General features: G+C 42.7%; 2 protein-coding genes and 1 long non-coding RNA gene across 6 annotated transcripts; 1 reads left to right on the top strand and 2 right to left on the bottom strand.

Annotated features, from left to right (window-relative positions):
* The first annotated feature begins 1,801 nt into the window (after positions 1-1,801).
* LOC115164328 (poly [ADP-ribose] polymerase tankyrase-1) lies at positions 1,802-25,860 on the top strand. 4 transcript variants are annotated; one of them, XM_029716703.1, is made up of 28 exons: positions 1,802-2,294; positions 3,276-3,500; positions 3,870-3,965; positions 4,145-4,181; positions 4,285-4,360; positions 7,067-7,087; positions 9,593-9,687; positions 9,911-9,977; positions 10,089-10,275; positions 10,493-10,614; positions 10,931-11,022; positions 11,242-11,320; positions 11,517-11,688; positions 11,929-12,008; positions 12,166-12,311; positions 12,759-12,924; positions 14,169-14,388; positions 14,703-14,812; positions 15,240-15,428; positions 17,197-17,437; positions 17,600-17,682; positions 17,841-17,961; positions 18,207-18,304; positions 22,559-22,633; positions 22,885-22,990; positions 23,180-23,375; positions 23,605-23,761; positions 25,231-25,860. In XM_029716703.1, the coding sequence occupies exons 1-28, from the start codon at positions 1,841-1,843 to the stop codon at positions 25,315-25,317; spliced, it is 3,798 nt and encodes a 1,265-aa protein (XP_029572563.1). In that variant the 5' UTR covers positions 1,802-1,840; the 3' UTR covers positions 25,318-25,860. The 4 variants fall into 4 exon arrangements, with proteins under 4 accessions (XP_029572563.1, XP_029572564.1, XP_029572565.1 ...); XM_029716704.1 differs by having other exon boundaries at positions 23,189-23,375; positions 25,231-25,391; XM_029716705.1 differs by lacking the exon at positions 7,067-7,087 and having other exon boundaries at positions 25,231-25,391.
* Positions 25,861-41,982: 16,122 nt separating this feature from the next.
* On the bottom strand, positions 41,983-47,997 carry LOC115164329 (purpurin). The gene is made up of 6 exons (XM_029716707.1): positions 47,883-47,997; positions 47,417-47,535; positions 47,051-47,187; positions 42,922-43,034; positions 42,435-42,647; positions 41,983-42,300 (listed from the first exon to the last, which is right to left on the bottom strand). The coding sequence occupies exons 2-6, from the start codon at positions 47,531-47,533 to the stop codon at positions 42,290-42,292; spliced, it is 591 nt and encodes a 196-aa protein (XP_029572567.1). The 5' UTR covers positions 47,534-47,535; positions 47,883-47,997; the 3' UTR covers positions 41,983-42,289.
* Positions 47,998-53,003: 5,006 nt separating this feature from the next.
* On the bottom strand, positions 53,004-55,634 carry LOC115164331 (uncharacterized). Its single transcript, XR_003869902.1, has 3 exons — positions 55,488-55,634; positions 55,252-55,331; positions 53,004-55,087 (listed from the first exon to the last, which is right to left on the bottom strand). It is a non-coding gene; the product is annotated as an uncharacterized LOC115164331 (long non-coding RNA).
* Between the last annotated feature and the right edge of the window lie 16,455 nt (positions 55,635-72,089).

Genomic DNA, 72,089 nt, shown 5'->3' on the forward strand with positions numbered 1-72,089 from the left:
AACTGGATAAAGGATTTCCTGTTTGAAGGTCTACCCAGGTGAGGGTGGGGAAGTCTCTATCAGGCATCTACCTGGTGGATAACGGTACACCGCAGGGGAGCATGATTAGTCCTATGTTGTTCTCAATCATGATCAATGATGTTTACTTTCAGGTGCGGACAGATATTGTGAGGTTGTTATTTGCAGAAGATGGGGCCTTATGGAAGAGGGGAAGAAATGTGCCATACAGCCAGGAAGGTAAAGGAAACAAGTGATGTAGGTAGAGCGGTGGGAATTAATGTGGGGATTCAGGTTCTCTGTCGAGAAACCTCAGACAGTGTTCTTTAGCAGGAGGAAGGTGGGAGATGAGGTATGTTTCAGGTAATATTGGAGAAACTTGGAGACTATGGCAGTATAGCATATGGTTCGGTAGCCTGGACCTTATTGGAAAGACTAGATGTCATACCGGGGCAAGGACTTAGAATATGTAGTGGGGCGTTTCGACCTCCCCAGTGTCTGCACTACAGGTGGAGATGGGGGATATGCCATTGCAGATTAGGAGACGGCAGCTGGCAATGAATTATTGGGTCAACCTACAGGGATATGGGGTGTCTCATCTTGCGAAAGGGATTTTACAGGCATGCTGGGAACACGAGCGAAGACAAAACACAAGCTTTGGATGTGTGGGTAATACCCAGGCGAAGGAGATGGGACTGTATGGAAGGGAGTTTAGTCCAATGGTAGCTATTCCTGTAAATCCACCATGGCTACTCCCACCTCCAGTAGTTGATCTAGAAGTATTGGAGAGACTAGGGAAAGATAGGCAGGGTGTTGATCCATCTGATTGGTTTAAGAGATGTCTGGATACTGTATCAGAATTTTGTGGCCATATACACAGACGGTTCAAAAGATCCAAGGACAGGACGCACTTGGTCAGCATTTGTAGTGCAGGAATGTGGTGTGGCAGTCAGGAAACGTTTTACAGATCATCTGGTTGTATATACAGCAGAGCTGATGGCCATACTGTTGGCCTTGCAGTGGGTGAAGGAAGTCAAACCAGACAGGGTAGTTATTTGATCTGATTAATGTACAGTCTTGATGAGTCTCCAGTCCTTTAGCTCACATAGCAGACAAGACCTGCTTTATGAGGTGCTACAAACCCATTGCAGGATTAGACAAATGAGTACAGATAAGATTTACTTGGGTTCCAGCCCATGTGGGTTGGAAGGGAACGTGGCAGTTGATGTACTGGCTAAACAAGCACTTAGTAGTGGGGATGTTGAGGTTGTAGTTTCAATGACCAAGGCAGAGGCAAAAAGACTGACATGGACAGTGATGTTGCAGAGATGGCAGGAGATGAGAAATAGGTAGGCATTTATTTCATTTACAGAGGAAGGGGAGTGGAGGACGGCAGGAAGGGACAGAAGAGAGGAGGCTAATTTTACAAGATTAAGGGTGGGATACAGCCAGTTGAATAAGACCTTAAATGGGATATGAAAGTATCTAACAGGAAAGTGTGATTATTGCCAGGAAACAGAAACCGTGGAGCATGTATTGCTACAGTGTGGGCAGTATCAGGGGGGAAGAGAGAGATTGAGATCTAGTATGAGAGAGAAGGGGATACAGGAAATTAGTTTAACGAGTATATTGAGTAGAACGTCATTAGATATAGTCTCAAATATTGTATATGTTTTATTAAGAGCAACGTGGCTGGCAGGTTGGATTTAGTTTCTCCCTGTCGCTGGCCCACACTCCAGGACAGTAGGTGGCGGTAATGCACCATAACGTTGAATGCCAACCGCCGATAAACCCCACTGAAGAAAAATAAGAAAAGGACTGTTTCCAGTGAGCTGCTGCGAAAATGGCGGTGTCTCGTCGCTCATCGCAGCAACAACAGCAGGGTAACCTGCAATCTCCGCCACGAAACAGTTCCCTTTCTGTAAGTCCTCCGGACTCTCTACCAATTGATCTTGTGACAGCGACCTCAGTGCCCCCGGATGGTGAGCGTGGATGCAGCGCAGGCATGGAGAATCCTTCGGGCTCTCCGGATCTTCCAGCCCCGGCCCTCAGCACTGGGAGCAGTACAAGCCCGACCACAACAACCTCCGGCGGGGAGAGTAGTAGTGTCTCGAGCCCCGGTTCAGGAGGCACGAGCCCCGGTGACGGCAGTAGCGGGATCGGTGGAGCTTTCAGGGATCTATTTGAGGCCTGTCGGAATGGAGATGTATCCCGTGTGAAGAGACTTGTAGACTCGGTGAATGTGAATGCGAAGGACATGGCCGGGCGAAAATCTACCCCTCTGCATTTCGCTGCAGGTTAGCTAAGCGCTAGCAAGCTTTGTTTTTGTTGTCAGCGCGAGCTGGATCGTTGACGTATTTTCGCACATCGCCTTACTTGTGCGTGCTAAAAGATCACAATCTGTAGTTGTCACGACGGGAATGGCTATCTAGTTATTAGTTAACAATACATGTTAATATTTTTATTCGCTAACGTTATCTATCTGGCTAGTTTTCCAGGACCAAGGCCCATCGAAAACGGCTAGCAAACTATAATGCTAAAAACAGTTTGGCACACCGACCGATGGGGACAGAAGGCCTCAAATCTAACTCATCCCTCGTAGCTGCTAACTACTTACTAAGTGTAAACAAAAAATCACAGATGTGTTGTTTCATGGGTGTCAATACATATAATCATGTGTTCAGCAACGCAATGGTTGGTTACCAGCTGATTTACAGAATCCAGACTGTTAGTGTAGGGCTTGTGCACACCCCGTTTTGACATTCTAGAGGAACTGCACAAAAAAGTACTTTAGGTTGTTGATATTGTGCTCTCTGTTTTTTTGTTATTTTTCTTTTGTAGAAGCGACATTACTTTACCATTTAGGCAAAAGGTCACCCCCCTCCTAGACATTTGTCACTTTTATCCAGAATGACTTACAGGAGGAATTAGGGTTAAGTGCCTTGCTGAAGGGCACATAGACAGATTTCCACAGTCAGCTCAGGGATTCTACACAGCAACCTTTCGGTTACTGGCCCGACCTCTTAATCGATAGGCTACCTGCCGCCTTATAAATTGTGCCTTCCTGTATTGTACTTATGCTCAAATATTTATTCTATTCTACTGACCCATTTACTTTATGTTGGTATTCTTATATTTATTTCTTATTGTTGTTGCAATGTTGAAGGAACCTGCATGTTAGCATTTAGTTGGACGTGTATACCATGTGTATCCTTTACGTACACCTAATGAAACTTAACTTGTATGCACTGACCAGGTTTTGTCTGTTGCCATGTCAGGTTTTGGACGAAAGGATGTGGTTGAGCACCTTTTACAGACTGGAGCTAATGTGCATGCTAGAGACGACGGTGGTCTCATTCCCCTTCACAACGCCTGCTCCTTTGGCCATGCCGAGGTGGTCAGTCTCCTGCTGTGCCAAGGTGCAGACCCCAATGCACGGGACAACTGGAACTACACACCTCTGCACGAGGCAGCCATCAAAGGCAAGATTGATGTGTGCATCGGTAAGGATGGATTACCATGATCAGGGTCTGTTTTGTCTTTGTATATATTGAGGGTGACATGCACATCCTAAACTTGAGAATACCTGTGCTGGGCCCAATTTTATTTTACTGTGATAAATGAATGAGAGGTCCACACAATATTGCTGCTCCCAGTGCTTTATTCCTGCACCCAAATATACTATTTTGTTTCTTTCAACACTGTTAACTTTTCCAAAATGAACATGGTTTATGTTGACTATATTGAATTTAAGTAATCTACAAGGGAACTTAGGTGCATGACTATAGTTAAATTAAAGTACTCTAAACTCAAAGGAATAAGACTATAATTGAATTAAAATATTGAAACTGTTTCCTGTCTCCTTCACAAAGTGCTCCTCCAGCATGGCGCCGATCCCAACATCCGTAATACGGACGGCAAGTCTGCCCTGGATCTGGCAGACCCCTCTGCCAAGGCTGTGCTCACTGGTGAGTTTCATACAACAACCCCCTTTCAGTCAGTTATATCCCCCATTACGTTGGGTATGTTCCAGGTTGTCTTTCTGTTTTAACTCGACTGCAACTCTAACGACCTGGACTGTAACCTTTTATGTGAATCACGGCTTGTCTGGACTTTGTGCTATTCTAACCTGGTATTTTGTATTCAGGTGAGTACAAGAAGGATGAACTCCTGGAAGCAGCAAGGTCAGTGCTATTTTTATGTTACCTATCTATCACCTCTTTACACATTTTATAATACAACATATGTAATGTCTCTCCTCTGTTCTCTGTTATCTGTGTGCTACAGGAGTGGCAACGAGGAGAAACTGATGGCACTACTGACCCCGTTAAATGTCAACTGCCATGCCAGTGATGGCCGCAAGGTACAATTTCACCATCACAACCTTCCATCCCCACACATTCTATTAATGTTGTATAATATTGTAGCAGATGCTTGACTTGTTCATAAGATTTGTGTGACCAACAGCAACAAAAGTATGGAGAAACTCTGTCAGCTTAATTACCAAAACAAAGTCACTGTTGTGTGTTAAAAACACCATCTCATCCTAGTCTGATTATTTTAAGGAGCATAATATGAAAAGGATTTGTCATTGGATTGGATTTAAGCAGGGGAAGCTTGACTCAATTTACTGTATTGACTTAAAGGGATACTTGGGATTTTGGCAAGGAAGCCATTAATGTACTTCCCCAGTCATATGCACTATTTTTATGTCTCTGCATCCAGTATGAAGGAAGTTAGATGTAGTTTTGCGAGCAAATGCTAACTAGCGTTAGCGCTATGTCTGGAAGTCAATGGGAAAGATTTTTATAACAAAACCAAGATAGACCACAGCCTGTCGTTTCCAATAGGACCAAATTAGCCATAGTGGGCAGAACAAGCAAGGAGGTGGGCAGAGTCAAGCAAGAGCTAGCGAGATCCTACTGGCCCGTTCTAGCAAGCGTCTGCATATTTCCTTTAGGTATCGCATACTCAGTGAAGTGCACATATGCAATAACTCAATTCACCTTTGCATTCCTTCGAGACAATGCAATTTTTAAAACTTTGGCAAAGGGTAAAGTCTACAAAACGTAGTCCACTCTGTTCATAACAGATTGTAGTTTTGGCAACAGAAAACTGTATTGAGATCAAATGTTTCATCGGTGAGACAATTTGCTAAATGTTGGCCAAACTCCATCTCCTTTCATCTTCTGCCGGCCACTGGGCTTCCTCTCACTACTATATTTTGTAGTAAGTGGAAACACCAAGCGGGTGCTTCATATTTATACATCTGGTGAAATATCTGTCTCATTGTTCTATTTGTGTCTATGGTATCTATTAACATGCTAGCAATTACCATAGACTTCCAGTCATTGCGCTAAAACTAGTTACCAATTGCACTAACGCTAGTTAGCAACTTCTTTCACACTGCACACAGAGACATAAAAATGGTAATGGTTTCCATGTGTTCATCTGACTCTGGGTAAGAAGATAAATGGCCAAAATCCTTCAGTATCCCTTTAACGATTATCTATCAACATGGATTTCTCTGATATTTGACCTAAAAGATGCCCATCTGTCTAAATATTTTTAGCTCCTGTGATCAGAGTCGAAATTTCATCCGTTTGTTTCATTGTATATAAAAATATCTCACCCTGTTCAACCATCCCCTGTGTGTAGAAGTTAAGTATTTTTTTGTTGTTGCTGTGGTTAAGACTAAGGCTCTTATCTTATTTTCTACTCCTTGAGTGGTTAGGTATTGCTCCAAATATGTTTTTTGGAGGGGGGGGGGTTTGGCAGGAAATATTTTCACTTTTATTTTGGTCCCTCGGTTACCCCTAACCCTAGAAACACTGATCCTCTGTCTTCTGCACACCCAATGTTTTCTATAACCAAGTTGTCCCTATATCCATCAAATTTTCCTAATTCCTAAGAAAACTGATATATTGAGTGCTAATTGAATATAATAGCTCTAAGCTTTCAGCTTTTTTTTTTATGTAGGCCTAAAAATCTGTTTAATATTAGGTCATGGTTAACCACGTCCATTCATATTCTATCCTGTACAGCATATGTTATGGGAATTTCATTTTAAATCATGGCATTCTGCCTCCTTTAGCACACTGTGTCACTGTCATTGACTTGCTGTTATGACTCATGCCGGGCTTTGTCGACATACTGTAGATAAGGTGCCTGTTTAGGATTATGAAAATCTTTGCTTTGTTGTTTTTAGCTGTTGATGCGTGAGTGTTTAGATCAAAGAGCATTGTGCTTCACCAGAGCCTTCCTTTCTCTACTCAGGGCGTCATGACTAGACAATTAACTTCAGTCTGAGGAAAGTGTGTACTTTTAAAGTCAGAAGGCTCTACTTTCCATTGGTAATTGTGGAGTAGGACTGGGTTGTTTTGATTTTTATATTTTTTGTTTACCCCTTTTCCTGTTTGGCACCAGTTTTTAAATATTCAGTTTTTCACCCCCAGTGCATTCTCATAAATAGGGAAGTCCTCGTCAAAAATCTCCTAGTTGGCAAGAAACCATATCTTGGTCTCCTTTTCGTAATTATGAGTAATGTGTACTCTTGAGGCTATTGACTAGGACGAGCAGTATTTTTCTGCCATCGTAATTCACTCTGGCAAACCAGGTCCCTAAAGTGGATAAATTAAAATCCTAATCAATATTCGTTGATATAGGTTTTCCAAGCACATTACCTTGTTCTCAACTGACATTTAGGAAATCCTCAATTTTTTTCTAATCATAGCAGCTTTTCCTCCTCCATCTTTGATTTGTTGGCGGAACATATTTGGGTTTATGACTGGGCCATTTGTCCTTAGGGGATAACCAGGGAGCCTGGCTGCCTTATTAAGAATACCTCGGAGAAACCACGAGAGAAGTCACATTTCCCTTAAGCTGTGTACTCATTGTACCTGGTGTCACTTTGAATTTATATGAAGTGATAATTCTGGTGTTTCTCAATTACTTTAAAAGGGTGATAGGCTAGAAGTATCCTCTCTTGCTGTGAAAGAAAAATGCTACAATTTTGTAATTTTTTGTTTTGTTTTGTTTTTTGTGTGAATCTGGCAACATTGTCGATCAGTCAACATCCCAAAAAATGCTGGTAAGTTTATCTCGATAACAGCCACCTGATTGTTGCACTTTTGTGATGTACATTTTTTCTTTAATCCGTGTTTTATTTGACCAATACGCTGGCTCTCACTCATAATTGCACATCATGGACCTGGGTCTACTGGTCACTTTCATATTTCCCACCCTAATGTGTGTGTGTGTGTGTGTGTGTGTGTGCGCCAGACCTGGGTTGAAATACGATTTGTTGTCTTTCAAATACTTTAGCTGTGTGTGATTTGAGCTTGTCTGGTGCAATAGTAATGATGGAGTAGGACTAGTCCCCAAAGTGTAAACTACGCCCATTTGACACTCCCGGCAGTCTCAATCAAATTCTGAAAGTATTTGAAAGAAATCAGACGTGCCTACTATTTGAACCCGGGTGTGGTGTGTGTGTTAGTGCATGTGGTGGAGGTTGGAAGGTGGTTCTAAGGCCACGGCCGCGCCACTCGTTGGATTTGGAAAGGAGCTCAAATTCCACATTGCCTGCTTTTCCAGAGTGCTCCCTCCACCTTTCTGCATCCCTCTATCTAACTGCTTTACACCCTTTCACCTGTGCCAAGTTTCAATCACTTCTTGCTTTTCAATCATTCTATTTATTCTAGGCCTGTGACTTTTCTTTTTTGATAATCATTTGCGCATGTCTGGAAGCCTCCGCCTGCATTTTGTCAATCAGTTCTTGTACTGTTTGTGATTTGGTCACTGTCCACTTCTCACTTCTTCTAGTCTTGACTCGGTCATATTCCTTGGTTAAAAACAAAACAAATCATTCCTCATCTTTAAGTGCTGTGCCGTCGTCGCTGCTCATGCTTTTTGTATTAATGCATTTCCTTCCTTGTGATTGCCTTCATCAAACACTGAATGATCCTATTATTAGTCAGGGCCCGGTTTCCCAAAAGAACCGAAGACCTGTCATTGCCTTAAGATGCTTTTGGGAAACCGGGCCCTGATTTGGTTAATCTGTCATGTTTCAGTGATCATCCTCACTATGTCTGAGTTGTGCAGTGGTCTTATTTTTTTCTTAATACCAGTGCATGAATGCTACTGTTTCTTCCTCTCTGTCTGCGAGGTCAACTGTTGGTAGACTCATGGGTGGATAACTGTTATCTATGACACAGCTTTGTGTACACTAACGTTGTACTGCTTGGTTCACATAGGCATCATGTGATTTGGAATGGGCATACACAAACACATTTTTATGAATACACAGTAGATTCAAGCCTTCCTTAGCCAGCCTTTTAACAACCTGTATGTTTCGTAAGGGGTGTAGTTGAGGGACAAACTCCGTTTTGACTAGCTCAATGTTTACATTTCACATTCATTTGATGTATGTTGGAAGTCAGATTTCCCTTTTCTCCTTTATTTTAAGAGGTAAGCGCGCGTCAGTGTGTGACCTAAGAAGTATATTTTTAAGATGCAGGATCTCAGACTTGCATAGATAGGGCAGTTGTTAGTGCTAAGCGATTAACAACTTTTTTTGTGTGTGTGGGGGGTGGGGGGGGGCTATTAAACAACTAATTGGCCAACGTCTGTTACAACCTTCACTAAATGGAATTCAAGGAGTTTTTGTGAGATGAACGCGCCGTTTCTCTAGAGAGAAATCAAATAGTTCACGAGAGAAGTCAAGTCAAGGACTGTGGGAAGCTGGGCTGAAGGGAGTTGTAGTTTTCATTAGGCAAATATTCAACCTAGTTCTGATCAGGAATGTGGTAATTACCATTATGACCATAACTCATTGTGCCTGTTCTTTCCGTCTTGGACAGAGATGGATACACTTTTATGCCTGCTACGTTAGGTTAGATACACACAGACCGCATGAGGGAGGAATGTACACAACACAACGAGAGAGGGTTAGACAAAGTTTGTGAAAGAATGCCTTATCTACTTTGAAGAACTAATAAAACATTTTTTTAAATGTCACACTGCTCTGCAGCATACTTAGGCAGGCTAACCTAGCTAAATAGGATGACTAATGACAATATGGTATGGCGAACACAGAAATAATATTGTCTGGCTGCTACTGCCTGAGCAGAGATGATGACTTTATGGAATTAAAAATCAAGTAATCAAATAACTAAGTAACATACACAACTGATATTTTAATATTTCATAGTAATTTCCTTGTCTACTCATAGTGAACCTGGCAATTGAATGTTCACTATTTTTGTCTTGGGAATTTCCATTAAAAGCTCTAAAATCATTTTAATGTCATTATTTCTTAATGCATTTCATGTATTAATAGATTTATTTTTTAATAATCAAACCGAACCGACTTCAAAAAACACTAGTTGTTGTTTTTGGGGTGGACTACAACCTTTCTGAGCTTGCATCCTTCCACCGTTTACCTTGACTGCGATGAAAACACACAGACCACCTAGTGTATACAGTTTGCTTCCAAGCATAATCAGCCATTCACTCACTCTGGCTCCCTAAAGGCAGTGTGTTCTCAGGTGCATTGACTCTGGGCTCTGTGTGTCTAATAACATGTCCTCTTTTCCAGTCCACGCCACTGCACCTGGCGGCTGGTTACAACCGCGTACGCATCGTCCAGCTACTGCTGCAGCACGGCGCAGACGTCCATGCCAAGGACAAAGGGTAAGGCAATTCTGAAATAGACTGCATCGCAAAAACACCATATAGGCCCTGGTTAAAAGTAGTGAATTATATTAGGAGCCATTACCCTGTTTCCTGGTCTAAGACCCATTCTCAGACATTTTCACAGCTGAGAAAGTCAACCATATTGTCATAGTGATTTAATTTGTAGAACTTGAAATGAATGATGATCATTCAATTAAAAGGCTTTATATTTGTCGTACAGTGGCCTGGTCCCTCTTCACAACGCCTGCTCCTATGGACACTTTGAGGTCACAGAGCTTCTTCTCAAGGTAAGTGTTCTATAGACCTGTCATTGAAACCCCGCTTTAATTCAACTTTTTAGAATGCCGAATGCTTTTATTGATGGCTAATGACTGATTAACTCGTCTGTGTGTTTACAGCATGGAGCGTGTGTGAATGCCATGGACCTGTGGCAGTTCACCCCTCTCCACGAGGCTGCGTCTAAGAACCGCGTGGAGGTGTGTTCTCTGCTGCTGAGCCACGGGGCCGACCCCAACCTGCTCAACTGCCACAGCAAGAGCGCCGTGGACTTGGCCCCCACCCCCGAACTCAAAGAGCGGCTCACCTGTGAGTTCTGCTGGGAGACATGCATACACACACACACCCCTTATACATGTTAACAAAGAAGAAAAACATACTTGTATACACACACATCACTCCCTATTCACAAAGACTATAGACGGCACACAACACACACTCACACGCCTTCTAAACTGAAGAGAATGCCTGCCTGAGCACTCAGGTCTTCTCACATGAATGTCAATATCCTCTTTCTACCATCCAGATGAGTTTAAAGGTCATTCGCTGCTCCAGGCAGCTCGGGAGGCAGACATGGCCAAGGTGAAGAAGACTCTGGCTCTGGAGATCATTAGCTTCAAACACCCACAGACCAACGAGACAGCCCTGGTGAGATCCCTTCTCCTTCTGGCTAATGCTCAATGTCACAGTGCTGACACCTAACATTATCTCATAATATACAGCTATGGATGTGTCACAAATGGCAAACTATTCCCTTTAGTGCACTACTTTTGAAAAGTGGTCCGTGGTCAAAAGTTGAGCACTATATAGAGGACAGGGGTGCCATAATATTATGTCTCTATCGGTACGTGTTTGTGTGACATGCATAACCTAGGATGACCACTATAAAACGAGTACAAAACCTGAAGGATTTCAAGCATGTGATGGACAGTGATTCATGGAAGGTGTTGTCCCTCTGTTTCAGCACTGTGCCGTTGCTTCCCCTCACCCCAAACGGAAGCAGGTGACCGAGCTGCTACTGCGTAAAGGTGCTAACGTCAACGAGAAGAACAAAGAGTAAGACACCATTAAAACTCAGAGACCATGTATCAGTGTTTCTCCTACCAGTGTATAAGACACCCTCACCAAAAATAGTTTGGTACCTATTGGTTTCAATTGAGAATGTTGGGTTTTTTAGGACCTTTGCACGCCGTCTGGAAACACTGCCATATGCATTCATATAGCCCCTGGGTGAGGTATGAATGGTTGTCTCTGTCTCTCTCTCGTCCTGTCTAGCTTCATGACGACTCTGCATGTAGCGGCTGAGAGAGCACACAACGACATCCTGGAGGTGCTGCAGAAACATGGAGCCAAGGTGAACACTGCAGCGTCTCACTATTACCGTATCATTTAATGTACCTTTTCATCTAGCTCTTTTCTCTCCTTTCTCTCTCTCACTTGCTCCCAGCCTCTATCTGATAACGTGACTCAAAATATTTCATGAAATAAATGTATCATATTTAGCTGTGAGTATGTTGCTGTTTGAGTAACCGACTCTTCCCTCCCTCCAGGTAAATGCGGTGGACACCCTGGGGCAGACAGCCCTCCACAGGGCAGCCCTGGCGGGCCACATCCAGACGTGCAGGCTGCTGCTGAGCTACGGGGCCGACCCGGCCATCGTCTCCCTGCAGGGCTTCACTGCCTCACAGATGGGCAACGAGGCCGTGCAGCAGATCCTCAATGGTACAGCAGTAGAGCGTCTTGGTTAAATACAAAGATTATTTTTCATATTCTTCTATCTACGTTGTGATTGACAATGTTGCTTGTGTGGATGTAAGATGCATGGCCTTAACTTCTAGGCTATGCTAATCAATGTTGGAAAGTTAGCAAGATGTATAAACAGAGAAACAATCGATTTATGTTGCCCATACATCTTAGTGTTTTTTTTATTTTTTTTTTATCTCTCGGTATGTTTTCCTACAGAAAATATTCCAACCCGTAACTCTGATGTCGACTACCGGTTTCTGGAAGCCGCCAAGGCTGGAGATTTGGACACTGTGCAGGTAAGCTGATCAGCTACATCGTCTCAGGTTCGTGAGTTCAATCCCGTTACATGCATCAACGATGCTCTACATACCACCACGAATCCAAGATGTCTTCCTCAATCCTCTCTCACTTCTTTAGATCTTCTGTCTATGTTGTCTCGTCTGTGTGTTGTAGCAACTCTGCACTCCTCAGAACGTGAACTGTCGGGACCTGGAGGGTCGTCACTCTACCCCTCTGCACTTTGCTGCAGGCTACAACCGTGTGGCCGTGGTGGAGTACCTGCTACATCATGGAGCTGACGTACATGCTAAAGACAAAGGGTACGTGTCGTCCTCCTAGTCCACCCTAGGAGGACAATGTAGCCTAGCGGCTAAAGTGTTGGGCGAGTAACTGAAAGGTTGCTGGTTCGAAACCCTGAGCCCGGCAAGGAAAAACAGTAATGTGTGTCTGTCTGTCTGCTTCCTTGAGCAAGGCATTTAACCCTAATTGCTCCTGTAAGTCACTCTGGATAAGAGCGTCTGCTAAATGATTAAAATGTTAATGTATTACCTCGGTCTGTCTGTTTTTTACAAGACTGCTGCTTTTGCTTTTACCTCAGATAGTCAATAAAAAGGCTTTTATTCTGTTTTGAATGTCTTTATCATTGGATTTTATTTTACATGAAATACACACGGTACTTGAAACTTTCAATAATTGAAATGCATCATTTATAGGATCTCTGTTCCTTCAGTGGTGTAACTAGTCAGCCTCTTCTGTCTGTCCTGCAGTGGTCTAGTGCCCCTCCACAACGCCTGCTCCTACGGTCACTATGAGGTGGCTGAGCTGCTGGTGAGACACGGGGCATCGGTGAACGTAGCTGACCTCTGGAAGTTCACCCCTCTCCACGAGGCTGCTGCCAAGGGCAAATACGAGATCTGCAAACTGCTGCTCAAGGTTAGTCTTCCTGTGCCTCTTCTGAAATGATCAGGACCAAATGGCCTGAGGCTATAAGGAGGCGTTTATACAGTCAAAACAGGGAAGTATGTATAGCTATAAGAGATTTTCTACGACAGAACAAACTATTAAACTATGAGATTTTTGTATGTATACTGAACAATATGTAAAGTGTTGGTCCCATGTGTCATGAGCTGAAATAAAAGATCCCAGAAATGTTCCATGCGTACAAAACACGTATTTCGCTCAAATGTTTGGTACAAATTTGTTTGCATCCCTGTTAGGGAGCATTTCTCCTTTGCCAAGACAATCCATCCACCAGAAAGGTGGGGCATATCAAGAAGGTGATTAAACGGCATGATCATTACACAGGTGTACCTTGTGCGGGGGACAATCAAAGGCCACTCCTAAATGTGCAGTTTTCACACAACACAATGCCACAGGTGTCAATTTGTTTTTGACTGCAGTTGGGCATCGTAACTGACTTCAGTGGGCAAATGCTCACCTTCGATGGACACTGGCATGCTGGAGAATTGTGCTCTTAACAAATTAATCTCAGTTTCAACTGTACCTGGCAGATGATAGATCTGGTGTCGTGTGGGTGACTGGTTTGCTGATGTCATTGTTGTGAACAAAGTGCCCAATGGTGGTGGTCGGGTTATGGTATGGCATAATCTACGGACAACGAACACAATTGATTTTATCGATTGGCAATTTGAATGCACAGACATACCGTGACAAGGTCCTGAGGCCCATTGCTGTGCCTTTTCATCCGCCGCCATCACAACATGATTCAACATGACAATGCACCATGTTGCAAGGATCTGTGCACAATTCCTGAATGCTGAATATGTCCCAGTTCTTCCATGGCCTGCATCTCATCAGACATGTCACCCATTGAGCATGTTTGGGATGCTCTGGATCAATGTGTACAACGGTGTGTTCCAGTTCCCAACCTCTTCACACAGTCATTGAATAGGAGTGGGCCAACATTCCAAAGGCCACAATCAAATGGTGGTCAAACCAGACACTGACTGGTTTTCTGATCCACACCCCTACCTTTTTTTAAGGTATATGTTACCAACAGATGCATATCTGTATTCCCAGTCATGTGAAAACCATACGTTAGGGCCTAATTAATTTATTTCAGTTGACTGATTTCCTTATATGAACTGTAACTCAATGAAATCTTTATTGTTGCGTTTTATATTTTTGTTCAGTGTATATTTTTGATGTTTCTCCAGCATGGAGCGGACCCCACCAAGAAGAACCGTGACGGTAACATGCCTCTGGACATGGTGAAGGATGGCGACACGGACATCCAGGACCTGCTGAGAGGGGACGCTGCACTGCTGGACGCTGCTAAGAAGGGCTGTCTGGCCCGCGTCCAGAAACTCTGCAGCCCAGAGAACATCAACTGTAGAGACACACAGGGACGTAACTCCACCCCCCTGCACCTCGCAGGTACTGGACGTACCAGCCCTCCGAATCTATTCATGGAATCAAATCAATTTTATATTTTTATAAAGCACTCTTTACATTAGCAATTGTCAGTGCTATACAGTTACCCAGCCTAAACCCATAATAGCAAGCAAAGCAGTGGAATCAATTAATTTAATAGCAAATGTGGAACCCATACACAGACCTTTATCTCCTTACATACAATAATGACAGGCAGATCATCAAACCCTGGGAATTTAGATCATTTGGAGCTATATTATTACTTAGACACATTACAGAAATATCTTTCATGTTGTCATGTTTCTCCCCTCCTGTAGCTGGCTACAACAACCTGGAGGTGGCGGAGTATCTCCTGGAGCACGGGGCTGACGTCAATGCACAGGACAAAGGAGGCCTCATCCCCCTGCACAACGCTGCCTCCTATGGGGTGAGTCCGCACCAAGTCTACATCAGGCCTTGGAACCCATTGTACATGCTGTACGGTTTGACATAAGTTTTATTTAGCATAGAAAATGCATACAAAACACCTACCCTGTGACCTTCTGGCCTAAAATATGTAACAGCTTGGAGGATTTCTTAGAAGGTATTGTATGCATTGTTTAGGTTACAAAACCTTATAGAAAACCATACAGGACAGGACAAAACACCCACACTGTGAAAGTGACCTTGTGGAAAGCTTAGATATGTAACAGCTTGGATGTCATCAGTTTTTGGGCATGTCATGATTAAATCGTGTTGCTGATCTCTCCTCTCGTGTCTCCTCATCTGCTACTTCTATCTTCTCTGCTCCTCTCCGCTGTCTCTCATCTACTCCTCTCCTGTCTTTCCTCTTTCTCTCCTCTTCTTTCTTACAGCACGTGGACATTGCTGCCCTCCTGATAAAGTTCAACACATGTGTGAACGCTACAGATAAGTGGGCCTTCACCCCGCTCCACGAAGCAGCTCAGAAGGGCCGTACCCAGCTGTGTGCTCTGCTGCTGGCCCACGGAGCAGACCCCACCATGAAGAACCAGGAGGGACAGACCGCACTGGACCTGGCTACGGTAAAATGTCTTGCTCTCCTACTGTTAGAGCAGTTAGCAATGCCACAAAATCAAGTGTTTTTTGCTGTAAATGGCTGGCATTTGCTTGCATTATGATATGCTTACCATTTTTCCACATCAACAGTGCATTCGGAAAAGTATTTAAACCCCTTGACTTTTTCTGCATTTTGTTATGGTACAGCCTTATTTTAAAATGTATTAAATTGTTTTTTTTTTCTCCTCAATCTACACACACTACCCAATAATGACAAAGCAAAAACTGTTTTTTAGAAAGACCCTTTACTCAGTACTTTGTTGAAGCACCTTTGGCAGCGATTACAGCCTCGTCTTCTTGGGTATGACGCTACAAGCTTGCTACACCTGTATTTGGGGAGTTTCTACCATTTTCCTCTGCAGATCCCCTCAAGCTCAGGTTGGATGGGGAGCGTGGCTGCACAGCTATGCTATTTTCAGGTCTCTCCATAGATGTTTGATCAGGTTTAAGTCCAGGCTCTGGCTGGGCCACTCAAGGACATTGAGACTTGTCCCAAAGCCACTCTTGCGTTGTCTTGCATGTGTGCTTAGGGTCATTGCCCTGTTGGAATGTGAACCTTCGCTCAGGTCTGAGGTCCTGATTGCTCTGGAGCAGGTTTTCATCAAGGATCTCTCTGTACTTTGCTCTGTTCATCTTTGCCTCAAACCTGACTAGTCTCCCAGTCCCTGCTGCTGAAGAACATCCCCACAGCATGATGCTGCCATCACCATGCTTCACCGTAGAGATGGTGCCAGGTTTCCTCCAGATGTGACGCTTGGCATTCAGACCAAAGCGTTCAATCTTGGTTTCATCAGACCAGAGAATCTTGTTTGTCATGGTCTGAGAGTCTTTAGGTGCCTTTCGGCAAACTCCAAGCGTGTTGTCATGTTTCTTTTACTGAGGAGTGGCTTCCGTCTGGCCACTCTACCATAAGGCCTGATTGGTGGAATGCTGCAGAGATGGCTATCCTTCTGGAAGGTTCTCCCATCTCCACTGAGGAACTCTGGAGCTCTGTCTGAGTGACCATCGGGTTCTTGGTCACGTCCCTGACCAAGGCCCTTTTCCCCGATTTCTCAGTTTGGCCGGATGGCCAGCTCTAGCAAGAGTCTTGGTGGTTCCAAACTTCTTCCATTTAAGAATTATGGAGGCCACTGTGTTCTTGGGGACCTTCAATGCTGCAGAAATGTTTTGGTACCCTTCCCCAGATCTGTGACTTGACACAATCCTGTCTCGGAGCTCTATGGACAACTTCTTCGACCTCATGGCTTGGTTTTTGCTCTGACATGCAATTTCAACTGTGGGACCTAATATAGACAGGTGTGCCTTTCCAAATAATGTCCAATCAATTGAATTTATCACAGGTGGAATCATCAAGTTGTAGAAACATCTCAAGGATGATCAATGGAAACAGGATGCACATGAGCTCAATTTCGAGTATCATAGCAAAGGTTCTGAATACTTATGTAAATAAGTTATTTCTGTTAAATATTTGTAATAAATTAGCAAACATTTCTAAACCTGTTTTTGCTTTGTCATTATGGGGAATTTTGTGATTTAAAAAAATATATTAATTTTTTTTAATCCATTTTAAAATAAGGCTGTGGAAAAAGTCAAGTGGTCTGAATACTTTCCGAAGGCTGTGTGTGTGTGTGTGTGTGTGTGTGCACACGCTTAGAAATTAGGGATTAGGCCAACAATTCGAGCCCCTTCTCACCCATGACTTCTCCCTCTAATTATGTCCTCCTCCTCTTTCAGGCTGATGACATCCGTGCCCTGCTGATGGATGCCATGCCCCCAGATGCCCTGCCCAGCTGCTTCAAGCCCCAGGCCACGGTGGTCAGTGCAGGCTCGGTCATCTCCCCAGCCTCCACGCCCTCTTGCCTGTCTGCAGCCAGCAGCATCGACAACCTGGCCGGGCCCCTCAACGAGCTCGGGGCCGCAGGGACCTCCGGAGTGGCCGACGGGGCCACGGGCTCCGACAGGAAGGAGGGGGAATGTGAGTATAGATGAAGAGCCTGGTTCACAACTGAGCTGGGTTTTAGCAAGCAGCTGGTATTCTACTAGTTTTGGTAGAATATGGTTGAAATCTTAGTCAGTACAGATGAATCAGTCATTTTACTCACATGCTGAATTTGCTCTTGTGGTGTTTATATTCCAGTGGCAATGTTGGACATGAACATCGGTCAGTTCCTGAAGAGCTTGGGTCTGGAGCATATAAGGGAAATCTTCGAGAGAGAACAGGTGCGTGTTCATTGATTTGGGTTTCATGTTATAATTTTTAATTTAATAGGGCATCTAATTAGTCTGATATTTTATTTATTTTGCCCCTGTTGCACTAGCTGTTGTCATGTCACAGTTCAGGATCCCTGCTCTGTACGAAATGTCCTGTTCTTTCCCAGATCTCTCTGGATGTGCTGGCTGACATGGGTCACGAGGAACTGAAGGAGATTGGGATCAACGCTTACGGCCACCGACACAAACTCATCAAGGGAGTGGAGAGGCTGCTGGGGGGACAACAAGGTCAGGACATTCCCAGAGAAATCTCTGAGGCGCTCATGTGATGTTTCCCATTTATTGTTGCATCAAATACTTCCCAGACTATTCTTCCTATTCCTGGAATGGAGATTCTCTATTGAAAGTTTATTTGTAGTTCAGGATTAGGCCTAATATGTGTCTGGTATACTTGCCCTTAAAGTATAGGTGGAAAACCACTCCAATATATAACCAAGTATGAGTGCGTAACAGGTGCTTTGTTTTTTCTCCAGGTGCCAACCCGTACCTGACATTCCACTGTGCCAACCAGGGCACGGTCCTCATCGACCTAGCCCCTGACGACAAAGAGGGCCAATCAGTGGAGGAGGAGGTGGGTTCAGACGTGTGTGTGTGTGTGTGTGTGTGTGTCAAATCAAATGTTATTTGTCACGTGCCGAAAACAACAGGTGTAGACCTTACTGTGAAATGCTTACTTACAAGCCCTTAACAAACAATGCAGTTCAAGAAATAGAGTTAAGTTTATTTAGTAAATATTTTCTTAAGTAACATTTTTTATTACATAACATAAACGAGGCTATATACAGGGAGTACCGGTACCGAGTCAATTTGTGGGGGTACAGGTTAGTTGAGGTAATTTGTAAATGTAGGTAGGGTTAAAGTGACTATGCATAGATAATACACAGCGAGTAGCAGCAGTGTAAAAACAAAGGGGTGGTCAATGTAAAAAGTCTGGGTGGCCATTTGATTAATTGTTCAGCAGTCTTATAGCTTGAGGATAGAAGCTGTTAAGGAGCCTTTTGGACCTAGACTTGGCGCTCCGGTACCACTTGCTGTTTGGTAGCAGAGAGAACAGTATATGACTTGGGTGCTGGATACTTTGACAATTTTTAGAGCCTTCCTCTGAAATCGTCTAGTATATAGGTCCTGGTTGGCAGGAAGCTTGGCCCCAGTGATGTATTGGGCCGTACGCACTACCCTCTGTAGCACCTTACGGTCAGATGCCGAGCAGTTGCCGTACCAGGCGGTGATGCAACCTGTCCGGATGTTCTCGATTGTGCAGCTGTAGAAACTTTTGAGGATCTGGGGACCCATGCCAAATATTTTCAGTCTCCTGAGGGGGAAGGAAGGGTGGTGTTGTGCCCTCTTCACGACTGTCTTGGTGTGTTTGGACCACGTGATAGTTTGTTGGCGATGTGGACACCAAGGAACTTGAAACTCTTCACTACAGCCCCTTTGATGTTAATCGGCCCTCTTTTTCCTGTTGTCCACGAGCATCTCCATTGTCTTGCTGACATTGAGGGAGAGGTTGTTGTCTTGGCACCACACTGCCAGGTCTCTGACCTCCCTATAGACTGTGACATCGTTGTCGACTGTTGTGTCGTCAGCAAACTTAATGATGGTGTTGGAGTTGTGCTTGGCCATGCAGTCGTGTGTGAACAGGGAGTACAGGAGGGGAATAAGCACTCACCCCTGAGGGGCCCCAGTGTTGAGGATCAGCCTGGCAGGTCTGGGGTTGCCTACCCTTCTGGCAACCTATCAGAAAGTCAAGGATCCAGTTGCAGAGGGAGGTGTTCAGTCCCAGGGTCCTTAGCTTAGTGAAGTGTTAGTGAAGTTGGGTGCTGATGTTGGGCGATTAGGCCTGGCTCGCAGTCGGTATTCCAATTAATCTCAAAGGTATTCGATGGGGTTGAGGTCAGGGCTCTGTGCAGGACAGTCAAGTTCTTCCACACTGATTGACAAACCATTTCTGTATGGACCTTGCTTTGTGTATGGGGCATTATCATGCTGAAACAGGAATGGGCCTTCCCCAAACTGTTACCATGAAGTTGGAAGCACAGAATTGTCTAGAATGTCATTGTATGCTGTAGGATTTAGATTTCCCTTCACTGGAACTAAGGGGCCTAGCACGAACCATGAAAACAGCCCCAGACCTTTATTCCTCCTCCACCAAACTTTACATTTGGCACTATGCATTGGGGCAGGTAGCCTTCTTTCTCCTTGCATCCGTCAAACCCAGATTTGTTCGTCGGACAGTCGGATGTGAAGCGTGATTCATCACTCCAGAGAACGTGTTTCCAATGCTCCAGAGTCCGATGGCGGTGAGCTTTACACCACTCTAGCCAACGCTTGGCATTGCGCATGGAAACCCATTTCATGAAGCTCCCGACAAACAGTTATTGTACTGATGTTGCATTCAGAGGCAGTTTGAAACTGAGTTTTTCAGATTATTCGGAGGATTTTTACACTCTACGGGCTTCAGCAATCGGTGGTCCCATTCTGTGAGCTTGTATGACCTACCACTTTTGCCCCCTAGACATTTCCACTTCACAATAAAATCACTTACCAGGGCAGCTCTAGGAGCGCAGAAAGGTGGCATCCTATGACGCTGCAACGTTGAAAGTCACTGAGCTCTTCAGTAAGGCCATTCTTCTGCCAATGTTTGTCTATGGAGATTGCATTGCTGTGTGCTCGATTTCATACACCTGTCAGCTACGGGTGTGGCTGAAATGGCTGAATTCACTAATTCAAAGGGGTGTCCAAATAGGTGTGTGTGTGTGTGTGTGTGTTCTACAAAATATTTAAAATAAAGAGAAAAAAAACCTGGAATGAGTAGGTGTGTCCAAACTTTTGACACTGTGTGTGTGTTATTTAACACACAACCGTACCAGTCAAAAGTTTGGACACCTACTCATTCCAGGATTTTTTTCTTCATTATTATTCTACAAAATAAAAATAAAGACATCAAAACTATGAAATGACACATATGGAATCATGTAGTAACTAAAAAAAAGTGTTAAACCAATCAAAATATATTTTATAGTTGAGATTCTTCAAAGTAGCAGCTCTTTGCCTTTCACAGCTTTGCATTCTCTCAACCAGCTTCACCTGAATTGCTTTTCCAACAGTCTTGAAGGGGTTCCCACATATGCTGAGCACTTGTTGGCTGCTTTTCCTTCACTCTGCAGTCCAACTTATACCAAACCATCTCAATTGGGTTGAGATCGGGTGATTGTGGAGGCCAGGTCATCTGCTGCAGCACTCCATCACTCTCCTTCTTGGTCAAATAGCCCTTACACAGCCTGGAGGTGTGTTGGGTCATTCTGCTATTGAAAAACAAATGATAGTCCCACTAAGCGCAAACCAGATGGGATGGTGTATTGCTGCAGAATGCTGTGGTAGCCATGCTGGTTAAGTGTGCCTTGAATTCTAAATAGATCACTGACAGTGTCACCAGCAAAGCACCATCACACCACCTCCATGCTTCACGGTGGGAACCGCATATGCGGAGATCATCCATTCACCTACTCTGCGTCTCAAAAAGACAAAGCGGTTCAAAGTGAAAATCTCAAATTTGAACAGTTGATGTTGAGATGTCTGTTACTTGAACTCTGAAACATTTATATGGGCTGCAATTTCTGAGGCTGGTAACCCTAATGAACTTGTCCTCTACAGCAGAGGCAACTCTGGGTCTTCCTTTCCTGTGGCGGTCCTTATGAGAGCCAGTTTCATCATAGCGCTTGAAGGTTTTTGCGACTGCACTTGAAGAAACTTTCAAAGTTCTTGAAATTTTCCGCATTGACTGACCTTCATGTCTTAAGTAATGGACTGTCGTTTCTCTTTGCTTATTTGAGCTGTTCTTGCCATAATATGGACTTGGTCTTTTACCAAATAGGGCTATCTTCTGTATACCCCCCCACCTTGTCATAACACAACTGATTGGCTCAAATGCATTAAGAAGGCAAGAAATTCCACAAATTAATATTTAACAAGGCACACCTGTTAAGTGAAATGCATTCCCGGTGACTACCTCATGAAGCGCGTTGAGAGAATGCGAAGATTGTGCAAAGCTGTCATCAAGGCAAAGGGTGGCTACTTTGAAGTATCTCAATTAGAAAATATATTTAGATTTTTTTATAACACTTTTTTTTTTGGGGGGGGGGGGTTTATTACATGATTCCAAATGTGTTATTTCATAGTTTTGAGGTTTTCACTATGATTCTACAATGTAGAAAATGGTTCAAATAAATTACAACCCTGGAATGATTAGGTGTCCGAACTTTTGACTGGTACTGTCAAAGTATTAATGTTTTTAATGTGTAGCCTAGAAAATAGCCTAATAATTTTTTTTTTAAAGCATCTAATCAACAATGGCATTATTTCCTTCCAACTATTGACTTTTTTTTTTCAACTGCAACCAGTTTGGCCCCAAAACATTTACAACAAGGTCATATTGACATTTTTATAAAATGTTTTATTTATTTTACAATTGCATGCTGAAACCCTCATATTTAACAACAATGGTATCCATTAAGTTGACTGTTTTATATTTAGGATGTTTTACTGCTTTGTCATTCAGTTTTTCCTTTATTTACATTTTTTTTTTTTATACATGTTAAACGGGGCCAGAGATAAGAGGCCTCTTACAATCTGAAGTACCCGGAAACGCCACTAGATGTCGTCTAAATCTTTTTATATATTCCTTGATGGTTACCAAAATTCTAATAGTTTCTGATCATATTTTGCAACCCTACTCAAGGGTGAAAGAGTGCCATGTTTGGAGAAATGTAATGAAATCCTGTGCTTTTTAAGATTTTAACTTTCTTTTTTCTTCTCTCTGCTCAAGATGCAAAGTAGCATCAGAGAACACAGGGATGGAGGGAACGCAGGAGGGGTGTTCAGCAGATACAACATCATCAAGGTCAGCTTTACATTCAATTACAGTACTACACACTCTACTATCTATAGTTGGCCTTATGATGGAGCTCTTTAAGATAGAAATACACATCTTTACTTTGGTACTACCCTCGATCACAGTTATTGGTTGGTAAGAATCCACTGTGGTTTCAGGAACTCGGGTAGTGTTAACAATCCCATCTTCTGAAAAGGAAGGAAGATTAGAATTCCTCAGTATTGCTGCTCTAGTTGATTCCTGTCTGTGTGTCCATGCAGATCCAGAAGGTGGTCAACAAGAAGCTGCGGGAGCGTTACACACACCGCCAGAAGGAGATCTCGGACGAGAACCACAACCACCACAATGAGCGCATGCTCTTCCATGGTAACAAGACATATTCATATTATAACCTGTTTTTTGTTTTTTCTTACCACGCTCCTTGTTATTTCTGAATGGCAATAATGTCTTAACTGATCATCACTGGATAAATGTTAACCCTGTATCATTTATTTCTTGTTTTTAGCGATGTCAATTTCAATCGTATTTGACATTGTTCTTGTTTCATGTTTTTTGGTTCTCCAGGTTCTCCGTTCATAAATGCCATTATCCACAAAGGCTTTGACGAGCGGCATGCGTACATCGGAGGAATGTTTGGAGCAGGGATCTACTTTGCTGAGAACTCCTCTAAGAGTAACCAGTATGTTTATGGCATCGGGGGCGGCACCGGATGCCCCACTCACAAAGACCGCTCCTGTTACCTGTGCCACAGGTGAGACATGATCTATAGAAAGAACACATTTAGGTGCATTTAAGGCTTTACTACTCATGAAAAGAGAGCACTTGATGACTCGAGCATTCTATACCACTGTTGCCAAACTAGTGCCCCTCGATCAATTAATCAATCAATTCCGGCCTTCATCAGAGCTTTGATAATTGTGAAACATCATTAGTGAAACCTAATTTGACGCCTCTTCTCCCTGTTTTTTTGTAACCTTCAGGCAGATGTTATTCTGCCGTGTAACACTGGGGAAGTCCTTCCTCCAGTTCAGTGCCATGAAGATGGCCCATGCCCCCCCTGGACATCACTCTGTGATTGGCCGGCCCAGCGTCAACGGCCTGGCCTACGCAGAGTATGTAATCTACAGAGGAGAGCAGGTGAGACCTCAACTCCATTCATACCCAAAGGCAATTCCAGACATTATGGACACAGACTAAGCCTAGACCTGGACTAAAAAGCATCCACAATGGAAAATAATTTGTACTCATTACACTGAACATAAATATAAACGCAACACGTAAAGTGTTGGTCCAATGTTTCATGTGCTGAAATAAAATCTCCCTGAAATTTTCCATAAGCACAAAAAGGTATTTCACAAATTTTGTGCACATTTCTTTACATCCCTGTTAGTGAGTGTTTCTCCTTTGCCAAGATATCCATCCACTTCACAGGTGTGGCATATCAAGAAGCTGATTAAACAGCATGATCATTACACAGGTGCACCTTTTGTTGGGGATAATAGAAGGCCACTCTACAATGTGCAGTTTTGTCACACAGCACAATGCCACAGATGTCTAAAGATTTGAGGGAGCGTGCAATTGGCATGCTGACTGCAGGAATGTCCACCAGAGCTGTTGCCAAAAAAATGTATGTTAATTTCTCTAAAACAATGTTGGAGGCGGCTCATGGTAAAGAATTTGGCAGTACGTCTAACCGGCCTCAAAACCGCAGACCACATGTAAACACGCCAGCCAGCCCAGGACCTCCACATCCTGCTTCTTCACCTTTTGGGATCGTCTGAGACCAGTCACCCGGACAGCTGATGAAACTGTGGGTTTGTGCAACAGAATAATTTTTGCGCAAACTGTCAGAAACCGTCTCGGGAAGCTCATCTGCGTGTGCGTCTTCCTCACCAGGGTCTTGATCTGACTGCAGTTCGGTGTTGTAACCTACTTCGGTGGGCAAATGCTCACCTTTGATGGCCACTGGCACCCTGGAGAAGTGTGCTCTTCACAGATTAATCCTGGTTTCAACTGTACCGGGCAGATGCAAACAGTGTGTTTGGCATTCTGTGGGCTAGCGGTTTTCTGATGTCAATGTTGTGAACAGAGTGCCCCATGTTGGTGGTGGGGTTATGGTATGGACAGACAAGCTACAGACAACGAACACAATTGCATTTTATTGATGGCAATTTGAATGCACAGAGACACCGTGACGAGATCCTGAGGCCCGTTGTCGTGCCATTCATCTGCCACCATCACCTCATGTTTCAGCATGATAATGCACGGCCCCATGTCGCATGGATCTGTACACAATTCCTGGAAGCTGAAAATGTCCCAGTTCTTCCATGGCCTGCATATTCACCAGACATGTCACCCAATGAGCATGTTTCGGATGCTCTTGGTTTTCTGATCCACTTCCTTAATTGGCATCTGTGACCATATCTATATTCCCCAGTCATGTGAAATCCATAGATTACGGCCTAATTCATTTATTTCAATTGACTGAATTCTTTGTATGAACTGTAACTCAGTAAAATCTGTGAAATTGTTGCATGTTGCGTTTTAATACTTTAGTTCAGTGTATTTGCTCTTCTCATTGACTTCTGTCCCATGTGTGTTTGCAGGCCTACCCAGAGTATCTCATCACCTATCAGATCCTTAAGCCGGAGAGCACAGCCGCGTCTGCTGCAGGAGCGGAGCAGAAGTCTTAGTCCTGCACCACCAGACCAATCTTACACAGTTACTGAACACAGTCCTGCTGACCCACAACACACAAGACTGGGGCTTTTTTGTGTTTTGTCTCTGTGCTTTTTTGTTTTATTGTAATGTCTAAACCTTTTTTTATTTTCTTCACAGCCTGAGTTCCAGTTCAATTCTTCTTGTCCAGTAGAGTTAACAGTAGACTGCTCAGACGACATATGAAGTATACTGTAATATATTATCTCCTGCTTGTGGTGATAGTGTTTCGGTTTCCTTTGCATTGGCTGCATGCATAGACAGACGCATGTATGGCCCAATAGAGTGTGTGGGTTCCCCACTAGCTACCCCTGGAGAGGGTTGTAGAGATTCACCCTCTCGTCTGCCCTACAGTGTCAGAATATTAACAATTCGCTACCATTCTCACCTTATCATGCCTTGTGACTTGGAGAATCACCTCTCTTCAACCCTGTTGTTTTCAACCCGAGTCTGTAACCCCTGTAATACTGGGCTGCCCCAGCCATCCTTACATATATACATGCATACATGACCAAAAATATGTGGACACCTGCTTATCGAACATCTCATTCCAAAATCATGGGCATTAATATGGAGTTGGTCCCCCCTTTGCTGCTTTAACAGCCTCCACTCCTCTGGGAAGGATTTCCACTAGATGTTGGAGAATTGCTGCAGGGACTTGCTTCTATGCAGCCACAAAAGCATTAGTGAGGTCGGGCACTGATGTTGGGCAATTAGGCCTGGCTCGCAGTCGGTGTTCCAATTCATCCCAAAGGTGTTTGATGGAGTTGAGGTCAGGGCTCTGTGCAGGCTAGTCAAGTTCTTCCACACCAATCTCGACAAACCATTTCTGTATGGACCTTGCTTTGTGGATGGGGGCATTGTCATGCTGAAACTAGAAAGGGCCTTCCCCAAACTGTTGCCACAAAGCTAAAAGCACAGAATCATCTAGAATGTCATTGTATGCTGTAGCGTTAAGATTTCCCTTCACTGGAACTAAGGGGCCTAGCCCGAACCATGAAAAACAGCCCCAGACCATTATTCCCCCTCCACCAAACTTTACAGTGGGCACTATGCATTCGGGCAGGTAGCGTTCTCCTGGCATCTGCCGAACCCAGATTCGTCGGTTGGACTGACAAATGGTGAAGCCTGATTCATCAATCCAGAGATCGTGTTTCTACTGCTCCAGAGTCCAATGGCGGTGAGCTTCACACCACTCCAGCCGACACTTGGCAATGTGCATGGTAATTTTAGACTTGTGTGCAGCTGCTCGGCCATGGAAATCCATTTCATGAAGCTCCCGACGAACAGTTCTTGTGCTGACGTTGCTTCCAGAGGCTTTTTGAAACTTGGTAGTTAGTGTTGCAACCGAGGACAGGGGATTTTTACACGCTTCAGCACTCGGTGGTCCCGTTCTGTGAGCTCGTGTGGCCTACCACTTTGCGCTGAGCCGTTGCTGTTCCTAGACGTTTCCGCTTCCCAATAACAGTACTTACAGTTGACCGGGCAGCTATAGCAGGGCAGAAATTTGACAAACTGACTTGTTGGAAATGTCTCATCCTATGACTGTGCCATGTTGAAAGTCATTGAGCTCTTCAGTAAGGCCATTCAACTGCCAATGTTTGTCTATGGAGATTGCATGGCTGTGTGCTCGATTTTATACACCTGTCAGCAACGGGTATGACTGAAATAGCCAAATCCACTAATTCTAAGGGGTGTCCACATACTTTTGTGTATATATATATTGTACATACTGTACAGCCATAGAATGGCTTATGAAATGTGTGAACCACCCAGTTTATAATGATACAGATAACACTAGTACCACGTGAATTACTCAACATTATTAATAGGATTGCTTTTCATTGACTCGTCTTGAGCAGGACATCAGGAGAACCATAGAACTAGAACGAGGAATTCTAATTCTACCAGAACACATGTTTAATGGGAAGAGAAAAATTATCTACTCACACATTATTATTATTATTATTATTATTATTATTATTCGTTGCACAAGAAAAGATGTGAACTCCACATCCCGGATTGCCATGGTCTTATTCAAATCCATGTGTAAGGATTTGCACTTTTAAATAGAAAACTATTTAAGTTATTTGAAATGAATTGCAAATGTTATGGGGGGGGGGGGATGTATGTACAGGTTGTGTAAATGGATGTGTATAACTTGATGTTTGAACTATGTCATTTGAGTTTTATTGTAAATGAAGTCTAAATTCCGTTCTGGTCTTGATTCTCTCTACTTTTTGAATAAACGTTGTCCACTTAAGAGCATTTTGCCAAGACTTTATTCACATGTTAGCTCATTATTCTCTACTGTTAGTAAAATAGTATTTGTTACTATAGCAAAACATCTGATACAAAACTCATATCAAAAAATCTTCGCTAATGATGATGGCAGAAGTTGTACATGTTGTAGAGGAAAGTAATTACACAGAGCTGATAGATGACCCTTAAAAGCACAAACGTTTAAAGATGCATGATGCATGGATACCTTAAAAAAACTAATCCCAACAGCTTGAGCAGTTCAACACCTGATTAGTTATTACAACGCCATAGATACTACAAAAGTCATGTATTTAATAAGAAGCAAGTCAGAATGTTTTAAAACTAGAACCATTACTAAACAGTAGCTACAAGAGTTTTCTGCAATGAGTGTCTGGCTCTCTGTCGAGTGTCCGCGTGGCTGGTGAAGGCTTAACGCCTTCTTGAGTCTCTGGCACTGAAGTAGGGACTATGGTCCGAGTACTAGCTGGTCTCTCTAGGATTATGATAGGAGGCTGTACCCCCAATAGTTGGAGATAAAGGGAACCTGTTTGCATAGTATGGATTCGTGGCGAAGACATTTGTGGAAAAGGTATTCGGGGAATAGGGATTCAAGCTATTTGGAAACTGGTTATAGGGGTTAGGGTATGAGGGGTCAATCTATATGTGACTTGGGGAAGAGTATTCTGCAGGGAGTCCAGTTTTGGTTTCGGTGTTTCCTCTGCTGGCCTATCTTTGTCAACATGGTACCTAGATCATGGAGATCCTGGGACATTAACAGTAAGGGGGTGGGGTCAGTGATGAGAATGTAAAACAATATACAAAAAAAATGCATTGTATTTTTATGATTTTTCTTTTAACGATAATAAGGTCTGTATTCCCCCTTTAATAAAAATCAAGGTTTCCTAATGAAATGCATCCGACACATTCTTATGAGTATGGATTTCATCTGAACAGGTTTCTGAAGCTGTAAGGATGAAAGGCATAGTCGTGTTGCTGGGACTTCTTGTTACATGTCATACTGCCCCGGTAGGTGCGGTGCCAATTGAAACCTTATTTTAAAATGTTTTGTTCTGCAGACTGTGTTGTAAAATATCAGTTCTAGGTTGATGAGAACCATGAAAGAGTGGCACGATCTGCACGTGATAGTGGAGAGGTAATGCAATGTAACATTTTCCTCACTGCAGTTAAAGCAACAAAAAAATATATATTTTGAGGGGGTGTTGTAAAAAGGGAACGTATATGCACACGGACATAGGCAGTACATTTACACTGCTTTTATACCGTCATGTTTTCTGGATGAATGGATTACAAACTGACAGGTCAGTGGTTGTTTTATAGGGACAGGACATTCGTCTCTTGATGACTGAGATAAAACAGACCCTATCAAAAGTCAACCAACCCCTTCCTCAGGCCCCAGCTGCCTCACAACCCCCTCAAACCCTACCTCTGGATTTGGATATCACCAGGCGGTGATACAGCTCGACAGCATGCTCTCAATTGATGATTTGTCGCCATTTATAAGGTTTGTTTACATAGCAGGTTAGGATAACTAACGTGGCACATTTGGATAATCAATGTGGCAGATTAGGTTAATTAGCGTGGCAGGTTAGGAGAACTAAAGCAGCAGGTTAGACTAACTAACATAGCAGATTAGGAGAATGAGGTTAAGGTTAGGAAAATGGTTAAATTCAGACACACCGGTAGGATTACAAACGTTTACAAATCGTTTACTAGGCTACCTAAATTATTGGGATCATCTGGTTACCATCAATGTTTGGAATACATTGATTGAGTTCGTTGACAAACCAGACCATTGGATGTCTTTTCACACAGAGATGTATTTATCAAAGGTCCGTGGTGGGTCTGTGTAAACTATGCGATTAAATTGGAGACAGCTTTATAGCAATGAATGTTCTATTCTCAGCCAAGCCCATCAAAAACACAAAATTTTTTTTTTTAATTCAATCAAAATTTGAGCAAAATGAGTAGTTTTGTTGTGATTACAAGAAAATCCTAACAATTCAGGTAAAGAGCACCACAGTCACGCAGAAAAATCTGAATGTTCTATCATAAAGTGAGAATAATTAGTTCCCTGACTGATAAAGCTGCTACTTAGAAATACTATAAAGGTAAATGAATAGATGACATGCACTGCTATAAAGCTGTCTCCAATATAATCGCATAGTTTACACAAACCCCAAGCGGACCTTCAACAAAAAAATCTCCATCCCATGGTCTGTTTTGTCAACTAACTCAATGTATTTCAAACACTGGTGGTAACCAAATGATCCCAATAATTTAGGTAGCCTAGTAACTGATGCCCCCCTCTGGTATGCTCTATAGAGCCTTTTCCAGGACATGGCACACTGACACGCGCAACTCTTGGAGGCAGTAAGAAAGCTAAAGCCATCTGAGCCCATTCAAAATAGCCTACATTTACATTTTATTTACGTCTAAATAAAATAACTTTTTGGGGTTCTCACACACTTACAATGATGTTTTGATTCATGCTTGAACAGTCACTGAAATTATACTTGGTTCTAAGTAATGGTGCTGGAGGTGATGGCTGCTGTTTTACTGGCTCCTAACCAACTGTGGTATTTTGTTAGTTTTTTTGCATTGTTTGTAACTCATTGTACATAATGTTGCTGCTACTGTCTCTAATGACTGAAAATAGCTTCTGGACATCAGAGCAGCGATTACTCACCTCAAACTGGACAAAGATGTTTTAATGAGTCCGACGCGAAGGATATACTGCTTTGTCGAGACAAGGCCCAAATCCCCGTCATCAGCATGAAGAAAAGACGGAGAAAAAGGGGAAGGAGGGCGGGGTGGCTTGTAAGAATGAGCCAACAAGTAGGGAAACCCCCACTACCCTCCGTATTATTGGCCAATGTGCAATCATTGGAAAACAAACTGGACGATCTACGATTAAGACTATCCTACCAACGGGACATTAAAAACGGTAATATCTTATGTTTCACCGAAACGTGGCTAAACAACGCCACTGATAATACAGAGCTGTCTGGCTTCTCTGTGCATCGGCAGGACAGAGCAGCTACGTCTGGTAAGACGAGGGGCGGGGTGTGTGTCTATTGGTCAATAACTGCTGGTGCGCAATGTCTAATATTAAAGAAGTCTCAAGGTATTTCTCGCCTGAGGTAGAATACCTCATGACAAGCTGCAGACCACACTATCTACCAAGAGAGTTCTCATCTATTTTATTGTCTATTTACCGCACTCAACGAGCTGTATAATAAGCAAACAAGAAAATACTCATCCAGAAGCAGCGCTCTTTAATACAGGCAAACCTAAATCCGTTTTACCTAATATCTACCAGCATGTCACATATGCAACCTGAGGAAAAAAAACTCTAGACCACCTTTATACCACACACAGAGACGCGTACAAAGCTCTCCCTCGCCCTCCAATTCACAAATCTGACCATAATTCTATCTTCCCGATACCTGCTTACAAGGAAAAACTAAAGCAGGAAGAACCAGTGACTCACTCATTACGAAGTGGTCAGATGACACGGATGCTATGCTACAGCGCTGTTTTGCTAACACAGACTGGAATATGTTCTGGGATTCATCCAATGGCATTGAGGAGTGTACCACCTCAGTCACCGGCTTCATCAATAAGTACATCGATGATGTCGTCCTCACAGTGACCGTACGTACATATTCCAACCAGAAGCTATGGATTACAGGCAACATCCGCACCGAGATCTGCCGCTTTCAAGGAGCGGGACACTAATCCGGACGCTTATAAGAAATCCTGCTATGCACTCAGATGAACCACAAACAGGCAAAGTGTCAATACAGGACTAACATTGAATCCTACTACACTGGTTCTGATACTCGTGAAATGTGGCAGGGCTTGAAAACTATTATAGACTACAAAGGGAAACCCAGCCACGAGCTGCCCAGTGACGTGAGCCTACCAGACTAGCTAAATGCCTTTCATGCTTGCTTCGAGGCAAGCAACACTGAAGCATAAATGAGAGCACCAGCTGTTCCGGATGACTTTGTGATCACGCTTTCTGTAGCCGATGTGAGCAAGACCTTTTAAAAGGTCAACATTCACAAAGCCGCGGGGCCAGACGGATTACGAGGAAGTGTACTCAAAGCATGCACAGACGAACGAGCAATGGTCTTCACTGACCTTTTCAACCTCTCCCTGACCGAGTCTGTAATACCTACATGTTTGAAACAGACCACCATTGTCCCTGTGCCCAAGAAAGCAAAGGTAATCTGCCTAAATTATTACCGCCCTGTTGCACTCACATCAGTAGCCATGAAGTGCTTTGAAAGGCTGGTCATGGGTCACATCAACACCATCATGCTGGAAACCCTTGACCCACTCCAATTCGCATACCACCCCAACAGATCCACAGATGACACAATCTCAATCGCACTCCACACTGCCCTTTCCCACCTGGACAAAAGCAACACCTATGTGAGAATGATGTTCATTAACTACAGATCAGCGTTCAATACCATAGTACCCACAAAGCTCATCACTAAGTTAATTGTAACGATGTACGTTGAGAGTCGAGAAGCAAGTTCAGGGAGTGAATACATTTAATAAATAAATGAACAAAACAAGAAACACAACCAATGACGACTGGAGAAGAAACCAAAGGGAGTGACACATAAATGGCAGGTAATCAAGGAGGTGATGGAGTCCAGGTGAGTGTCATTATGCGCGTAACGCTGGTGACAGGTGTGTGCCCTAATGAGCAGCCTGGTGAACTAGAGGCCGGAGAGGGAGCACACATGACATTACTATGGAGAAAAACCTCTCAATTTACAAATGGGTCCGTAGTGGTTCTGTGTAGCCTAGTTATGCTAATATATTTGGGACCTGTGTATTGCAGTTAATTTTGTTTTTGACTTAATAAGTAAAATATATTTGAGTAGTAAACAGGGAAACAACAACGAAGGGAAAGGAAAGGGGATAGCTAGTCAGTTGCACAACTGAATGCATTCAACCAAAATGTGTCTGCCGCATTTAACCCAACCCCTCTGGGTCCAAGACAGTTAGCAATAGACCCCTTTCTGTGTTTGCAAATATTGCTGCACGAGGGCGATAGGTGCAAGTTGGTGGCAGAGCAACGGGGTAGTTCTTAAAGAACGCGTACAAAAAAAATGCTATTTACATGTTGCTGATGAGTGCATTTCAAACTACTTTTGGATTTTAATTGGATTTTAAGGCTCGTGTGAATGCCCTGCTTAATATAATGTTTGTGTCATCATCACAAATCAACTATATTACACTTAAAAAGACTTCAACCAATAAAATGATAACAATTGCTGCATCTAAAATAGTTATTTTGCAAAGATCAAATAAAATAAAATGTTATTTGTCACATGCGTGGAATACAACAGGTGTAGACCTTACTGTGAAATGCTTACTTGCAAGCCCTTAACCAACAATGCAGTTCAAGAAATAGAGTTAAGAAAATATTTACTAAATAAACAAAAGTAAAAAAAATACAAGAAAATCTAAAAGTAACACTAGAAAATTACATAACAATAACGCGGCTATATACAGGGGTACCGGTATGTGTGGGGGTACAGGTTAGTCAAGGTAATTTGTAAAGTGACTGTACATAGATAATAAACAGTGAGTAGCACCAGTGTGAAAACATTTGATTAATTGTTCAGCAGTCTTACAGGAAAGGGGGATACCTAGTCAGTTGTACAACTGAATGCATTCAACTGAAATATGTCTTCCGCATTTAACCCAACCCTGTGAATCAGAGAGGTGCGGCCTTCCTCTGACATCGCCTAGTATATAGGTCCTGGTTGTTAGTAAGCTTGACCCCGGTGATGTTCTGGGCCGTTCGTACTACCCTCTGTAGCACCTTACGGTCAGATGCCGAGCAGTTGCCCTACCAGGCGGTGATGCAACTGGTCAGGATGCTCTCGATGGTGCAGCTGTAGAACTTTTTGAGTATCTGGGGACCCATGACAAATCTTTTCAGTCTCCTGATGGGGAAAAGGTGTTGTCATGCCTTCTTCACAAACGTCTTGGAGTGTTTGGACCAAAATAGTTTGTTGGCGATGTGGACATCAAGGAACTTGAAACTCTCAACCCGTCCACTTTAGCCCCATTGATGTTAATGGGGGCCTGTTCGGTCCTCCTTTTCCTGTAGTCCACGATCAGATCCATTGTCTTGCTCACATTGAGGGAGAGGTTGTTGTCCTGGCACCACACAGCCAGGTCTCTGACCTCCTCCCTACAGGCTGTCTCATCGTTGTCGGGGATCAGGCCTACCACTGTTGTGTCATCAGCAAACTTAATGATGGTGTTGGAGTCGTGCTTGGCCACACAGTCGTGGGTGAACAGGGAATACAGGAGGAGACAAAGCATGTACCCCTGAGGGGCCCCAGTGTTGAGGATCAGCGCGGCAGATGTGTTGTTGCCTACCCTTACCACCTTCCGTCAGGAAGTCCAGGGTCCAGTTGCAGAGGGAGGTGTTTAGTCCCAGGTCCTTAAGCTATACAACTGGTTTTGAAGACCATGTGCTCATTTTTCATGCCTCTGACATGCGGTAATGATAAAAAAGTGGTGTAATAGCCTACAGTTTTCTTGGCATTTTGTTTTAATTATTGTGATAGGCTCATGGTTTGCCGGTATGGTGTACCCCCGCTATTTATTTTGCCAGTGTGGTGAGATAACTTGATCTGTTAGAATAGGCGATACGAGCACTTAATTCAAAGAGGGCTTCGTAAGCCACGCCCCAGTGGGCAGATCTAGGCATGTTGCACTGGGACACATTTTAACGCTTGCATAGCATACCCACCGCAAACATCCGGTGAATTTACTAAATTACTCATGATTAATGTTCACAAAATACATAACAATTATTTTAAGAATTATAGATACAGAACTCCTTTATGCAATCGCGGTGTCAGATTTTAAAATAGCTTTTCGGCGAAAGCACATTTTGCAATTTTCTGAGTACATAGCCCGGCCATCACGGCTAGCTAATTTGACACCCACCAAGTTTGGCCCTCACCAAACTCAGATTTACTATAAGAAAAATTGGATCACCTTTGCTGTTCTTCGTCAGAATGCACTCCCAGGACTTCTACTTCAACAACAAATGTTGTTTTGGTTCCAAATAATCCATAGTTATATCCAAATAGCTCCGTTTTGTTTCGTGCGTTCAAGTCATTATCCGAAGGGTGACGCGCGAGCGCATTTCGTGACAAAAAATGTCAAAATATTCCATTACCGTACTTCGAAGCATGTCAAACGCTGTTTAAAATAAATGTTTCTCGTCAAATAGCGATAATATTCCAACCGGGCGACGTTGTATTCATTCAAAGGCTGAAAGAAAAAAAAATTGAATTCTCATGAACGCGCATCTCCAGTGTCACTGTTCCCAGCCTGACCACTAACAAATTATCCTGCTGTTCTTCGCCCAGAGACAGGGGACACGTCATTCCACTTTCTGGCGCCTTTTGAGAGCCAATGGAAGCCTTAGAAAATGTCACGTAACAACAGAGATGCTGTATTTTCGATAGAGATGCAACAGAAGGATAACAAATTGTCAGACAGGGCACTTCCTGTATGGAATCTTCTCAGGTTTTGGCCTGCCATATGAGTTCTGTTATACTCACAGACACCATTCAAACAGTTTTAGAAACTTTAGAGTGTTTTCTATCCAAATCTAGTAATTATATGCATATTCTCGTTTCTGGGAAAGAGTAGTAACCAGTTTATATCGGGTACGTTTTTTATCCGGCCGTGCAAATACTGCCCCCTAGCCCCACCAGGTTTTAATTAAGGATCAGCCCCTTTTTTAAAATTTTTGCCCAAAATGACATACATAAATCTAACTGCCTGTAGCTCAGGCCCTGAAGCAAGGATATGCATGTTCTTGGTACCATTTGAATGGAAACACTTTGAAGTTTGTGGAAATGTGAAATGAATGTAGGAGAATATAACACAATAGATCTGGTAAAATATAATACAAAGAAAAAACCAACTGTTCTTTTGTTTTTCTTTTGTACAATCATCTTTGAAATGCAAGAGAAAGGTCATAATGTATTATTCCAGCCCAGATGCAATTTAGATTTTGGCCACTAGATGGCAGCAGTGTATGTGCAAAGTTTTTGACTGGTCCAATGAACCATTGCATTTCTGTTCATCATTTTGTATCAAGACTGCCCAAATGTGCCTAATTTGTTTATTAATAACTTTTCATGTTCAAAATTATGCACTCTCCTCAAACAATAGCATGGTATTCTTTCACTGTAATAGCTACTGTAAATTGGACAGTGCAGTTAGATTAACAAGAATTTAAGCTTTCTGCCATTATCAGATATGTCTATGTCCTGGGAAATGTTCTTATTACTTACAACCTCATGCTAATCGCATTAGCCTACGTTAGCTCAACCGTCCCGTGGATGGGACACCTATCCTGAAGAAGATTTATTAACACTCCAAAATGTGATGTGGTTTGAGATTACTGACATTCTGCCAAGGTAGAAATGAGTGGCTGGACAGCAGTGTATGCATCAATTCTTGCCTAATGAAAATCGGCAAATATCAGTACATTTTTTAATTATCGTTCTCCTAGCAGCAGAACATTATGCTGTCAGCACGATTGCAAAAAATTGCACTCTGTTTTCCCAGCACCTTTGAAAAAATGTATAGATAATTTGACATATTTAATTTTTAATATTGGATTATTCATACCAGCATTTATTTTGAAAGTTCACACAAATATTGGTATGTTGAAAGCTATAGTGTAGGCTATATTGAAATAAATACACTTACAAAAATGATAATATATTCACTAACTATCCGTCAACAAGGGGTTGTGCTTATTATGGGTTCTGCAGCGAAGCTGGTGAAACCCTAATGTATTTCTTGGCATTCATTGGGGGTTCAAGCAGCAAAGATTGTGAAACCCTATTGTATTTGTTCTGGCTAATTATACATCTTCTTCTGTAAGGCCAAATTAAAATGCAAATTCCTGTGAGATGATAAGGCCTAGGAAGGTGCAACCTTGCACGCTAGTAAAGGGCCAAGGGTCACGCCCTCTGATGCAATGCCATGCCAATTGGCCACATCGTGGCGCTATAACAATCAATTTAATATGCAAACTTTGAAAGTTCATGCCACTCACCCAGTGTGGCCTGGAGCAGAGAGGAAGAGGCGAAGCGAGCGGTTTTACTCAGTCCAAAATCTATCCACAAAAATAATCCCATGAAGTGAGACATTTTTGTATGGAAGTCAATGACAGTGTCGAATTTGGCCCCCAAAAAATGCAATTGCTAATTTGCTATGTGAGGCTTATTTGATGGAATATAAGTTTCGTAATGGTTAGATTGTTACCAATGCACTGATATAAGTAGACGAACATGGCATTCCGGCAACTTTGTCATAGAAATAGATAGAGGACTCATCATGGATATAACCCGTTTTAGCAAGGACATTGCCATTGAGAGCTTCCACCATTTTTAAGTTGTCAACTGGGTGGGGATTCCCATTAGTTGGGAGCAATCAGCTAATGAAGAAGAAGAAAATTGACTACTTTAAAATGCCAATGCTGTCACTGACGCTATTATGGCTCAGATACAAAGGTGAGTCTTCTATCTTTCTTGCCTCTGCCGAGTCCCCAACAACTGGATGTTTTGGTTTTCAGTGGAAATGGAAAGAGAGCCTGTGACGTTACTTCCGCTTTCGGACGTTAGCAAGGCGATACTCTATCTTCACATTACTGAATTTGTTGAACAGTGCAGAAGAGAACCACCCCCAACAGTTTTTTTTCTCAGTTGTAGGAGCAGGTTTTTTACTTGGAGAAACCATGTCACTGCTCTTTTCAGTCTGCTCCATTTTGAGAAATGGTTTATCAGTGCTGGTGGCATCTTGGTCTTTCTTGACGATTGTGTTCACGGTCACTTTGCTCTTCTTGACCTCAGGATCATCTGAGCAGATTGGGGAGAGTTCAACGAGAGGATTTGGCCATTCCTGTTCTGCTGTTTGGCGAAAGAGTGGACCACTGCTCCAACGCTAACACTTCAATAAGGCATTAGCTGCCATACCCCTTGAGGCATGGTCTGCAGGGATGACCTTGGTCTTAACATGTCTTAACAGTTCTCTGATGGTGCTTACATGGGTTGCCACAAATGTCTGAAATCTTTTGGTCTCGTTCTTCATGTATTTCAAGACAGATTCACTGTCCAAAATGTAAATTTCTCCAGTGCAGTGGCGATCAGTGCCATTTAAGATGAGGGAGGACAATTATTTTTTTCATGAGCATATTGGATGACTGTCATTCATATTCCATTCACCCAGTTCAATGTAATAGCGATAGGTTTAGGCTACTACATGATACTCCAATTTTCCCTATTTCTATAGATTTCTATAACCTAGCCCATGAATGAAAGTTTGCAACGTAGGTGCACACAGGTCGAGATAACAATTTGAGGTGACAGACAGTGATACATGGACAGACAGTGACATATTCAATACCACCTTGCACACTCTTGCCTGCATCTAGCTGATATAGAGTGTTATCATTTGTCCAACAGTTGCAAACGAGAGTATGTTTATCCCCATTTTGTTCCATTTGGTTCCGTTTAAGAAACATTTTTCCACAGAATCGGTGGAATGAATACACCTTATATTCCGTCTCGCATCTATACGCTCTCCTCCTTTCACAATCATACAGTAAAGTTAGTGTACAGTCAGTAAGCAGTTTAGCACTTACACCAGCGGGCCCCGGTGGCAACAAATTAATAAAACCAAAAGCTTACCTTGACTTGGAAGAGTTCCAGTGTTGTGTTGGATAGTCATAGCCAGCTAGCTAACATAGCATCCCTCTGTTTGGGCAGGGTGTTTGAGTAGGCTAAACTAGCTAGCTGCATTTTCGAGCTAAGTAAGTGAAGCTGAATGTGAAAAAAATGACAACCTCTATCTCTCTCTTACTTCTCCTTCATTTTGGAAAAATATTTATTTGTTAAAAACTGTTCAACTGTTGTCTTTCTCTCTCTTTGAGTCAACTAAACACCCCATTGTATGCACTGCAGTGCTAGCTAGCTGTAGCTTATGCTTTCAGTACTAGATGAATTCTCTGATCCTTTGATTGGGTGGACAAAATGTCGATTAATGCTGCAGGAGCTCTGATAGGTTGGAGGACGTCCTCCGGAATTTGTCATAATTAATGTGTAAGTCTATGGAAGTGGGTGAGAACCATGAGCATCCTAGGTTTTGTATTGAAGTCAATGTACCCAGAGGAGGACGGAAGATAGCTGTCCTCCGGCTCCACCATGGTGCTACCCTACAGAGGGCTGTTGAGGCTACTGCAGAGTTTCATTGCACAATAGTGTGTTTTAATCAATTATTTGGTGACGTGATTATATTTAGTATAGATTTACCTAAAAAGGAAGAATTGGTCCAAAGAATTGGTCAGTCTCAGGTAGCTTACATTGCATTTCCCTGATTCACTTGCATCACAGAAGTGGTACAGTTGGGCTGACTTGATCTGTCAAAAGTTCTTTGTCTTGATGCACCTGTTGTTGCTGAAGGCCTCACTCTGCTGTAGGTCTACCAGCCATCTTTGCCATGATTGGATGTAGGCCTCTGGAATTTCATCATCCCATCCATAATTAAGCTTACATAACTCCTGCAGTATGTGCTTTGTGGTGAATATGAACAGAGCTAGAAATCTAAGCAGAAGTGCTACAGTTGGGCTGACTTGATCTGTCAAAGGTTCTTTGGCTTGATGCACCTGTTGTTGCTGAAGTACACATAACTAACAGTACACAGAATACCTCTCCTGGTAAAGGATTGATTATTCATGGCCTCTTGAAACTTGAATTTTTTCCTCTTCTACACACCACTGTGGGCTCATTCACACCACTCAGGGCTCATTCTAAAAGGAGGTGTTCTTTGTCTCAGTCGAGGTTCTTCACCTCCTTGACTCTGTCTGCCTCTTGAATCGAGGCCAACACAGAGTGGTTTGTTGCTGATCCATTTCATCAAGCGACAGTCTTGAGTTCTTCGCACAGTACTATGGCTTGCCCTTCAGTTGGTACAGACTTCAAGTAGTCATCTACGGATGGAGTCAACTGCTTCAGCTGAGAAGCTGCTCTTGTTATCTTATGCAGTCTTCTTCAGAGCATAACTATCACAACTGGATGAGGCCCCAAAACATGCTCACTGTCATCCTGTACTCAGTAAGTCTGTGACTGACATCACTTCTTTAACACCTGTTAATCACCTTCCACAGATCCATAACTGTTGGTGCATTTATCCCAATTAGCAGTTCAATGTCGATGTGAGATTTGAGATTACTGAACCTATTTCAGATAACTCCACTTCTTTACTGCTTCTTGAGTGGGGATATGCTCTTTCATGACTAGGATTTCGCCTTGGGTGTACAACTCTGGTAGTTCAATGAATTCTTCACCTTCTAGACGGCATACTTCGAAGCCAGTCACAATGGAGCTGTTGACTGTTTTTTCTTGTCCAATAGTACGCAGAAAGATTATGTTTTTTATCCTCCTTCACATGCAACTTTCTTTTTAAAGCTTTAGTGCAGAAGCTTGCACTGCTTCCTGGATATAGGAAAGGGCTTTGTTCGAATTGGATACCTTCACCTGCACTGGTATGATGGGAAGAGTAGTGTGGTTGCCAACCCGAGTGGCCTTGCGTCTCCAGTGAGACCAGTGCGCTGCTCACTGACGTTTTCTGTGTATTTTCCTCCATCACCTTTCCTGTAGCCTTCTTCCTTGTTTCTCTGTATGTGGAGAATTTAGGTGCAACTGAATCTGTCTCCATGTCAGGACTTTAATTGTCTTTCTTCATATGCATGTATTGATATAGAATTTTGTTATCAATGTTCATAAACTCCAATTAATCTACTAAGTCTGCAACTCTTAGTTTGTATGTTCTGGGTAAAAATGAAACAGACAGAATTCCCAGCTTACAATAGTCAAAATGTTTATTCACGAGTGCACTCTGTAGTTCATATACAAAGACCTCTATTTTATACCAGGCTCCTTCTTTACGCACACACATACACACGAACCATTAGGAAAGTTATCTCCTTCTCCAGAGTTCTCAACACTGTAAATCACTACCCAGCCGACAGTTCCATTCCCCCGAGATTAGGGAAACCTTGAGGGTTACTCCCTCTCATATCATAAACTCTCAGAGTTCTAGCTAGGTCGGGTCAAACATAGGTTAATGGTTCTCTGTGTTTTCTTAAACACACACACACATTCCTCTATTATCCTAGTCCAACCTAGTTAGACTTTATGTTTAACAATTTAATTACTCATTATACACGCTGCATAAACTATATCACTAATTGTTAGGTTTCAGGGTAGAATTATTTAATCATTTATCTTTAAACATATAATTATTTTATCATGTATGTACTGAACTGTAAGTATTTTTTTGTTGCAAACAAAATTGCAGTTCAGATTAAAACTTGTTAGAACTCATTTTACACTATGTTGACATACTGTGTTGACATTATGTTGACATACTGTATACTGTATTGGATCTGACCCTTGTTAATAGATGGGCAATAGAGTTAGTCTTCAACTTCATGCTTCAACTTGAGGACTTGTGTATATGACATATTACCTGGACAACAATGTTACCAACGTGTCCCAGATGCGGCAGAACATGGGCAGCCTAGACTACCCCACAGCAGAGAAATTCAGACAGATGAGGAACATGAAGTACATGAAGACAAACACCTTCTTCCAAACACCCTCTGAAATAACTAATCTTACTCTCAACAAGTAAGTTTGTATTTCAGTCAAAATCACATAACATAATCCTCTTACTTCTGAGTGACAGCAATGTATGACCATGGTCAGTTTCTATGGAATTAACTCTGGTATTTATAGCTGAGCTGAAATTATTGTGTTGATTTGACTCCAGGATCTTCAGGTGGATGGACCACTGCCCTTTCATGTGGAGGGCATCCTAACTCTGCGGGCAAAACTCTTCGTGCCCTCATTCCTTGTCATACATGTGTATGTATGTGCAAGGCCAGGCCAAACCAGGTCAGTGCCACCATCTCACATGGTTTGTGATGACAGTATAATCCACTTCTTACTGATTAATTTGTATTATATTTCTCCAGATGGTATTTTCATACTGTACTGTTAAATCAAGGAAGTGTTCTGTTTTATTTGTAAATGCATTAAGACGTTTGAGGTGGAGTTCTCTAATATATTTATAAATATTTCGAAATTTCACATTCAATAAGTAAAAGCTTTGTGATTTTTTTTAACCATCTTGAATCTTTTTTTAAGCTCATCAGACAGTGATAACATTAGAATGCTCATGTCCATGGACAATGTATTCACAAAGTCACTGACAACGCAAAGTTTCTTCCAAATGTTTTATTGTCGCCAACACAAACTGATGAAGAGTGAATGAGTGAAACAACACTGTGGTGTTAATAATGATTTTGGTAATTCTGTGATGTACAGTACACCACATTCAATACATTTTTCTAAATCAATTTAAGTGATTGGGTTAGTGCAGGCGTCATGCCCTTTTATTTAAGGGGGCATAGAATTATTTTCATTAAAAAATCATTTGTATGCAATTTCCCTCTTCAGTCGTCAATAGGTGTCTCTCTCCAAGCCAGTAGGGATCCTTTGGCAGCACAAGTTCCTTTGAGGTAGACGTTTAGCAAGCTCCTGTTGAGGAGAGGGAATGAAAAACGGGGTCAGGTGGGGAATAAACTTCTAGGACATAGACCATCCCAAAAAAGCACTTTGTAACGACTTGATGTAAGAAGGGCTTTATTAATAAAATGTAATTGGACACGTACCAGACTGCAGCACGGGCTCAAACTGTCCGGCCATGCAGATCTCCTCTTGCTTGGCGCGAATGCTCCTCTGGATGGTTGGGGGCAGGCCACGGGGGTTACGAGAGAAGATAAGGGAGTAACCATCCTCACAGCTTCCATCGTCCTTCAGGGTACGGCAGGCATAGGTGATGGCATAGTTTTCATAGTCGGTGTCAATCACCCAATAGTTGTCACCTGACAAGAGGAGAGTATACTGTGAGTCTCGAGGGTGGCTTTCTGTTGGCTGTTAATGATGTGTCTTTGTGCCTGTAAGTGTATAGGCGTATTGTCTATAAGGGTATATTGTGGTCTTGTAGTGCTCAGTTGGTAGAGCATGGCGCTTGCCACACCAGGATTGTGGTTTTCGATTCCAGGGCCACCTACACATAAAATGTATGCACGCATAACTAAGTCACTTTGGATAAAGCGTTGGCTAAATGGCATATATATATATATTCAGAAAATGTACCTCCGCTGGACAGATAGCTGGCCAGGCCCTGGTAGTTCATGAACATCTTTCCAGGGTTGGCAGAGTCAGGCACAGTGTACTGGGCAGCCATGTCAGCGCACACAACCCAGAATCTGAAGATGAATGTCAATGGTGGAAAAAGCTATTGTAATATACAGTACCAGTCAAACGTTTGGACACGCCTACAAGGGTTTTTATTTATTTTTTACTGTTTTCTACATTGTAGAATAATAGTGAAGACATCAAACTATGAAATAAAACATATGGAATCATGTAGTAACCAAAAAAGTGTTAAACAAATCAAAACATATTTTATATTTCAGATTCTTCAAAGTAGCCACCCTTTGCCTTGATGACAGCTTTGCACACTCTTGGCATTCTCTCAACCAGCTTCATGAGGTAGTCACCTCGAATGCATTTCAATTAACAGGTGTGCCTTGTTAAAAGATAATATGTGGAATTTGTTTCCTTCTACAGAAGATAGCCCTATTTGGTAAAAGACCAAGTCCATATTATGGCAAGAATAGCTCAAATAAGCAAAGAGAAACGACAGACCATCATTACTTTAAGACATGAAGGTCAGTCAATCCGTAACATTTCAAGAAATTTGAAAGTTTCTTCAAATGCAGTTGCAAAAACCATCAAGCGCTATGATGATACTGGCTCTCCTATAGGGAGGTCAGAGACCTGGTCATGTGGTGCCAGGACAACAACCTCACCCTCAACATGATCAAGACAAAGGAGATGATTGTGGACCACAGGAGAAAGAGGACCAAGCACGACCCCATTCTCATCGATGGGGCTGCAGTGGAACAGGTTGAGAGCTTCAAGTTCCTTGGTGTCCACATCACCAACAAACTAACATGGTCCAAGCACACCAAAAACAGTCGTGAAGTGGGCATGACATAACCTATTCCCCCTCAGGAGACTGAAAATATTTGGCATGGATCCTCAGATCCTCAAAAGGTTCTACAGCTGAACCATCGAGAGCATTCTGACTGGTTGCATCGCTACCTGGTATGGCAACTGCTCTGCCGCCAACTGCAAGACACTACAAAGGGTAGTGCGAATGGCCCAGTATACCACTGGGGCCAAGCTTCCTGCCATCCAGGACCTCTATACCAGGCGGTGTCAGAGGAAGGCCCTAAAAATTGCCAAAGACTCCAGCCACCCTAGTCATAGACTGTTCTCTCTGCTACCGCATGGCAAGCGGTACCGGAGCACTAAGTCTAGGTCCAAGAGGCTTCTTAACAGCTTCTACCCCCAAGCCATAAGACTCCTGAACACCTAATCAAATTGCTACCCAGACTATTTGCATTGCCCCCCCCCCCTTTTACACTGCTGCTACTCTCTGTTGTTATCATCTATGCATAGTCAATTTAATAACTCTACCTACATGTACATATTACCTCAACTAACCGGTGCCCCCGCACATTGACTCTGTACCGGTACCCCCTTTATATAGTCTCGCTATTGTTATTTTACTGCTGCTCTTTAATTACTTGTTACTTTTATTTCTTATTCTTATCCGTATTTTTTTAAACTGCATTGTTGTTTAGGGGCTTGTAAGTAAGCATTTCACTGTAAGGTTGTATTCAGCGCATGTGACTAATAAAATTTGATTTGATGAGGACCGTCACAGGAAAGGAAGTCCTAGAGTTACCTCTGCTGAAGAGGATAAGTTTATTAGAGTTACCAGCCTCAGAAATTGGCAAATAACTGCACCTCAGACACATATCAACATCAAATGTTCAGCGGAGATTGCGTGAATCAGGCCTTCATGGTTGAATTGCTGCAAAGAAACCACTACTAAAGGACACCAATAATAAGAAGAGACTTGCTTGGGCCAAGAAACACGAGCAATGGTGAAAATCTTTCCTTTGGTCTGATGAGTCTGAATTTGAGATTTTTGGTGTGGGGTGCTTTGGTGTTGGGGTGCTTTGCTGGTGACACGTTGGTTATTTATTTAGAATTCAAGGCACACTAAAACAGCATGGCTACCACAGAATTCTGCAGCGATACACCATCCTATCTGGTTTGCGCTTAGTGGGACTATCAATTGTTTTTCAACAGGACAATGACCTAACACACCTCCAGGCTGTGTAAGGGCCATTTGACCAAGAAGGAGAGTGATGCATCAGATGACCTGGCCTCCACAATCACCCGACCTCAACCCCATTGAGGTGGTTTGGGATGAGTTGGACCGCAGAGTGAAGGAAAGCAGCCAACAAGTGCTCAGAATATGCAGGAACTCCTTCAAGACTGTTGGAAAAGCATTCCAGGTGAAGCTATCATCAAAGATAGTGTACAAAGCTGTCATCAAGGCAAATGGTGGCTACTTTGAAGAATCATGGTTACTACATGATTCCATATGTGTTATTTCATAGTTTTGTAAAAAATAATTTAAAAAATAGTAAAAAATAATAATTGACTAGGTGTGTCCAAATCTTTGACTGGTACTGTATATACACTGAACAAAAATATAAACACAACATGCAACAATTTCAAAGATTTTACTGAGTTTCAGTTCATATAAGAAAATCAGTCAATTGAAATAAATAAATTAGGCCCTAATCTACAGATTTCACATGACTGGGAATACAGATATGCATCTGTCGGTCACAGATACCTTAAAGTAGGAGTGTGGATCAGAAATCAGTCAGTTTCTGGGGTGACCACCATTTGCCTCATGCAGCACGACACATCTCCCTCGCATAGAGTTGATCAGGCTGTTGATTGAGGCCTGCAGAATGTTGTTTCACTCCTCTTCAATGGCTGTGCAAAGTTGCTGGATATTGGCGGGAACTGGAACACGCTGTCATACACGTCGATCCAGAGCATTCCAAACACGATCAATGGGTGACATGTCTGGTGAGAATACAGGCCATGGAAGAACTGGGCCATTTTCAGCTTCCAGGAGTTGTGTACAGATCCTTGCAACATTATCCGTGCATTATCTGTAAGGTTCTGCTTTTCTTTTCTTAGTCAACCTTGTGTTCTTTTTCTTTGTGTTCTTGAACGTAGCCCTGTTTCTTTGTGTTCTGGAACGTAGCCCTGTCTTTCATTTTTGTTCATTGATTTCACCTGTGTTCGTTTCTCACCTGGTCTCATCAGCTCCCTATTTAGTTCAGTTCTTTCTGTTTGTATGGTTGTGAGGTATTGTTTTTGACTGCCTAACTGTGTTTGACCATTGCCTGCGACCACGATTCCTGCCTTCTGCGAAGGCTTAATAAACATCTGCTGCACTCTGCGTGTGAATCTACACCTTTTTCTCCGAGTATTCATTACATTATCATGCTGAAACATGAGGTGATGGTGGCGGATGAATGGCACGACAATGGGCCTCAAGATCTCTTCACGGTATCTATGTGCATTCAAAATGCCATCGATAAAATGCAATTCTGTTCGTTGTCCGTAGCTTATGCCTTCCCGTACCATAACCCCAACGCCACCATGGGGCACTCTGTTCACAACGTTGACATCAGGAAACCGCTTGCCCACACAACGCCATACACGTGGTCTATGGTTGTGAGGCCAGTTGGACGCACTGCCAAATTCTCTAAAACGATGTTGGATGCGGCTTATGGTAGAGAAATTAACATTCAATTACTTGGAAACAGCTCTGGTGGACCTTCTTGTAGTCACCATTCCAATTGCACGCTCCATCAAAACTTGAGACATCTTTGGCATTATGTTGTGTGACAAAACTGAACATTTTTATTGTCCCCAGCACAAAGTGCACCTGTGTAATGATCATGCTGTTTAATCAGCTTCTTGATATGCCACACCTGTCAGGTGGATGGATTATCTTGGCAAAGGAGAAATGCTCACTAATAGGAATGTAAACAAATGTGTGCACAACATTTTAAATAAATAAGCTTTTTGTGCATATGGAAAATTTCAGGGACCTTTTATTTCAGCTCATGAAACATGGGACCAACACTTTACATGTTGCGTTTATACTTTTGCTCAGTGTAGTTACTCATCACAGATACAGCACTCGAATACAATTACGAGCAACATGTACAGGTAAGCCTTATGTTTTCACTCCAACAAACTGAATGACTAGGGAATGGCACATTTCTAAGACTATTACCATTTCATCAGAAATAATCTCCAGCTCTCTTACCCAAACAGTGTGACACGGCCCTTGGAGGAGGCGACCATGGAGCCGTCGTCACCGATGGTGTACTCCGCCGAGATGTTGTCCTGGAGGAACAGACCCTCAGGGTCCTTCTTCTGCAGAGCGTACCACTTCCCTGCGTACTGGAGCACACACGCATAAACAACAACAGGTTAGTTGAAGGGCCTTGCATGTAGGAATGTTGTGGCCTAAGCAATAATAATTTCCTGCATACTGGAGAGTGTCGAATATTTTTCTAGCTGCGTACTATAGCACTGGCACACATGAAACAGATAGATGTACTACAACCTTGCAGGTAGGTCTGCTATAGACTATGTACTACACAACATGTGTATTGTCGGCTGTACTCACTCTCTTGGGATCAAAGTCCTCCTTGACTGTGAAGCTGTCCACCACACAGGAGGCAGCCCAGCTCTGCTCCAGACCTGCTAGGAGCACCACCACCAGGGTGAGCATATGGAAATTCATTTCTAGAGGAGACAGAAATTCCATTAGTAGAAGTTAATACGCATGTAAGAACAAATTAAAGTGACATTAGCATGTCTATTTTGATAGAGCTCAATAGCTATTCCTCTCAATTGTTAACAATTCCATGTCATAACTTGGTAAACTGACAAGCTGACTATGATGGAACGTTTCAAAGTTGATCTCATCTTCTCTCAAAGTTTCTCTACAAATTGGTCCCAGATAAAACTATTTACAAACCATTTTATAAAAATTGATAACGTTACAATATTTAACAAAGCCAAATAATCAGATAAATCGAAATTAGCAGCAAAATTTCAACAACATTCCCATGAAAAGTTCCAAAACTTACCTGTTATGGAACAAAGCAAGTGGTGAAGTTTCAATGAAGTTGCAGGTATGTGTTTCTCTTCGACTGTGTTTCTCTTCTGTCTAGGATCCTTATATACCCAAGGAACAGACGAGCTCACTGATCATTTTCACATTCTGGTCTTAAATCTAGCACTAATCTAGTTAACTAAATCCTGTAAGCCGTTGAATTTTCCCATGCAGCACTGAAATGGCTTTATGTAATTGTTTCAGTGGTGTATAATAGTCTAAACTCAAAGAAAGCACATGTCTAAGGAATTAGTTCACCTCAGCCAAGCCAAAGTACTGTTTACACAATACTAGTGTATTTTAGGCTACAGAAGTGTATTGTTAGATAGTTCCTTATTGACATGCAAATGAAATGTAAATAAATTACACATGTATTTATCATCAGTTGTTATCCCTTCCTTTTAACTGAATTTGAATAATATGAAGGATAAAAAAGAGGGACTGGATGTCAAGTTGGGGTAGCTGAAGTAAAAGTACCAATCAAACCTACCATTTACACAGGGATCCCAATTCTGGTCTTATTGTCACTTATTGGTCTTTTGACCAATCAGAATAGCTCTGAAGAAGATCTGATGTAAAAAGATCTGATGTGATTGGTCAAAAGACCATTTGTGGAAAAAATATCAGAATTGGGCTGCCTGTGTAAAAGTAGCCATACTGTGCCTGAAAGCTACAGATGTGTGTCCTCAGTCCACTCGGTCAGGTTGTTTCAAAGACAATATTCTCATACCTGTTAAGTGAGCAAAATATAATATCCACAAATTACATTCATACATTCTTCCATGAAAGACCCCCCCCAACATCCATCAGAAATCATACAGATAGTGATTCCATAGAGATAAAGATGTTGTAATCACACCATTTTGTGTAAAGACCATACACCTTCAGCCAATATGTTTGTGGTGCATAATATCTCATGGAATATATTATTGTTCAAAGTTTAAGCATTGTCATGCTATCCAAATGTTATCATGTTATGTTATGCAAATCTGCATGCCAATCATTGAAATGAGAGCATGATCAGCAGTCCATAATAACTTGCCCAAGAATACACGTTGTAAGAATACACGTGTTATGAAATTGAAAGGTCTGTGTGGGACTTTATGTTCCTGCCCCTGGGTTAAGTCACATGGTCTGTTGCACCAGCTTGCTTCTGTAATCCCAGACAAAACGTTTTTGGGCAGGAGACTGCTGAAGCGCATTTCAAGATGGTTGTCAACACGAGGTTAAATGTGTGTCATGACCCTGTCATTTGAATATTTTCTCAGTGAGGAAGGCAATACATTGGAACACATCCATTAATCATTTTTAATAGTGCACTATAGTTGATAACAGGTAGGATGATATACATAGTTGACAAATAAAGCTTTTGTCTCATGCTATAATTAACCACTTCTGTCATTGTTGCTGCTTATATTTAGATTGGGGATGAGCTTGAATTACTGTGGCTTGGCACCTTTGCCTTTCAGCCATGCGAACATAACACATACAGTGATGGTCGGATTCGCGTTTATCGTCGAAGGAATGAGCGTTACACCGAGGCCTGTACTCTGGAGCAGGATCGATTTGGAGGTGGAGGGTCCGTCATGGTCTGGGGCGGTGTGTCACAGCATCATCGGACTGAGCTTGTTGTCACTGCAGGCAATCTCAACGCTGTGAGTTACAGGGAAGACATCCTCCTCCCTCATGTGGTACCCTTCCTACAGGCTCACCCTGACATGACCCTCCAGCATGACAATGCCACCAGCCATACTGCTCGTTCTGTGCGTGATCTCCTGCAAGACAGGAATGTCAGTGTTCTGCCATGGCCAGCGAAGAGCCTGGATCTCAATCCCATTGAGCACATCTGGGACCTGTTGGATCGGAGGGTGAGGGCTAGGGCCATTCCCCCCAGAAATGCCCGGGAACTTGCAGGTGTTTGGTAGAGGAGTGGGGTAACATCTCACAGCAAGAACTGGCAGTCTATGAGGAGGAGATGCACTGCAGTACTTAATGCAGCTGGTGGCCACACCAGATACTGACTGTTACTTTTGATTTTGATTTTTCCCCCTCCCCTTTGTTCAGGGACCCATTATTCCATTTCTGTTCGTCATATGTCTGTGGAACTTATTTAGTTTATGTCTCAGTTGTTGAATCTTATTATGTTCATACAAATATTTACACATGTTAAGTTTGCTGAAAATAAATGCAGTTGACAGTGAGAGGATGTTTCTTTTTTTGCTGAGTTTAGTATAATCATGACTTGATAGCAAAACAAGAGTCAGGAAAAAGGTGAAGCAAGTGCAAGGTAAATGAAGAAAGAACAACAATTTAAATGTTTACCATGTATTTATCATGTAGCATTTTTGACACTGTCATGAGGCTGTGTAACTAGGGTACAAACATTTAACTTAATTTACAATACTGCATTTGTGATGTTACAGTTCTGAATCCAAATAGCAAGCCATTATTTTGTATGCCATGTAAATAACTACAACATACTATATCTATTTTCAAAGTGAGGGTTTATAGGTTAGAGCGCACACGTCAATAAAATAACCACCGGAGAGTTTTTGACCAAGTATATACAGGAAGAAAAGAGTGGAAATTTGCAGGAGCTGTGTGAAGAGCTTCACAGTAACTTCTTCCAGTGCCTGCTCATTTCAAAATGGACTCTTCACTGGCTGTAGTGAGAAAGCAGAGAAAAGTAGATGTCAACTGTCTATACACAAACAATTAAGTGTTGGAATAACAAAGCAGCAGTTTACTGCCATAGGTTATTATTCAGGCTGTACCTAGAGAATATACATTACTGTTCAAAAGTTTGGGGCCACTTAGAAATGTCCTTGTTTTTCAAAGAAAAGCATCTGGAGCATCAGCATTTGTGGGTTTGATTACAGGCTCAAAATGTCCAGAAACAAAGAACTTTCTTCTGAAACTCGTCAGTCTATTCTTGTTCTGAGAAATGAAGACTATTCCATGCGAGAAATTGCCAAGAAACTGAAGATCTCGTGCAACGCTGTGTACTGCTCCCTTCACAGAACAGCGCAAACTGGCCCTAACCAGAATGGAAAGAGGAGTGGGAGGCCCCGGTAAACAACTGAGCAAGAGGACAAGTACATTAGAGTGTCTAGTTTGAGAAACAGACGCCTCACAAGTCCTCAACTGGCAGCTTCATTAAATAGTACCCGCAAAACACCAGTCTCAATGTCAACAGTGAAGAGGCGACTCCGGGATGCTGGCCTTCTATGCTGGCCTTAGTACAACTAAGTTGACATTTTATTACAAGTTTTCTGACAAACTATAATTGACCTCATCCCTAGAAACATGCATTTGTTTATTATAGTTTTCCTAGAACTTTGTGTATTTAAGTGAAAAAAATGCAGAAATGGTGTTTGTTGCTGACTAGACAGAGCTGGTCATTACAGTAATTAGTCAATTTGACAGGAACAGATCAAGACTTATTAGGGTGTAGTCACAAGCAGTATCATACCATAGGTTTATGCGGATCTGCCACTTTTTTTCAATTTTTGCCTAAAATGACATACCCAAATCTAACTGCCTGTAGCTTAGGCCCTGAAGCATGGATATGCATATTCTTGATACCATTTGAAAGGAAACACTTTGAAGTTTGTGGAAATGTGAAAGGAATGTAGGAGAATATAACACATTAGATCTGGTAAAAGATAATAGGAAGGAAAAAAACAATAGTTTTTTAAAATATTTTTGTACCGTCATCTTTGAAATGAAATGTCATAATAAATTATTCTCGACCAGGCGCAATTTAGACTTTGGCCACTAGATGGCAGCCTTGTATGTGCAAAGTTTTAGAGTGATCCATTGAAATCTTGCATATCTTTTCAAAATGTTGTATCAAGACTGCCCAAATGTGCCTAATTGGTTTATTCATATATTTTCAAATTCATAATTGTGCACTCTCAAACAATAGCATGGTATTCTTTCACTCTAATAGCTACTGTAAATTGGACAGTGCAGTTAGACTAACAAGAATTTAAGCTTTCTGCCCATATCAGATATGTCTATGTCCTGGGATTTTTTTTTGTTTCTTACAACCTCATGCTAATCACATTAGCCTACGTTAGCTGAACATTCCCGTGGACGGGACACCGATCCTTAAATAGGACTTCCAAATGGATTACAAAGCATGTTCAATCTTCGCAGGGTAGATTAAAATGATGAATATTACACATCCTCACACAGGAACTTTAATAAGAGGCTTTAAAATGTCAATCAACATTTTATATATTTTAATGAATACAATTCCCAATGCAGACAACAACAACTTACTTCTTTCAGTTGGATGGTTTGAAAAACAGTGCCTAGTAGGTGCTTCCTGTGGGGATTCAAAAAGTGGACAATAGATAAGATCTACAAAATAAAGGGTATTTCCGAGCAGGCTATTAATGTTAATATGCTGCTCGATCCACATTATCCGATGAGTATGCATTTTACACCACAAGTGGCTTTGAGCGGTTTAAGAGTTGAAAAATCCCAATGCATCAGATTACAGACTGTTATCATCTCAGGACAAAAGGGAGCTAACCTGTTTGCAGGTTTTTATCTACACAACGTAGTAGATGCATTGACCTTCTGGTTCCTTCCGTATGGTAGACTGAACAGTAATGGTCCAGATTGGTCTATGCTCTCTAAACGTTCCAAATAGGAACATTAAAAAGTTAACTTTAAACATTAAAACGTTTATTTTTGAAGTAGTGGAGCTATTGGAGAAAAAATTATTCTATATATGTGTGTCACCAGTAAATGATCAATGTGTGTTGCATGGTGGAAAACATATTTCACATGAGCTTTGCATTCATACCAGAAGTTAAACACCATCTGCTCCAGGGTCTCTGTGTCTTTCTGGGTCCGACGTTCAATTGTACACATCACAAGCTTTACATTGCAAGTGTAGATAAAGCTGCTAACTAATCTAAGAATGTATCATCATTCAATGATAATTGAGGACACAATGAGAGTCACGAAGAATGCACAACAGTTGGCATTGTCTGCAAATCCCTGTAGTAAGTTTTGTAGTATAATCAAATTCCCAAACACATCCTGAAGCACACAAAAAGGAAGTACTCTTTCTGATCTCTGTCCTTTCTCTAAATGTTTAAAGAGCATTTATTTACAGATGGTGGATCCTCTTTTGCAGGTATACTAACAGGTTGTTGACAATGTTAATGGCAGCAATATGTGTCACGTTTCAAAACAAATCAGACAAAAGTATATTTTACCTTTATTTGACTAGGCAAGTCAGTTAAGAACAAATTCTTATTTTCAATGACGGCCTAGGAACAGTGGGTTAACTGCCTTGTTCAGGGGCAGAACAACAGATTTTTACCTTGTCAGCTCGGGGATTTGATCTTGCAATCTTCCTGTTACTAGTCCAACGCTCTAACCACTAGGCTTCCTACCACCAAATATATTGAAGATTGTCTGTGAAAGACTGAGCAATATGAGGTACGGTATATCTGCATCTTTATCACTAATATCGTGCAGAAGATACTAGTGAATCATTTTCATGAGTGTTCTAGCCAGTTGCAGGCCCTCCAGCTCACAAGGCACTAATGTAGGTGTCAGTAATGTGCAGCTCACTAAGACAAATTAAAAAGAAGTCTGCTTTTGTGTCTGGATTTAAAGGCACAATGCTGTCCAAAAAATTATTTCCTTGCGTTTTCTATATATTTCCATGCTATGAAGTTGGAATAATACTGTCAAATTGTGAAAATTATGATAATGCCCTTTTAGCTTAAGAGCTGTTTGAAAAGACTGCCGGAAATCTTAGCCTGTTTTGATGGGATGGAGTTTTGGCCTGCCTGGTGACATCACCAGGCAGTAAATTAGTTAATAGACCAATAAGGAAGAAAGTTACAAACCTCTCTTGCCAATAACAGCAAATGTTCAGTTTTCCCCTCCCCACTCAGACCACTACCAGACAGTCCTAGCAACATTTTTGCTTGAGAAATTGCTCTTTACTAAGAATATATTTTTGTTTCTTTTTGAAAATTTTCATTTGAGAAATAATAAGAAACCCGCACACTGCTCTTGCTAGTATCACTGCTCTTTATTAAGCTTTACGTATCGGCCTCAAAGCCTTCGTCAGAGCTTTCATCTTATTAAACTGTTAGCATCCACCTGCAACAAAGATGTGCAAGTGACTTTTGAATTTTGACCATTTTAATTCATAACAATGACAGTAAAGTACTTAATTGTTTCCCAGAAATGATTTGATATTGAAATAAAAAAATGGCTGCATTGGACCTTTAAAGCTAGAATTCTTAATGGTGAAACAGCCATGTCCGTTTGCAATATTACAACAACAAAGAAGTTACTGCAAACAAAGAACACCGTTTTTTCCGCCTCGGACATCATTACACGGCAATACATGCAAACATTTTTACCATCCTGCGCGACGCTCCTAAGCTCGGCAACAAAAACAATAACAACAGTGGCGGGGTGGCCAGTGACGCTGTTCCCCCTACTTCGGATTCCATCTTTAATCAAGGATATTATAGTTTCCTCTCAGCTTTAAATGTTATCGCCTCTAGCAGGAACTGACTGAGGGCTAGTTATGTATACTACAGTAAAACAACCTGGCACAGCAGATATGTCATCAGCGGTTTCCCATGGAACTGGCTGCTGGGGAGTTAGGCCTAGTACTGAGGAGACTGGTGGAGTTGTTGGCTGCTCCATAATGGGTATGGGGTATGGGCTCGGGGAAAGTGTTGTGCCCACATGGAATTCTTGGATTGTAGCTGTGTCAATGATTGATGGAAGAGCCGTCGTGACCATAGACCTTATATGGGTTATGACATCAGAAGTCAGACTGGGAGAATCAGTCACTGTGATTATGACTGGATATTGTGAGGTAGTCTCAGTTTCTGTCCCATTTAGTGAGTCTGCTGATGAGGCGTCAGTTCCAAGTGCAGTTTGTGAAGCGATCAAAGCATCATCAACTTCTGAGGCTGTTTCAGAGGCTATAGCATCGCTGTCTTGTGGATCGGTCTCCTCCTCTGTGTCTGGTATTGCAGTCTCAGCGCCAGTGACCATTGGCTGGCCATTGGCTGTCTGTGGTGCTACGCCAATGTTCTCAGAAGACTCGTTGGACTCAGAAGACTCAGAAGATTCCAGGCTGTCAGCCATCAGGTTTCTGAACTGGAATCCATGCAGACTGACCTGTTTTCAGAAATATAAATACATATTTTAGTGTAGAAACATAGCATAGCACAATTTTTACACAGTCTGTTTTTACTGACTTTGTGTCATTGTGCACATTATAGTGCAATAGTGACAGATTTATAAGAAAAAATATTATGGAAAAACAACATGGGCATTCTTACTGGTTTGGAATAAGATGCTGTCACCACAAAGAAAACACAAAGGGTGGTCCTCAGAATCTCCTTTTTCATTTCCATCATTTCTGAAAGAGTAAAATAAATGTCACAGTTGTTATATTTTTTACACAGTAAACTCCACAAGTATTGATGAGAACCAAAGGTTTATGGAATACATTATAATTGAACATCATTATTTCAACACTAAATGACAAAGACATGTATGTTATTCTAAGCATTACCTTGATTAGGTTGAGTATCCTCTTGTCTTCGGCATAAAAAGGGAAGGGTTTACAGTCCCAATGAATGCGAATTTAAAGCTTATGTTCCCGCTGTACATCCAATGCTCATAAGAAGACTATAGCATCAAATAGGATGTATGAATGAACAATAGACGTTATTTGAATGGGGCATGCTTATATGCATGATTTGGTGCGTGGGATCAACCAAGTGTCACTACGATAATTGATTTCCTTTGCTGACTCAATTCCATGGCAATACTGGTATACCCTTAAGTCTTGTCTATATTTTAAGAATGGAAAGCTCAACATTAAATCCTTTGAAGTGTTGAATTAGAGAGAAGCAGAAATAACACACAGACAGATGAACCAATGTCATTTGAAGACAAAGCTACAGTATAAGCCTGGTAAACATGTTGTTGTGGTTCCATAATTCCAGTGTAAACGACGAAAAACAATTGTATACTTTTAGAAAAGCTTCTTTCATGACGCAGGGCAATATTCTGTCAAGAGTCTAGTCATTACAGCAAACCACCAAACCAAAGGAGCACCCACATTCTTGAGGGGGGCGGGACTCGATTTATTTGAGTGAACACAAAAACAAATAGACCAATTCACACTTTGCCTGAAGCAGAGAAGGCATAATCACGTTGCGCGTTAAAATACCATTGTATAATCTTTATGATATAAATAAAATGGTGGTATTTTTCCCCAAAGTGTGTACAGATACACTGTAAAAATCACACAATTTCACAAACACACAATTTCATATGAGTTTGACTAATCTATTGCAGATAATTGCTCTACATCCAATAGTAAACAGAAATATGCAGAAAGTGTAATAAGACCCAATAATTGACAATGTGCATGTTTATATAATAGTCAGCAGTCCACAGGAGGCTGCTGACAGGAGGACGGCTCATAATAATGTCCAGAACGGAGCGAATGGAATGGCATCAAACACATGGAAGTCATGTGTTTGATGTATTTGATACCATTCCACCTATTCCGCTCTAGCCTTTACCACAAGCCCATCCTCCCTAATTAAGATGCCACCAACCTCCTGTGATACAGTCATTTAGTTTAACCTCCAGCTATGTTCAATACAAAACACAAGCAAATAAAACTGATATTATAATCAATCAAGTTGTGTCTGATCGAGTTGTGTGAGAATCTGTGCCTATCAAATTTGTCACATGCGCCGAATACAACAGGTGTAGACCTTACAGTGAAATGCTTACTTACAAGCCCTTAACCAACAATGCAGTTTTAAGAACATACCTAAAAACAAAGTAAGAGATAAGAAAAACTAATAATTACAGATAAGCAGTAAATAACAACAGCAGGGCTATATACAGTGGGTACTGGTACAGAGTCAATGTGCGGGGGCACCGGTGTCGAGGCAATTGAGGTAATATGTACATCTATGTAGAGTTATTAAAGTGACTATGCATAGATAATAACAGAGAGTAGCAGCAGCGTAGAAGAAGGGGGCAATGTAAATAGTCTGGGTAGCCATTTGATTAGATGTTCAGGAGGCTTATGGCTTGGGGTTAGAAGCTGTTTAGAAGCCTCTTGGACCTAGACTTGGCGCTCCGGTACCGCTTGCCATGTGGTAGCAGAGAGAACAGTCTATGACTAGGGTGGCTGGAGTCTTTGACAATTTTTAGGGCCTTCCTCTGACACCGCCCGGTATAGAGGTCCTGGATGGCAGGAAGCTTGGACCCGTGGATATACTGGGCCGTATGCACTACCCTCTGTAGTGCCTTGCGGTCGGAGGCCGAGCAGTTGCCATACCAGGCAGTGATGCAACCCATCAGGATGCTCTCGATGGTGCAGCTGTAAAACATTTTGAGAATTTGTGGACACATGCCAAATCTTTTCAGTCTCCTAAGGTCGAACAGGTTTTGTCGTGCCCTCTTCCCGACTGGCTTGGTGTGGTTGGACCATGTTAGTTTGTTGGTGATGTGGACGCCAAGGAACTTGCTCTCAACCTGCTCCACTACAGCCCAATTGTTGAGAATGGGGGTGTACTCGGTCCTCCTTTTCCTGTGGTCCACAATCATCTCCTTTGTCTTGATCATGTTGAGGGTGAGGTTGTTGTCCTTGCACCACACAGTCAGGTCTCTGACCTCCTCCTTATAAGCTATCTCCTCATTGTCGGTGATCAGGCCTACCACTGTTGTGTCATCGGCAAACTTAATGATGGTGTTGGAGTCGTGCCTGGCCGTGCAGTCATGAGTGAACAGGGAGTACAGGAGGGGACTGAGCATGCACCCCTGAGGGGCCCCTGTGTTGAGGATCAGGGGGGCGGCTGTGTTGTTACCTACCCTTACCACCTGGGGGAGGCCCGTCAGGATGTCCGTCAGGATGTCCAGGATCCAGTTGCAGAGGGAGGTGTTTAATCCCAGGATCCTTAGCTTAGTGATGAGCATTGAGGACACTATGGTGTTGAACGCTGAGCTGTAGTCAATGAATAGCATTCTCACATAGGTGTTCCTTTTGTCCATGTGTAAAAGGGCAGTGTGGAGTTCAATAGAGATTGCATCATCTGTGGATCTGTTGGTTCAGTATGCAAATTGGAGTGGGTCTAGGATTTCTGGGATAATGGTGTTGATGTGAGCCATGACCAGCCTTTCAAAGCATTTCATGGCTACAGTCGTGAGTGCTACAGGTCGGTCGTCATTTAGGCAGGTTACCTTAGTGTTCTTGGGCACAGGGACTATATGGTCTGCTTGAAACATGTTGGTATTACAGACTCGGACAGGGAGAGGTTGAAAATGTCGGTGAAGATACTTGCCAGATGGTCAGTGCATGTTCGGAGTACACGTCCTGGTAATCCGTCTGGCCCTGTGGCCTTGTGAATGTTGACCTGTTTAAAGGTCTTACTCACATCGGCTGCAGAGAGCATGATCACACAGTCATCCGGAACAGCTGTTGCTCTCATGCATGTTTCAGTGTTATTTGCCTCAAAGCGAGCATAGAAGTGATTTAGCTTGTCTTATAGGCTCATGTCACTAGGCAGCTCTTGGCTGTGCTTCGCTTTGTAGTCTGTAATAGTTTGCAAGCCCTGCCAAATCCGACAAGCATCGAAGCCGGTGTAGTACGATTCAATCTTAGTCCTGTATTGATGCTTTGCCTGTTTGATGGTTTGTCTGACGGCATAGCGGGATTTATTATAAGCTTCCGGGTTAGAGTCCTGCTCCTTGAAAGCAGCAGCTCTACCCTTTAGCTCAGTACGAATGTTGCCTGTAATCCATGGCTTCTGATTGGGGTATGAAAGTACAGTCACTGTGGGGATGACATCATCGATGCATTTATTGATGATGCCAGTGACTGATGTGGTGTACTCCTCAATGCCATTGGAGGAATCCCGGAACATATTCCAGTCTGTGCTAGCAAAACAGTCCTGTAGTTTAGCATCTGCTTCATCTGACCACTTTTTTATTGACAGAGTCACTGGTGCTTCCTGCTTTAATTCTAGCTTGTAGGCAGGAATCAGGAGGATAGAATTATGGTCAGGTTTGCCAAATGGAGGGTGAGGGAGAGCTTTGTACGCATCTCTGTGTGTGGAGTAAAGGTGGTCTAGAGCTTTTTCCCTTTGGTTGCACATTTAATAACATGCTGATAGAAATTATGAAAACTGATTTAAGTTTCCCTGCATTTAAGTCCCCGGCCACTAGGAGCGCTGCCTCTGGATGAACTTTTTCCTGTTTGCTTATGGCGGTATATAGTCCATTGAGTGCTGTTTTAGTGCGAGCATCGGTCTGTGGTGGTATGTAGACAGCTACGAAAAATACAGATGAAATCTCTCTAGGTAGATAGTGTGGTTTACAGCTTATCATGAGATACTCTACCTCAGGTGAGCAAAACTTTGAGACTTCCTTAGATATCGTGCACCAGCTGTTGTTTACAAATATGCATAGGCCCCCGCTCCGTGTCTTACCAGAGGCTGCTGTTCTAGCCTGCCGATAGAGTGTATAACCCACCAGCTGTACGTTATTAATGTCGTCGTTCAGCCACGACTCGGTGAAACATAAGATATTACAGTTAATAATGTCCCTTTGGTAGGACATACATGCTAACAGTTCGTCCCATTTATTTTCCAGTGCTTGAACATTAGCTAACAGTACGGATGGCAAAGGCAGATTAGCCACTCATCACCTGATCCTCACAAGGCACCTCGATCCCTTTCCGTAAAATCTCTGTTTCTTTCTCCAGCGAATGACGGGGATGAGGGCCTGTACGGGTGTTTGGAGTATATCCTTCCGTCGGACTCAGTAAAGAAAAATTCTTTGTCCATTTCGAGGTGAGTAATCGCTGTTCTGATGTTCAGAAGCTCTTTTCGGCCATAAGAGACGGTAGCAGCAACATTATGTACAAAATAAGTTACAAACAATGCAAAAAAACAAGCAAAATAGCACGGTTGGTTAAGAGCCAATAAAACGGCAGCCATCGCTTCCGGCGCCATCTTCACTATCTGTGGGATGAACTGGGGAAAACTATCTTGAATCAGTGCAGTCTGAATCTCGGAAGCCGTTTTTACATCTCAGATGTTTTCTCCAGGGATGGGAATGAAAACACCAGGGTGAATGAGGATGGGAGGAAAAACAGAGTCAGGTCATTGGGGAGATGGCATGTTGACATCTGAAGTTTCATTACTTGAATCAGTGTCATCTACCTCCCCTTTATCCCACTGTTGCCCATCCCAGTGGCCACCTTAGATGGGAATACACAGATGGGTCCAGGAAGTCCCCCTGCTGCCTCCTCCCCCAAATCTGGGTTCTGTCCTGGAGGAAGTAGAAAAATTGGCATACAGGGCGGGATGGAGGCTGAACTGTGTGGTTGGCCACCGGAGGCAGAGGGCAGAATGAAAACTCTGGGCTGCTCCTTAGAGGCTGTGAAAACATAGACCGGAGGGATGCCATTTTCTTGTATGGGCACACAAGGCAGGCCTCCACTTTGGTCTGTGTCCCCATCCCCACGTATAGAGTCTGAGGGTTGGGGGAAGTTGGCTAGGGCTGGAGGGAGGCAGGGTGCCAAATAAGTTATCACAATTTCCGCTAAGGAAACAGGGAGGGTATGCAATTCTAGTGATAGGTTGGACAGTGCCCTTGATACGAGGGACAGAGGGGGGGTTGTCGTGTCTGTCTGGTTTCTCTTCTGGGGGTGTTGGTGGTGGTGTGGTTCAGAGCAGTGAAGGAGGGACAGGTTTGGGGATGTGGCGAGAGGGCAATGGAGGGTCCTCAAAGTAAAAGGTAGGAGTGAAGGAGTCATAGTCCCTGTCCCTGGAGATCCAAGGGTCTTGACAAGGGTAATCTGTGCATCTGTCCTAGTGGATGAGGTTTTCTGCGGTTCCAAAAATGTTTACGTGTTGATATGATGATATGAGCGGTTGTGTCCTCGTGATTTTGAACGTCAAATGTGATGAAATGGTCACTTATGGGGAAACTGAGGGAGAATCCACTCAAGCTCATGAAAAAGATTAAACCACATCCTTCTGTAAAAAAGGAAACCCAAGTTTATCCACTTTAGAAATTAATCAACGAAAGTATCAAATGAATCACAGTGTCATATGTATTATTGAAGATACAATAGTTAAATCAGAACAAAAAAGTCAACATTACCCTAAAGAGATGACTATCCAGATTGAGTCATTGCTTATCTTATTGAAACAATCGTGTTGTAAGGATAGGACAGGGCTACAGTTATTTTTAATGCATGTAATCAAAGAGTGTGGGCTGGTGTTTGAGGTGTGATGGTAAATTTTTCCATGTTTCACTGCAGGCCCATCTGAGGGGTGACACACCCTAAGGTTACAGACTCCACACCTAGATCAACCTGTCATGGCAGCCTTAATAGAGTAGCGGATTGGTTCTGGGTTACGATATTATACCTAGATAACGACATCCAATGACATGAGGAATAATAACGGTGGTAACTGAAGCTTTTCTATTGGCACATTAAATAGAAACTAAGGCGGTCCGGTCCGGTACACATGCCCTCTCAGGTCTTGCAACAAAACAGTGATTCACCAGACCACCACATAGCTCAAGGCTACCGATCAAATGTATGAGTCATGTTAATTGTTTTTGTATTCATAAAAGCCAAAGACTTATTTAACTAAACATTTTTTATTTATTTCACCTTTATTTAACCAGGTAGGCCAGTTGAGAACAAGTTCTCATTTACAACTACGACATGGCCAAGATAAAGCAAAGCAGTGCGACAAAAACAACACAGAGTTACACATACAGTCAATAACACAATAGAAAAATCTGTGTAGAGTGTGTGCAAATGAAGTAAGCCAACAAATAGGCCAATAGTGGCAAAGTTATTACAATTTAGCAATTTACACTGGAGTGATATATGTGCAGATGACGATGTGCAAGTAGAAATACTGGTGTGCAAAAATGCAAAAAAACTAATATGGTGATGAGGTAGGTAGTTGGTTGGATGGGCTATTTACAGATGGGCTGTGTATAGCTGCAGTGATCGGTAAGCTGCTCTGACAGCTGACGCTTGAAGTTAGTGAGGGAGATAAGTCTCCAACTTCAGTGATTTTTGTAATTCGTTCCAGTCATTGGCAGCAGAGAACTGGAAGGAAAGGCGGCCAAATTAGATGTTGGCTTTGGGGATGACCAGTGAAATATACCTGCTGGAGCGCGTGCTATGGGTGGGTGTTGCTATGGTGACCAGTGAGCTGAGATAAGGCGGAGCTTTACCTAGCAAAGACTTATAGATGACCTGGAGCCAGTGGGATTTGCTGCGAATATGTAGCGAGGACCAGCCAACGAGAGCATACAGGTCGCAGTGGTGGGTAGTATATGTGGCTTTGGTGACAAAACGGACGGCAGACTGCATCCAATTTGCTGAGTAGAGTGTTGGAGGCTATTTTGTAAATGACATCGCCGAAGTCAAGGATCGGCAGGATAGTCAGTTTTATGAGGGTGTTTGGCAACATGAGTGAAGGATGCTTTGTTGCGAAATAGGAAGCCAATTCTAGATTTAACTTTGGATTGGAGATGCTTAATGTGAGTCTGGAAGGAGAGTTTACAGTCTAGCCAGACACCTAGGTATTTATAGTTGTCCACATATTCTAAGTCAGAATCGTCCTGAGTAGTGATGCTAGTCGGGACAACAGGCCCTCCGATTTGACACACTGAACTCTATCTGAGAAGTAGTTAGTGAACCAGGCAAGGCAGTCATTAGAGAAACCAAGGCTGTTGAGTCTGCCGATAAGAATACGGTGATTGACAGAGTCAAAAGCCTTGGCCAGGTCGATGAAGACAGCTGCACAGTACTGTCTTTTATCGATGGCGGTTATGATATCGTTTAGGACCTTGAGCGTGGCTGAGGTGCACCCGTGACCAGCTCGGAAACCAGATTGCATAACGGAGAAGGTACGGTGGGATTCGAAATGGTCGGTGATCTGTTTGTTCACTTGGCTTTCGAGAGACTTTAGAAAGGCAGGGCAGGATGGATATAGGTCTGTAACAGTTTGGGTCAAGGCCAGTTGCTGCGGTTGGGTGCAGAGCTGTTGACCGGGGTTGGGGTAGCCAGATGGAAAGCATGGCCAGCCGTAGAGAAATGCTTATTGACATTTTTCGATTATCATGGATTTATCAGTGGTGACAGTGTTTCCTAGTCTCAGTGCAGTGGGCAGCTGGGAGGAGGTAGTCTTATTATCCATGGACTTTACAGTGTCCCAAAACTGTTTGGAATTAGTGCTGCAGCATGCAAATTGCTGTTTGAAAAAGCTAGCCTTTGCTTTCCTGAGTGACTGTGTGTATTGGTTCCTGACTTCCCTGAAAAGAAAGTTGCATATCGCAGGGACAATTCGAAGCTAGTGCAGTACGCCACAGGGTGTTTTTGTGCTGGTCAAGGGCAGTCAAGTCTGGAGTGAACCAAGGGCTATATCTGTCCTTATTTCTACATTTTTTGAAAGGGGCATGCTTATTTAAGATGGTGAGGAAAGCACTTTTAAAGAACAGGTGGTAAGGGTAGGGAACAAGTCATCTGCCACAATGATCCTCAACACTGGGGCCCCTCAGGGGTGCTTGCTTAGTCCCCTCCTGTACTACCTGTTCACCCACGACTGAGTGGCAAGGCACGACTCCAACACCATCATTAAGTTTGCTGACAACACAACAGTGGTAGGCCTGATCATAGACAAAGTTGAGACAGCCTATATGGAGGAGATCAGAGACCTGGCAGTGTGGTGCCAGGACAACAACCTCTCCCTCAACATAAGCAAGACAAAGGAGCAGATCGTGGACTACAGGAAAAGGAGAGCTGAACTTGCCCCATTCACATCGACAGGGCTGTAGTGGAGCAGGTCAAGAGCTTCAAATTCCTTAGTGTCCACATCACCAACAAACTGTTATGATCCGAACACACCAAGACAGTCGTGAAGAGGGCATGACAATGCCTTTTCCCGCTCAGGAGAGGGGGAAAAAATATTTGGCATGGCTCCTCAGATCCTCAAAAAGTTATACAGCTGCACCATCGAGAGCATCATGACTGGTTGCATCACTGCCTGGCATGGCAACTGCTCGGCCTCCGACCACAAGACACTACAGAGGGTATTGCGTACCTCCCAGTACATCACTGGGGCCAAGGTTCCTGCCATTCAGGACCTCTATACTAGGCTGTGTCAGAGGAAGGCACAAAAAATTGCCAAAGACTCCAGCCACCCTAGTCATAGACTGTTCTCTCTACTACCGCACAGCAAGCGGTATCGGAGCGCCAAGTCTAGGTCAAAAGGCTTCTTAACAGCTTCTACCCCCAAGCCATAAGACTCTTGAACAGTTAATCAAATGGCTACCCGGACTATTTGCAATGTCCCCACCCCCATTTTAACTCTGCTGCTACTCTCTTATACATCTATCGTACCTTTAATGGATCAACAGCATGGCCAATGTATTCAACCTTTTATGTCCCTTGTTTATGTTTGAATGTTTATTCTTTTAAGCTTGGAAAATAGACCCTTAAACCCAGACTTGGACCACACACCCACTCCACTGAATAGCAGGTTAGCCACTGATTCCTTCCAGACCACAAATGGTTGAATTTGTGATTTCCAACTTATTGTGTAATGTTTATGTCCAATGAGCACTGATATGTTTTATCTATAATTTTTCTTCATATGAGGCACGGTAATCGCCTGCCTGTGTGAATAACTGATTTATGATGTAACAGCGTCCTCTAGTGACAGCTTTGAAGAACACCAATGTTCAGTATTATTCCCATTAAATATTTATATACACACACACACACACACACACACACACTACCCTCCGGTTACTGGCCCACCTCTCTAACCTAGAGTCTAGTGCTGCACCAACAGCATCATCAACAAGGTTTCTCACTGTGGCTCCCTTACATCAGAGCATTTCCCTGATGCTTCCCTGTGAGGTATCATTACTTGATGCATTTTATTTTGTCTCACAAACCCCTTCTTCCCCTAACCCTAAAATCTCCCCCTCGCTCCCATGAGGAGACTAGCCTACCTACATGAGGACAGACTACTTCATTTTCTGTTTAGGTCCTATAAGTGCAGACGTCCATCGCGCTAGCCGACGTAAGATGTAGGGAATACATCAAACGAAAAAGGACAACTTGCATTCTTATTACTTAGCACCTTTTTGTGGTTGTTTGAGCTCTTAAGGATGATATGTTTCTCACTCTCACACACACGCCATGTTTGGGTCAAGGAAAGAGACAGCAGGAGAGTGTTTTTAAATAGTAATGACAGTTAATACTAAGAACTATGAATAAATCAGTGAATCAGATTCAGATTTACTGTCTGAAATTATTAGGTCTGTCTTTGCTCTACGCAACAATCTAAGCAGTTAAGTACACACACACACACACACACACACACACACACACACAAGCTCGCACACGTACACTTGTAAACAAATGACTGTAAGCAGTTACAGACAGATGGAGGAAAATATGGGGTGGGGGGCTCGAGGTGAGGAGGAGGATTATTTAAGATACTGTTTGAAGAGGTAGGGTTTCAGATGTTTTAGGAAGATAGGCAGGGACTCTGCTGTCCTAGCTTCAGGGGGAAGCTGGTTTCACCATTGGGGAGCCAGGAAAGAGAAGAGCTTGGACTGGCCTGAGTGGAAGCTGCCCTCCCGTAAGGGTGGGAGGGCCAAGAGACCTGAGGTGGCAGAACGGAGTGCTCGGGTCAGGGTGTAGGGTTTGAGCATAACATGAAGGTAGGGAGGGGCTGTTCCGTAGGCAAGCGCCATGGTCTTGTAGTGGATGCAAGATTCGACTGGAAGCCAGTGGAGTGTGCGGTGATGAGAGAACTTGGGAAGGTTGAAAAACCAGGTGAGCTGCTGCTTTCTGGATAAGTTGCAGGGGTTTGATGGCACAAGCGGGGAGCCCAGCCAACAGTGAGTTGCAGTAGTCCAGACAGGAGAGGACATGTGCCTGGATTAAGAGCGGCGTCGTTTCCTGTGTGAGGTAGGGTCGTACTCGTGCACACACACAAATGCATTTGAGTACAAATACACACACACACACATACAGTACAGGTGCTTTTGTGTGATTGGAATAACATAAGGATACCACCGGCAACTACTCACCTTGGTTCAATTCAGGTTTCCTCCAGATACGCACACAAGGTGGCAGGCTTTCTCACTAAACCGATGGGTCTTTGAGACCTTCTTGCACGGTGATGCACCCAAACCAGGGGTACTCAAATACGAGCCTTGATGTCCAGAGAACTGCGAGAGATTAAACTCAACTAGTTTCCCTTTCAGGTCTGAATCTGGTATGAATCTGATTAGAGGAGACACCTGAAATCCCTGACCTAGGGCAAAAGCACTATTCTCCAAATCAGGTGCAGCGAAATGCTTATGTTTCTAGCTTCAACAGTCCATGCAGTAATACCTAACAATACAAAACATTACACACAAATCCCAAAAATGTTAAGGAGTTAACACAAACAATTATACATTTTCATGTCTTTATTGAACAGCCCGTGTAAACATTCACAGTTCAGGGTGGGAAAAGTATGTGAACCCTTGGATTTAATAACTGGTTTACCCTCCTTTGGCAGCAATATCCTCAACCAAACCTTTTCTGTAGTTGCGGATCAGACCTGCACAACGGTCAGGAGGAATTTTGGACCATTCCTCTTTACAAAACTGTTTCAGTTCAGCAATATTCTTGGGATGTCTGGTGTGAACTGCTCTCGAGGTCCTGCCACAGCATCTCAATCGGGTTGAGGTCAGAACTTTAACTGGGCCACTCCAGAAGGCATATTTTCTTCTGTTGAAGCCATTCAGTTACTGATTTAGTTCTGTGTTTTGGGTCATTGTCCTGTTGCATCAACCAACTTCTGTTGAGCTTCAATTGGCGGACAGCCTAACATTCTCCTGCAAAATGTCTTGACAAACTTGGGAATTCACTTTTCCATAGATGATAGCAAGCTGTCCAGGCCCTGGGGCAGCAAAGCAGCCCCAAACCATGATGCTCCCTCCACCATACTTTACAGTTGGGATGAGATTTTGATGTCGGTGTGCTGTGCCTTTTTTCTCCACACAGTGTTGTGTCCCTTCCAAACAACTCAACTTTAGTTTCATCTGTCCACAGAATATTTTGCCAGTAGCGCTGTGGAGCGTCCAGGTGCACTTTTACAAACTTACACGTACAGCAATGTTTTTTTTGGACAGCAGTGTCTTCTTCCATGGTGTCCTCCCATGAACACCATTCTTGTTTGTTTTATGTATCGTAGACTCGTCAACAGAGCTGTTAGCATGTTCCAGAGATTTCTGTAAGTCTTTAGCTGACACTATAGGATTCTTAAAGTCACTGAGAAATCTGCGCTGTGCTCTTGCAGTAATCTTTGCAGGACGGCCACTCCTAGGGAGAGTAGAAACAGTGCTGAACTTTCTCCATTTATAGACAATTTGTCTTACTGTGGACTGATAAACATCAAGGCCTTTAGAGATACTTTTGTAACCCTTTCCAGCTTTATGCAAGTCAACGATTCTTGATCTTAGGTCAGATCTTTGTTCGAGGCATGGTTCACATCAGGCAATGCTTCTTGTGAATAGCAAACTCAAATTTTGTGAGTTTTTTTTAATAGGGCAAAGCAGCTCTAACCCACATCCCCAAGCTCGTCTCATTGGACTCCAGGTTAGCCGACTCGACTTCAATTAGCTTTTGGAGAAGTCATTAGCCTAGGGGTTGACATACTTTTTCCAATCTACGCTGTGAATGTTTAAATGGATTTCTCTTGCCTATATTGAATACATTAATTTGTGTGTTAGTTTAAGCACACCATGTTTGTCCATTGTTATGACTTAGCAAATATGATCTGACCAAATTATGCAGAAATCCAGTTAACTTCTTTGGGATAGGGGGCAGTATTTTCACGGCTGGATAAAAAACGTACCCGATTTAATCTGGTTACTACTCCTGCCCAGAAACTAGAATATGCATATAATTAGTAGATTTGGATAGAAAACACTCTAAAGTTTCTAAAACTGTTTGGTGTCTGAGTATAACAGAACTCATATGGCAGGGCCAAAACCCGAGGAGATTCCATACAGGAAGTGCCCTGTCTGACAATTTGTTGTCCTTCTGTTGCATCTCTATCAACATTACAGCATCTGTGCTGTAATGTGACACTTTCTAAGGCTTCCATTGGCTCTCTAAAGCCGCCAGAAAGTGGAATGGGGTGTCTGCTGTCTCTGGGCGAAGTACAGCAGCTCTGTTTGAGAGTGGTCAGCCTGGGGACAGTGAGACTGGAGATGCGCGGTCACGAGACTTCTCCATTTTTCTCTTTCAGCCTTTGAATGAATACAACGTTGCCTGGTTGGAATATTATTGCTATTTTACGAGAAAAATTGCATAAAAATTGATTTTAAACAGCGTTTGATATACTTCGAAGTACGGTAATGGAATATTTAGAAATTTGTCACGAAATGCGCGTCACCCTTCGGATAGTGACCTGAACACACGAACAAAACGGAGGTATTTTGATATAACTATGGATTATTTGGAACCAAAACAACATTTGTTGTTGAAGTAGAAGCCCTGGGAGTGGATTCTGACGAAGAACAGCAAAAGGTAATCCAATTTTATTAATAGTAATTCCGAGTTTGGGTTGTCCCAAACTTGGTGGGTGTCAAATTAGCTCGCCGTGATGGCAGAGCTATGTACTCAGAATATTGCAAAATGTGCTTTCGCCAGAAAAGCCATTTTAAAATCGGACATGGCGATTGCATAAAGGAGTTCTGTATCTAGAATTCTTAAAATAATTGTTATGCATTTTGTCAACATTTATGAGTAATTTAGTAAATTCACCGGAAGTGTGCGGTGGGTATGCTAGTTCTGAACATCACATGCTGTTTTTTGATATAAATATGAACTTGATTGATCAAAACATGCATGTATTGTATAACATAATGTCCTAGGAGTGTCATCTGATGAAGATCAAAGTTTAGTGCTGCATTTAGCTGTGGTTTGGGTTTATTTGACATATATGCTTGCTTGGAAAATGGCTGTGTGATTATTTGTGTCTATGTACTCTCCTAACATAATCTAATGTTTTGCTTTCGCTGTAAAGCCTTTTTAAAATCGGACAATGTGGTTAGATTAACGACAAGTTTCTTTAAAATGGTGTAAAATAGTTGATTGTTTGAGAAAATTGAATTGTATTTTAAATTGGTTTTGTAGGGCTGAAATGGGCTGAAATGCAGTGGAAATGTTTTTGCAAGATTCAGTTCATTTGCATGGCAAAGAGGGACTTTGCAATTCATCTGATCACTCTTCATAACATTCTGGAGTATATGCAAATTGCCATCATACAAACTGAGGCAGCAGACTGTGAAAATTAATATTTGTGTCATTCAAAACTTTTGGCCACGACTGTAGAGTGGGCTGCTGGTGTAATGAATACTCAGGGAGAAAATGGTGTAGATTCACGCGCAGAGCGCGGCAGGTGTTTATTTTTGCAGAGGGCAGGAATCATGGTCACAGGCAGGCAATGGTCTTACACAGGTTGGCAAACAGGCAGGTGAAGCAAAACTAGGACTGAAGGCTATAGCTGGTTCTCACAAACTAGCTAGGAAAAGGCTTAGTAGAGTCAAAACGAACCATACCGCAAACAGAATCAACTAAATGAGGAGCTGATGAGACCAGTTGAGTAACTAACAGGTGAAATCAATTAACAAAAATGAAAGACAGTCAACCTTGTCGTCTTGAACGTAGCCCTAAGAAAATACAGTACACCCCCCCCAAGGAGATTTTATACTGACAGGGGTAAGTGACGGGGTTCATGCAATGGGTTCTCTTGAAGGGACCAATGAAGCGAGGACTTTTTGCAGGGGAGGCGGATGTCTCTGGTAGAGAACCACACACACTGTCCGGGGTGAAAGTGTGGCGTAGGTCGGCGGCGTCTGTCGGCAAAGCGTTTCTGGGTATTAGAGGCTTCCTGCAATGCCGGTGAGCAGTCTCCCATACACGCTCACTACGCCGAAACCAGTCGTCGACAGCACCAGGCGCTGCCTCCCAGGTAAACATGGGGGGGTTAACCAGGTACAAACTGAAACGGATTAAGGCGGAGGGATGAATGCATGAGCGAGTTCTGAGCGTATTCGGCCCAGGCCATATACCGTCTCCAGTCATGTGGAGAGGCAGAACATTGTTGGCGGAGTTACTTCCCTATTTCTTCGTTCAGGCATTCCATCTGGCTGTTGTTCTGGGGATGGTACCCGGAGGAGAGGCTGAGGGCGACCCCCAGTTAGTCAGTCACAGAAGGCTTGCCACATCCGGGAGACAAACTGGGGAGAGAGACGCTGACCTCCGGAATCCCATACAGACAGAACACTTGCTGAAACAATGAGGAAGAAGAACCAGACACATTTTTGAAAAACGGTCAACTATGACAACGATGGAGTTGTTACCAGAGGATTCAGAAAGGTCTAAGATGAAGTCAACAGCTATGTGGGACCAGGGTCTGTGAGGAATTGGCAAAGGTTGAAGCTTACCAGAAGGGAGATGAGGGCTTTTGGTTTGGGTATAGACTGGACAGAGTGTACGTAATCCCTTACATCGGATGCCAGTGAGGACCAACAGAATTTACGGGCTAGAAGTTGTGGTTTGTGTAATGCCCGGATGTTCTGACCCGAAGGACGTGTGACACCTTTGCATCAGTTGGGGTCTAACAGCTGCTGGTACGCAACTCTTCCCAGCTGCTGTCTCAGGAGGAGCTGGGTCTGAGGTTAGGGCTTCTTTTATAGCAGAGTGTACCTCCCACTGTACCGGTCCCATAATGCAAGAGGACGGAAGAATGGTGTAGGGTCTGAGTTACTGGTCGGAAGGTCAAACTGGTGGGAGAGAGCATCATCTTTTACATTTCTTTCCAGGGATATAAGTAACATGAAAATAGAAGCATGTGAAGAGAGCCAAGCGGGCTTGTCTGGAGTTTTACCTCTTGGCACCGCTGATACAGTTGAAGTCGGAAGTTTACATGCACCTTAGCCAAATTCATTTAAACTCAATTTCACAATTCCTGACATTTAATCCCAGTAAAAATTCCCTGTCTTAGGTCTGTTAGGATCAGCACTTTATTTTAATAATGTGAAATTTCAGAATAGTTGATATAATGATTTATTTCAGCTTTAATTTCATCACATTCCCAGTGGGGCAGAAGTTTACATGCACTCAATTAGTATTTGCTAGCATTGCTTTTCAAATATTTAACTTGGGTCAAACATGTCGGGTAGCCTTCTACAAGCTTCCCACAATAAGTTGGGTGAATTTTAGACCATTCCTCCTGACAGAGCTGGTGTAACCCGAGTCAGGTTTGTAGGCTTCCTTGCACACACTTTTTCAGTTCTGTCCACATATTTTCTATGGGATTGAGGTCAAGGCTTTGTGATGGCCACTCCAATACCTTGACTTTGTTGTCCTTAAGCCATTTTGCCACAACTTTGGAAGTATGCTTGGGGTCTTTGTCCATTTGGAAGACCCATTTGCAACCAAGCTTCAACTTCCTGACTGACATCTTGAGATGTTGCTTCAACATATCCACATAATTGTCCTTCATGATGCCATCTATTTTGGGAAGTGCACCAGTCCCTCCTGTAGCAAAGCAACCCCACAACATGATGCCGCCACCCCCTTGCTTCACGGTTGGGATGGTGTTCTTTGGCTTGCAAGCCTACGATCTTGTCCCCATGTGCAGTTGCAAACTGTATTCTGGCTTTTTTAATGGCAGTTTTGGAGCAGTGGCTTCTTCATTGGTGAGCGGCCTTTCAGGTTATGTCAATATAGGAGTCATTTTACTGTGGATATAGATACTTTTGTACCTGGTTCCTCCAGCATCTTCACAAGGTCCTTTGTTGTTCTGGGATTGATTTGCGCACCAAAGTACTTTCATCTCTAGGAGACAGAACGTGTCTCCTTCCTGACCGGTATGATGGCTGAGTGGTCCCATGGTGTTTATACTTGCGTACTATTGTTTGTACAGATGAACATGGTACTTTCAGGCGTTTGGAAATTGCTCCCAAGGATGAACAAGACTTGTAAAAGTCTACAATTCTTTTTCTTCTGAGCTCTTGGCAGATTTTTGAT

This window comes from Salmo trutta, chromosome 27 (assembly GCF_901001165.1).
Source record: "Salmo trutta chromosome 27, fSalTru1.1, whole genome shotgun sequence".
NCBI lineage: Eukaryota > Metazoa > Chordata > Actinopteri > Salmoniformes > Salmonidae > Salmo > Salmo trutta.

Coding starts and splice junctions, on each gene's coding strand:
- LOC115164328 (XM_029716703.1), top strand. CDS start 1,841: ATGGCGGTGTCTCGTCGCTCATCGCAGCAACAACAGCAGGGTAACCTG. Junction 4,182..4,284: donor GAACTCCTGGAAGCAGCAAG/GTCAGTGCTATT, acceptor TGTGTGCTACAG/GAGTGGCAACGAGGAGAAAC. Junction 14,389..14,702: donor CACCCCCCTGCACCTCGCAG/GTACTGGACGTA, acceptor CCCCTCCTGTAG/CTGGCTACAACAACCTGGAG.
- LOC115164329 (XM_029716707.1), bottom strand. CDS start 47,533: ATGAATTTCCATATGCTCACCCTGGTGGTGGTGCTCCTAGCAGGTCTG. Junction 43,035..47,050: donor GGCCGTGTCACACTGTTTGG/GTAAGAGAGCTG, acceptor ATTCATCTTCAG/ATTCTGGGTTGTGTGCGCTG. Junction 42,648..42,921: donor CAGCTATCTGTCCAGCGGAG/GTACATTTTCTG, acceptor TCCTCTTGTCAG/GTGACAACTATTGGGTGATT.